General features: G+C 45.7%; 1 long non-coding RNA gene across 1 annotated transcript; it reads right to left on the reverse strand.

Annotated features, from left to right (window-relative positions):
* Window positions 1-39,282: 39,282 nt before the first annotated feature.
* On the reverse strand, window positions 39,283-50,780 carry LOC126930732 (uncharacterized). Its single transcript, XR_007717670.1, has 3 exons — window positions 50,641-50,780; window positions 42,540-42,715; window positions 39,283-39,862 (listed from the first exon to the last, which is right to left on the reverse strand). It is a non-coding gene; the product is annotated as an uncharacterized LOC126930732 (long non-coding RNA).
* Between the last annotated feature and the right edge of the window lie 21,309 nt (window positions 50,781-72,089).

Below are 72,089 nucleotides of genomic sequence, written 5' to 3' on the forward strand. Positions count from 1 at the left end.
CCTCTACAAAACAAAATACCCCAAATCCTTAAAATTTCCACAAATGTTGTTTTCTTGTATGATCATACCCATTTCAGCGATGAAAAATCCGAGATACAGTACATGGAGCTGAGAGACAGTGATAAAACAAACAACAACAACAAAAAACAAACAAACAAGAATTGAGGCCAGGTGTGGTCGCTCATGCCTGTAATCCCAGCACGTTAGGAGACCGAGTTGGGCGGATCACCTGAGGTCAGGAGTTCGAGACCAGCATGACCAACATGGTGAAACCCTGTCTCTACTAAAAATACAAATGTGCCGAGTGTGGTGGTGGGCACCTGTAGTGTACTTGGGAGACTGAGGCAGGAGAATCACTTGAATCCAGGAGGTGGAGGTTGCAGTGAGCCAAGATCGTGCCACTGCACTCCGTCCTGGGCCACAGAGTGAGACTCTGTCTCAAAAAAAAAAAAAAAAAAAAGAATTGAGTTCAAAACTGCAGGATTAAACTTTTCTGTATGCCTTGAGAATAATTTTGAAAGCAAGAGAAACAGAAAGGGAGAGAAAGGAGAAGAAGGGGAAACGAGAAAGGAGGTAAGGAAAGCAAGTTAGCTCTTTGGATAATTCATGTCTTCCAAGGTGCCTGGGTTTTTTGAGATTTAGAGTGCTGAGAGATGCTGTTTGCACACCACTAAGATCCAAATGGAAATTATAGTCAAGTAAAAGCACATCACATCCCATGGCTAACTCCTTTCTCCAGCTTTATATTTTAGCTATGTCCACTCTCAGGTTTTCAACTTAGAAAGATGTCTTTTCATTCCTTGAGGGGATTTCTTTTTTTCTCAAGAAAGAAATCATGGTAATTTCATGCTGATTGAGAAAAGACCAAAATGAGGTTATAAAATTAATTCCTGGGAGGGTTTTAGTGACTTATATCTTGTTGACTGCTTTATAAATTTTTTTTTTTTTTTTTTTTTTTTTTTTTTGGCCAGGCACGGTGGCTCATGCCTGTAGTCCCAGCACTTTGGGAGGCCGAGGTGGGTGGATCACTTGAGGTCAGGAATTCGCGACCAGCCTGGCCAACATGACGACACCAGGTCTCTACTGAAAATACAAAAATTAGCCGGGTGTGGTGGCACATGCCTGTAATCCCAGCTACTCAGGAGGTTGAGGCAGGAGGATTGCTTGAACCTGGGAGGTGGAGTTTGCAGTGAGCTGAGATTGTGCCACTGCACTCCAGCCTGAGCGACAGAGCAAGACTCTGTCTAAAAAAAAAAAATGTGTGTGTGTGTATGTGTGTGTGTATATATATATATAGGTTTTGGTTCCATTTTCTTCTCTCCTGGCAGCCTTTATTTTATATATATAATATATATACACCATATATAATATATAAAATATATATACCATATATACCCTATATATAATATATACCATATATATCTTATATATAATTTTATATATATATAGGGTTGCTTTATATATACACACACACATATATATATGCCCTCCTCTGACCAAGAGGTAAGCCCATGACTGTGACTAGGCCAGATATCTTCTCCCAGAAATTTGAGTCTTGAAGGACTCCATGGGCATGGAGCTAATTTGTCCAGTCATCTATTTCCTGAAGAGACTGTTTCTTAGTTCCCCTGTGATATGGTTTGACTCTGTGTCCCCACCCAAATCCCATCTTGAAATGTACTCTCATAATTCCTGCACATTGCAGGAGGGACCCAGAGGGAGATAATTGAATCATGGAGGCGGCTCCCCCATACTGTTCTTGTGGTAGCGAATAAGATGTGTGAATGAGATCTGATGGTTTGATAAGGTGAAATCCCTTTCGCTTTGTTTCTCATTCTCTCTCTTTGCCTGCCTCCATCCATGTAAGACATGACTTGCTCCTCCTTACCTTTCACCATGATTATGAGGCCTCCACATCCATGTGGAACTAACTGTAAGTCCATTAAACCTCTTGTATATAAAGGCTGCCAGGAGAGAAGAGAATGGAACCCAAAACACTTACAGGAGGAATGACAGACTCATTGTATAGGACAGTGGGAAGGGATTTGAGGATTAGGAAAACCTTCTGGGGAAGTGTCTGGAGACTGCAAGGTCTTGAAATGACAAATGATTGGCTGGGCGTGGTGGCTCACGCCTGTAATCCCAGCACTTTGGGAGGCTGAGGCGGGTGGATCACCTGAGGTCAGGAGTTTGAGACCAACCTGACCAGCATGGAGAAACCCTGTCTTTACTAAAGATACAAAATTGGCCAGGCATGGTGGCACATGCCTATAATCCCAGCTATTTGGGAGGCTGAGGCAGGAGAATCGCTTGAACCTGGCAGGCGGAGGTTGCGGTGAACCGAGATCGTGCCATTGCACTCCAGCCTGGGCAACAAGAGTGAAACTCAGTCTCAAAAAAAAAGAAAAAAAGAAAAGGACAAATGATCACATTCCCTATTGTATTTTAGATGCCCGGCACAATTCCTGATCCGCAGTAGGTGTTCAGTAAATTATTTGTTGAACAAAAGAATGATTGAGTGAATGTGAATCTCTAGGCAGGCCTAAACTATGTTTTTGCCAAACCAGACTCCAATGCCTTGATAGCTTTGCACCTCTTTTTCCATTCTTTGTCGTCCTGGCAATTGTTTCTGATCCTTTCAAGGCAATAGATCCGACCCTTGTGTGGATTATGAACATCTCTGAGAATCTGCTGAGAGTGACGGGCCTTTTTCTCAAAAAAATGCACAGACACTTATGCACATTTGGCATATCTTTTCAAGTGAGCGAATGCCCTGAACCTCACATGTGGCCACAGCCTAACAATCTCTGGAACTTTTCCACTCTTCTTCCCGTCTCTCTGCCCCGCAGACTTATTTGCTTCTTCACTGGGTCCTCATAGCACTTTTAAACATCTTTTCATTTTTTAGCTTAAAACATTTATTTTATTCACAGATCTGTAATTTGTTCAGAGCTTGGGGGATGCCCTCTCTCTGTTCCACTTCAGGCTGAGGCTGGAATCACCTGAAGGATTACTGCATGGTTTGACTGTGTCCTCCAAATTTCATGTACTGGAAACTTAGATCTCTAAGTTCGTATGTTGATGGTATTTGGATGTGGGGCATTTAGGAGGTAATTAGGATTAGATAAAGTCATCAGGATGCAGCCCCCATGATGGGACTGGTGGCTTTATGAGCAGAGGAGGAGAGGCCTGAGCTGACACACATATTCTTGCCCTTTCACCATGTGATGCTCTCCACCATGTTATGATGCAGCAGGAAGGCCCTTACCAGACACTGGCACCTTGATATTGGACTTCCCAGCCTCTAGAACTGTAAGAAATAAATTTATTTTCTTTATAAATTTCTTTTCTCTAGAAATTACCAAGTCTATGATATTCTGTTATAGTAGCAGAACACAGACTAAGGCAATTACTCACTCACCTGTCCAGAGGCTGTCCAGAGATTGATGCCAAAGAGACCTAAAGAGTGGGGAGCTAAAATAGCTTGGGGTCCTCAGGCATCTCCTCCTGTCTCTATGTGGTCTTTCTATGCATTCTCTCTGGCTTATCCAGAGCACTTTAAACATACCTTTCTTACTACTTAACACACAACATTGTAATAGTTATCTATGCCTGTGGATTGTGGCAGTGTACTTATGTGGGTTTCATTGGCAAAACTGTAAATCCTTCAAGGACAAGGACTATAACTTGTTCATCTCTATTTCCTCAGGAACCTAGCATCTACCTTGCATGTAACTATGTATTTAATATATGCTATTTGGAATATGCATGTAGGTATGTGTTTATTTTATTATGATGCCCCACTATATTTCAACAAAGAATTAGAATGGAGCTTATATATATACCTCCATACAACAAAAATGCAAATCAAAGGAATGGGGATGAAATGAAAATAAAGGTAGGAAAATATGTTAAAATAAAAGATAACAGGCCAGGTGCGGTGGCACGCTCCTGTAATCCCAGCACTCTGGGAGGCTGAGGTAGGCGGATCACGAGGTCAAGAGATCAAGACCATCCTGGCCAACATGGTGAAACCCCGTCTCTACTAAAAATACAAAAATTAGCTGGGCATGGTGGCGTGCACCTGTAGTCCCAGCTACTTGGGGCAGGAGAATTGGTTGAACCCAGGAGGCAGAGGTTGCAGTGAGTCAAGATCGTGCCACTGCACTCCAGCCTGGGTGACAGAGCAAGACTCCATCTCAAAAACAAAATAAAATAAAATAAAGTAAAGTAAAATAAAATAAAACATCACTACCCAAAATGTATACCCACAAAGTTGTATATCATTATTGGCAGTGGCCCAGAAGAAAGGGCAAAGAGGGAAATAAACTCAGTTACTAAACTTCACAGGGTTGCATACAGATGATCCTCAATTTACAATGGCTCAACTTAAAATTTTTCAACTTTATGATGGTGCAAAAGTAATATGCATTCAGTAGAAACTGTACTTCAGGTACCCAAACAGCCATTCTGCTTTTGCTGTTAGTACAGAATGAGATCTTCAACACTTTATTATAAAATAGGCTTTGTGTTAGATGATTTTGTCCAACTGTAGGCTAATATAAGTGTTCTGAGCTTGTTTAAAGTAGGCTAGGTGATATGGTTGGGCTGTGTCCCCACCCAAATCTCATCTTGAATTGTAGCCCCCATCATTCCCATGTGTTGTCGGGGGGACCTGGTGGAAGGTAATTGAATCATGGGGACGGTTTCCTCCATACTGTTCTCGTGGTAGTGAATAAGTCTCATGAGATCTGATGGTTTGATAAGGGGGTCCCCCTTTCGCTTGGTTCTCACTCTGTCTTGCCTGCCTCCATGTAAGATGTGCCTTTTGCCTTCCACCATGATTTTGAGGCCTCCCCAGCCACGTGGAACTGTGAGTCCATTAAACCTCTTTTCTTTATAAATTACCCAGTCTTGGGTAAGTCTTTATCAGCCACATGAAAACAAACTAATACACTAGGCTAAGCTATGATGTTTGGTAGGTTAGGTGAATTAAATGCATTTTCAACTTATAATGGGTTTACCAGGATGAATTAATAAGTCGAGAAGCACCTGTATAAGCCAACTAATCACTTGGGAAAACACAGTTTGTGTGAGTAACAAGGTACACAAGAAATGTTTTTCTATTGGTTGCAATTTTATTGCAACCTCCTTATGATAAAAATGATAGCATGTTTATACAATGAATTCTCTGTAATGTGCCTCAATACAGGTTAAGGGAGGTTCAATACAAGCAAATCTACAAGTGGCCAAAACAAAGGGCTTAAAGCTGCAATTCTGTACGGGTCTGATTTTATCTAAGAAAATATTTAAGACCATCTAGTCCAGCTTTTTCTGAAGGGTACACTATGGAATAACAATCTTGGAAAAGCTCTGCCCATAATGGCTTCTGTGGTTGAGGAAAGGGGGGAAACCCACTCATGTCTTCCTCCTGGAAATGCACAGTGAAACACTAGCATTTTAAAGGCTCTGAGAAGTCCTGCAATAAAGAAACCCAGCATTTGCCAGGTTTCTCTGACTATTATTGTGCAAGAACCTTGGGGCGGTCTCAAAATGGGACCTAGGTCCACTGATCCTACCATGAAATGAATTTTTCCTTCTCGTGAGAATAGATGGGAGTAACGGCCTGCTATCCTTAAGCAAGTTATTCTGAACTCTCTCTCCTTTGTCCTAAAAAGACCTGGGAGAGAAACAAAGAAATGTCTACAAATTTCCTGCTTAAAGCACCTTTGGTTTTTTTGTTGTTGTTGTTTTGTTTTTTTAATGGTCATAGCTGTAGAAAACAACATACTTCTTGTTTGTTGTTTTCTACAGCTATGACCATTAAAAAAAAAAAAAAAAGATTAAGGAGAAACTTGTCCTCTTAAATTGCAAATAAAGGAAAAGAAAGGTGTGATTGAATGTTACCAAGAGTTCACAATTTCTGCCACTAAGAAAATAAAAAAGGGTCCTCCTTATAGACATCAGGCAAGACCCTTTGATCATCCATAATCCTGATCACAAAATGATCGACACTTGCTCAGGCCAATCAGAAAACCAAAGAGTTGTACCTTCAGCAGATAGATGGCCAGAAGCAGCACGGGCGTTGTCTACTTGTTTTGGTACTGCGTGTGAAAGGAAATCAAGGGTATCTGTTACTCTTTGTCCAGTTCCTGTCTCCTGGTACACTAACATTTTCATCTCAAAAGAATCAAAGTGTATCTAGTCCAAAAAGGAAAGGCTCGCTCGGTTCTACATGCCATAGAACAATCCCAGAGTCTTTTCTTCACAGAACACTTGTTAATGTCCACTTAATATTCTATGGAACACACTGGAAATCTGTGATTAAGTACATAGAAGGACTGCAGAGTCTTTAGGTCAATGGTTCTCAAACTAAGTTCCACAGAACGGTAGTGGTTCTTAGAGAGTCTCAGAGGCTGCTAGGGAGGGATGGAGAGGCCCTTGGCAGGCAGAGGTCTGGGCCCTCAGCCTCAATTCAATTATGGCGGATTTTTTTTTTTCTTTTTTTTGTTTTTTTTTTTAAGACAGTCTGGAGTCTGGCTCTGTCTCCCAGGCTGGAGTGCAGTAGCACGATCTTGGCTCACGGTAACCTCTGCCTCCTGGGTTCAAGCAATTTTCATGCCTCAGCCTCTTGAGTAGCTGGGACTGCAGCATGTTCCACCATGCCCAGCTAATTTTTGTATTTTTAGTAGAGACAGCATTTCACCATGTTGTCCAGGCTATTCTCAAAATCCTGACCTCAGGTCATCCACCTGCCTTGACCTCTCAAAATGCTGGCATTACAGGCATGAGCCACGGTGCCCAGCTGAATTCTTTTTTTCTACATAAAAACCTGTTTGGAAAAAAAAAGAGTTTCTGTTACTTAAAATTAGAAAATATTTGAGAGCCACTGCTTTAAACAGAGCTTCATATACATTATTTTTCACAGCTGGGATTCTGATAAGGCAAACAGTCTTAGTCATATTCTTAGCAAGAACCTGGGGGCAGGAATTTAATTATTTTAGATTAAAAGCAGAACCATGGCAAAACATAGCATAAACAAATAAAAGATTTGCAACCATATAATTCATAAAGCATTAATATCCTCCTTTTTCTTTTTCTTTTCTTTTCTTTCTTTTTTTTTTGACACGGAGTCACTCTGTCGCCCAGGCGAGAGTGCAGTGACGTGATCTCAGCTCACTGCAAACTCTGCCTCCTGGATTCAAGCAGTTCTCCTGTCTCAGCCTCCCAAGTAGCTGGGATTACAGGTGTGCACCACCACACCTGGTTAATTTTTATGTTTTTAGTAGAGATGGGGTTTCACCATGTTGGCCAGGCTGGTCTCAAATTCCTGATTTCAAGTGATCCACTCGCCTTGGTGTCCCAAAGTTCTGGCATGAGCCACTGCGCCCCGGCTGATATCCTTAATTTATAAGACAGTCCTACAAATTAAAAACACCAATAGCCCAGGGAAAACATGGGGCAAGGCTGCAGCTTTCACAGAAGCAGAAATGCAAATGGCCAACGAGCATATGAAAAGATGCTCAGCCTCACTTGTCAGGCAAATGCAAATGAGAACAATGAGATACTATTTTTTACCCATCAGATTGGCAAAAATGGAACATATGTGTAACATCCAGAGCTCGTGAGGGTGTAAGAAATCCAGTTCCTTCCAACACCATTGGGGGAGGTCTGTAAATTATTATAACGTGGTGGAAAATCAACTGTTGGTATTTTTGAAAATTTAAGCTGTGGCCCAGGACTCCTATTTCTGAGAATATATCCACCAAAAATGAAAATGTCAGTATACAAAGACATAAATCTATAAAGAAATTTATTGCAGTATCGCTTGTAATAGTTAAAAAAAAAAACCTGGAAATAGTCTGAATGTACATTAATAAAAACATGGCTGAGCAAGTCATGATATATTTATATTAAGAAAAACAGTGCAGCTATTAAAAATTACAAAATAGGCTGTCACAGAGGCTCACACCTGCAATCCACCACCTAAGAAGGCCGAGGCGGGCAGATCTCTTGAGCCCAGGAATTCAAGAACAACCTGGGCAATATGGCAAAACTCCACTTCTACAAAAAATAAAAAAAATTAGCTGGATGTGTTGGTGTGCCCCTGTGGTCCCAGCTATTTGGGAGGCTGAGGTAGGAGGATTGCTTGAGTCCAGGAGGTCGAGGTTGCAGTGAACTGTGATCGTGCCACTGTGCTCTAGCCTGGGGGACAGAGCAAGACCCTGTCTCAAAAAAAAAAAAAAAAAAAGTATACACACACACCCATTTTTGTAGTTTTTAAATTTTAGTAATTTTTAGTATTTTTGTATTTTTAGTAGAGACAGGGTTTTGCTATGTTGGCCAGGCTGGTCTTGAACTCCTGACCTCAAGTGATCCACCCACCTCAGCCTCCCAAAGTGCTGGGATTACAGGCGTGAGCCACTGCGCCAGGCCTATATATTTATATACAATACATCTGAACATAGTGGCTGGGAGATAGTCCTGCAACATCTTGTTAAATATTTAAAAAGCAAGTATTGGCGGGTGCAGTGGTTCACACCTGTAATCCCAACACTTTGGGAGGTCCAGGCGGGCAGATTACCTGAGGTCAGGAGTTCGAGACCAGCCTGACCAACATGGAGAAACCCCATCTCTACTAAAAATACAAAAATTAACTGGGCTTAGTCCTAGGTACTTAGGAGGCTGTAGTCCTAGGTACTTAGGAGGCTGAGGCAGGAGAATCGCTCGAACCCGGGAGGCGGAGGTTGCGGCTAGCCGAGATGGTGCCATTGCACTCCAGCCTGGGCAACAAGAGTGAAACTCAGTCTCAAAAAAAAAAGGCAAATATTATACAATTTTTATTAAAAAAAAGAAAGAAGGAAAATAAAAGTCAAACTCTGAAAGGGAGTTTCTATATGTTTTTGTAAATGAAGAAAACAGAAAGGAAACATATCAAATTCTTAACAGTGAAATGACTCAGGGAGTTGCATTGGAGAGTAGTGGAGCGGCTATTAATTTTATTTTAGATAATTATTTATTGTTTGAATTGCTACAAAAGATATACAAGACTTTTGTAATTCAAATGATCAGTATCTTTAAAAACAGAATTAGGGGTAAAAATTCAAAGTAAATCATATTACTTTGACAATCACTCAAAGGCAGAGTGGACCTGACTTCCTGAAACAGTCTTAAGAGACCCTGCTGAGGGTTGTGTGTTAATAGAAGGCACCCCAGTTAGGCATGGGGTTAAGTTGAAGAAGTGCTTTTCAATAGAGCCAAGATTTTCCTTGAAAAACAGTCTTGACTCTTCTCTAATACATGCCAAAGGCTTGAATAAGACACCAAAATAATATACTATAGAACAGGTGTCAGCAGATGTTTTCTGTAAAAGAACAGATAGTAAATATATGATGGTGTGTGGGCTGTAATATATACAGTTTCCGCCACAACTACTCAGCTCTGTTGTGATTGTGCAAAAATAGCCCCAGACAATGCATAAGTGAATGAGGATGGCTGTGTTCCAATACGATTTTATTTACAAAAGAAGTAGCTGGCCAGATTTGACCCAGGGGCTATATTTTGCCGACCACTGGTATAGAACACAGGCATAATGATCTTTTAGAAGCAGACTTTTAAGCCGGAGTGAGGTGGCTTATGTCTGTAATCCCGGCACTTTGGGAGGCTGAGGTGGGTGGACCCCCTGAGGTCAGGAGTTCGAGACCTGACTTACCAATGTGGTGAAACCCCATCTCTACTAAAAATACAAAAATTAACCGGGCATGGTGGCGAGTGCCTATAGTCCCAGCTACTTGGTGAGGCTGAAGCAGGAGAATCGTTTGAACCTGGGAAGCGGAGGTTGCAGTGAGCTAAGATCCTGACATAGCACTCCAGCCTGGGCGGCAAGAACAAAACTCCATCTCAAAAACAAAAACAAACAAACAAAGAAGAAACAAACTTTTAAATGGAGGTATATGTAATATGCATACAATAAAAGAATCCAATTAATTTTTAAGAAGGGAACACACCTTTGTAAGTGCCACCCAGATTAAGATATACGGCGTTACCCAATCCCAAAAGTGTTCCTCGTGCGCCTCCAAGTCATCCCCATCACCACCGCCAAAGCTAACCGCAGATTAGACTTACAGCCTCCAAATTTGTTTTCACTGGTTTTTAATCTGATGTAAATGAAATCATATAGCTTGTTCTTCCCCTCAATGGCATGTTAGTGAGATCAAACCCTGTGACTGTGTGGGTTGGTCCAACTTCAGGCTATATTGCATATACCACATGTAGTGCTGCATTTATAGCATTGGACAAATATGCCACACTTTACTTATCTTTTCCACTATAATAATATTTGGGTGGTTTCTCGTTTGGGGCTATTATCAATAATGCCACTATGAACATTCTTGAACATATCTTTGGTACCCACATTTACACATCACTACTGGGCATATTCTTGGAGCGTGTATGCTTATGTTCAGCTTTAGGAAAAGCTACTAAACATTTCTGAAGTGGTTGTACTAATTTAGACTCCTACCATCTGTATACAAGGGTCTCAACTTCTCTAAGCATTAACAACACTTGGTATTGACAGGTTTTCTTTTCTTTTCTTCTTTTCTTTTTTTTTTTTTCTGTAAACTTAGCCATTTTTACGTGTCTAAGTGTAAAACTTATATATAGTAAGGTGCAGAAATCTTAGCTAACTTTTGTTTACATACATAAAAATCTCACTGTGGTTTTAATTGCATTTAATTGACTAATGATATTGACTCCTTTTTGACAGGTTTATTGGCTGTTTGGATTTCTCTTTTGTAAAAGGCTTGTGTGTTTTGCCAATTATTTTTTAATTGCATTTTTTTCTTATTAATTTGCAGGCATCCTTTTTAAATATTCTGAATATGAATCCTCTGCTTGATATCTTTAGTTCAACTATCTTCTCCCATTCTATGGTTTGCATTTTTGTTCTCTTAATGGGATATTTTGATGAACAGAAGTTCTTAATTTTAATGAAGTCCAGTTGATCAACTGTTTGCCCTTCCTTCCTTTCTTTTCTCTCTCCTTTTCTTTCTTTTTTTCTTTCTTTTTCTTTCTTTCTTTCCTTTCTTTCTTTCTTTTCTTTCTTTCTTCTTTCCTCTTTCTCTTTCTCTCTTTCTTTTCTTCTCCCTCTCCTCTCCTTTCCCTTCCTTCCTTCCTTCCTTCCTTCCTTCCTTCCTTCCTTCCTTCCTTCCTTCCTTCCTTCCTTCCTTCCTTCCTTCCTTCCTTCAACAGGCTCTTGCTCCATCGTCCAGGCTGGAGTGCAGTGGTGTGATCTCAGCTCACTGCAACCTCTGCCTCCTGAACTCAAGCCATCCTCCCGTCTCAGCATCCCAAGTAGCTGGGACCACAGGCATGTGCACTGCCACCACACTCCGCTAATTTTTGTCTTTTTTTCTGTGGAGATGGGGTTTCTCCATGTTGCCAAGACTGATCTCAAACTCCTGGCCTCAAGCAATCTGCCCACCTCAGCCTCCCAGATTGCTGGGATTACAGGCGTGAGCCCCTGCACTCAGCCAACTGTTTTCTTTATGGTTAGTTTTTTTTTTTTTTTTTTTTGAGATAGTCTCTCTCTGTCTCCCAGGTTGAAGTGCAGTGACATAATCTTGGCTCACTGCAACCTCTGCTTCCTGGGTTCAAGCGATTCTCGTGCCTCAGGCTCCTGAGTAGCCGGGACTACAGGCGTGCACCACCACGCCCAGCTAATTTTTGTGTTTTTAGTAGAGATAGTGTTTCACCATGTTGGCCAGGCTGGCCTCAAACTCCTGACCTCAGGTTATCTGCCTGCCTCGGCCTCCCAAAGTGCTAGGATTATAGGCGTGAGCCACTGCGTCCAGCCTATGGTTAGTATTTTCGTGTCCTGTTTTAGAAATGTTTCGCCATCCTAAGGACATAAGCATATCCTCCCATGTTATATCCTAGATTTATTGTTTTAGTTTACACATTTCAGTCTACAACCATCAGAGTAATCATAACCAGAAATGTATAATGGGTAGACATGACCCATTGCAATATTTTCAGTCCCTCATGGTCTTCCAGAACTTTCTGTTGCCCATGAGAGGTGGAGTCTATTTCCCCTTCCCTTCAACCTGGGTTGGCCTCTATGACTGTTTCAACCAATAGAATGAAGCAGAAGAGGCACATCTATCCTTCCAAAGATAGCTCAGAGAAGGTAATATGGCTTCTACCTGGCCCTCTCTCATTCTCTCAGGACACATGCTTCGGGTGCTGTGATCACCACATCACAGGTGTGTGGTTCCAGGCCAGGCATTTAATTAATCCCAGCACTGTGGGAGGCTGAGGCAGATGGATCACCTGAGCTCAGGAATTCAACACCAGCCTGGCCAACATGGCGAAACCCTGTCTTTACTAAAAATACAAAAATTAGCCAGGCGTGGTGGAGCACACCTGTGATCCCAGCTACTCGGGAGGCTGAGGCACAGAATCGTGTGAACCCAGGAGGCAGAGGTTGCAGTGAGCTGAGATTGTGCTACTGCACTCCAGCCTGGGCGATAGAGTGAGACTCTGTCTCAAAAAGCAGAAAAAAACAAAGAAACAAATCTGGTTCCCTGAAGCCACCACAACATGACCTCGAGATAGAGAAAGAGAGACGCCCAAGGAACCAGCTGTTCTGGCCACCAGTTCCACAGGTCTTCCTGATCCACACACCAGACTTGAGTGTGAAGAAGCCTTCTAGGTGACCCCAACGGTAGCCACATGCGATATCCTGAGCTAGTTTTGTCCAGTCAAGCTGCTTATGAATCTTTATTCTACAGAAACCATGAAGGATAACAAATGAATCCAGCCCAGTATGGTGGCTCATGCCTGTAATTCCAGCACTTTGGGAGCCTGGGGTGGGAGGATCACCTGAGGTCAGGAGTTCAAGACCAGCCTGGCAAATATGGTGAAACCCTGTTTCTGTAAAAATACGAAAGTCAGCCGGGCATGGTGGCGGGTGCCTGTAATCCCAGCTACTCAGGAGGCTGAAGCAGGAGAATTGCTTGAACCTGGGAGGTGGAGGTTGCGGTGAGCCAAGATTGCACCACTGCACTCCAGCCTGAGCAACAGAGCAAGAGTCCATCTCAAACAAACAAACAAGTGAACACTGTTTTAAGCCACTATGGTTTGGGCTTATTTGTTACCCGGCAATAGATGATTGCTACAGGAGGCAAGAAGGCCAGCCACCTCTCCACACTCTAACCTGGCGCTAATTTGGAGGGGATAGGCTTGGTCTCCACCCCTGCTGCTTATTTCAAGGGTGTGTTCTGAACCCCCAAAGGCAAAGAAGGCCTTGACTTTCTCTTCAAGAGCCTCGTTTTCATCTTAGTGCCTATGCAAGCAGCAGAGCACATTCATGAAAAGAGAAAGAGTCCTGGAAATCAAAGAGATGGGAAAGATGAGATAAGAAAGATAAGAAATCTCCCTTGGCAACCCCTGAAGGGTAGTGAGGTTTTGACTCTCATCCAGAGAGATTAGCAAGGAACACTTGAGGAGTATCAGTCAGAAAGATCCATGAGGGGCTTGGGGGACGCTTTACTCCTGGAAAAGAGGAAATAAGGCAGATTTCACGGAGGTCTCCTGACTCTGGAGCGCCTGCCTCTCAGCTTTGGCTCCAAGGAGATTCAGCAGCTCAGGGTGGAGAAAGCTCATTCCAAGTGGGCCCAGGACCTACAAGAAGCCTCTCTGATACAGCCCAAGGGAAACGCTGATTCTATTTACTGGTGGCTGAAATAGAGCAGGGAAATCAAGGTGGTTGCTTCACTTATAGGACTATACTTCTCCCTTTTTAAATACATGCTGATATCATTTGGATATTTGTCCCCACCCAAATCTCATGTTGAATTATAATCCCCAGTGCTGGAGGTAGGGCCTGGTGGGAGGTGTTGGGATCATGGGGACGGATCTCTCATAAATGGCTTGGGCCATCCGTTTGGTGAGAAGTGAGAGATCTGATGGTTTAAAAGTATGTGGCCCCTTCCCCTCACTCTCTCTCTTGCTCCTGCTTTTGCTGTTGACATGCCTGCTCCCCCTTTGCCTTCCACCATGATTAGAAGCCTTCCAAGACCTCCCCAGAAGCAAATGCTGCTATGCTTCCTATATAGCCTGCAGAACGGTAAGCCAAAAAAACCTGCTTTCAGGATGCAGTGAGCCGAGATCACACCACTGCACTCCAGCCTGGGCGACAGAGTGGGACTCTGTCTCAAAAAAACGAAATGAAACAAAACAAAACAAACAAACAAACAGAAATTACCCAGTCTCAGGTATTTCTTTTGTTGTTGTTTTTGTTTGTTTGGTTGGTTTTGGAGCAGTCTGACGCCTGGGCTGGAGTGCAGTGCTGCAACCACGGTTCACTGCAATCTCGACTTCCAGTCTCAAGTGATCCTGCTGCCTCAGCCTCTTAAGTAGCTGAGACTACAGGTGCGCACCACCATGCCCAGCTCATTTTTGTGGTTTTCTTAGAGAGATGGGGTTTTGCCATGTTGCCCAGCCTGGTCTTGAGAACTCCTGGGCTCAAGTGGTCCACTTGCCTTGGCTTCCCAAAGTGCTGGGATGACAGGCATGAGCCATCGTGTCTGGCCCAATCTCTGTGTCATCATTGTCATATGGTGTTCTTTCTGTGTGTCTCTGTCTAGACGTGGCCATCTTCTTACAAGGACACTAGTCTTATTGGATTAGGAGCCCACTCTGCGTCAGTAGAAGAATGACCTAACACACATGCTTAACCTGCTAATAATGACAAGAACACCTACCTCTATCTACAGTCACGTGATTTACTTGTGTGCTTGTTTATTCCCTGCCCCATCCCCACCCTGCCAAAGCAGCTGTAGGAGATGGGAGACTTTGTTTCTGTGGCTCTCGCCATCTCCTCTGCACCTAATCCAGTGGCAGGGCTCTGAAATTACTACCTGAATGAATGGGTAAATGAATGAATGAGGAAGTAAATACATGATAATAGCAATCCTTGATGAGTGCCTGCCTGATGCAAGCACTGTACATAATTTTTTTTTTTTTTTTTTTTTTTTTTTTGAGACGAAGTTTCACTCTGTCACCCAGGTTGGAGTGCAATGGTGCAGTCTCGGCTGACTGCAACCTTCACCTCCCAGGTTCAAGCAGTTCTCGTGCCTCAGCCTCCCAAGTAGCTGGAATTACAGGTGTGAGCCACCACACCCCACTAATATTTGTATGTTTTGTAGAGACAGGGTTTCGCCATGTTGGCCAGGCTGGTCTTTCAAGCTCCTGACCTCAAGTGATCCAGCCACTTCGGCCTCCCAAAGTGCTGGGATGACAGGCATGAGCCACCGCATCCAGCCTGTACGTGATTTCCTGTCCTCCTTCAGTCTTGCCTCCAGGGAGGGATGGTTTCCTGGTTTTCCAGAGGTTAGAAAACTTGCTTGACGTTCCAAAATCACTAAGGGCAGAATCCCATTTCAAACCCAGCCCTTCTGAACTCCTGGGCTCAAGCCATCCTCCCACCATTCTTGGTTTATTTTAAAACGTTTTGTAGATACTGGGTCTTGCTACATCGCCCGGGCTAGTTTCGAACTCCTGACCTGCGGTGATCCTCCCACCTAAGCCTTCTAAAGCTCTGGGATGACAGGCATGAGCCACAGCACACGACCGTTTTATTTTTGTATCAAGCTCTTTAGTCCCAGCGCACTCTTAGCCACTCTTAGCCTGCATGGAATCCACCCACGCTTTTTCCTTTCTTGAGATAAGACAAGAGTGTTTTCCCAAAGGGCCTTGAGCACCAGAGAGCAGAACTCCAAGCTGCTGTGCTGGGCGTGGACCAGGCCCCGCATGGAGCCTACACAGCCTCTGACTTAGGCCGAGGGTTCTCATTCCACTTCCGTGGCCTGGGAACTCAGGGGGAATTAAATTAGAGGGGTCAAAGAAGGAGGAGGAGGGTGGGGAGCTGGTGGCCAGACCCAGAAAGGCCAGATTTCAATTTGCATAATAATTTTGTTAGCAACAATGGGCATCCAGGACATCTCTTTAAAGGCTGTAATGTTAATTTAATGGGAAAAAAGCTAATACAATTCCCCCAGAATTTTTCAATTAAATTAATGTGATGGACTTTAATGGATAGCTTAAGTAGAGAGCGTGAATAGGAGAAATATTGCATAAATTATCCATACATTTATATATGTGCTGCCCGTATATATAATCTCTCTGCGCTAAGGTTTTGACATATGAGAGGCCTTATGCTTAAATCTGGCAACAAGTTATGACTCTATTTCAATTAAAGTGACCCTTTTATCATTCAGAGAAGGGGGGTGCTCCTTCCCGTGGAGCTTCCACACACCCCTTCCCTTCAACAACACACCAGAAGCTTCCAGTCTTAAAGAAACAGAAGGCTCGTGTAACAATATCCCATGAGAGCAAACATGTGCACAGAAAGTCCACGATATGAGAACGCTGTAGATGCAGAATCTTGTTCCCTGCTCTCTGTTCCCCAAAGACACCTGATAGAGCAGAAAATAAAATGGATTAAATTTCAAGGACCCCTTTATCTTCTTGAGCATATATTTGTTCATATGTTTCATTCAGCACGTGTTTACTGGACACCCACTAAATGCTGGACGCTGTTCAAGGTGCTTCAAGGAATAGTGCAGTGAGCAATCAGATGTGGTCACTGTCCACATTATATTGTCCCTCTTGGTCAAATCTCATAACCATTTACAAAATGCTGCTGATTTGGTTCTGTAAAAAATGCAAGATATATAAATTCAGGTAGCCTTTTCAGGCCTCTATGTGATTCTATTTTAATTCACTTCATTTAATTTAATTATTTTAATTTTTCTTTTTTCTTTTTTTTTGAGACAAGGTCTTGCCCCGTGGCCCAGGCTAGAGTGGAGTGGTGCAATCACAGTTTACTGCAACCTTGACCTCCCAGGCTCAAGTGATCCTCCCACCTCAGCCCCCTGAGTAGCTGGGACTACAGGCATGTGCCACCACGTCAGGCTAATTTAAATAATTTTTTGGTAGAGACAAGCTTCTACCATGCTACCCAGGCTGGTCTTGAACTCCCAGGCTCAAGCAATCCACCTGCCTTGGCCTCCCAAAATATTGGGATTACAGGCATGAGCCATTGCATCTGGCCAGATGGAAGCATTGACCTTAAATTTTTTGTTTTTGACTATTATGGATACATAACAGTTGTCTATATGATATGGTTTGAACATACGTCCTTGCCAAATCCCATGTTAACATGTGATCCCCAGTGTTAGAGGTGAACCTGGTGTTTGGGTGGTGGGGGGCGGATCCCTCATGGCTTGGTGCTGTCCTCACAATAGCAAGTGAGCTCTCACAAGATCTGGTTAAGTGTGCGGCATCTCATCCCCCTCTCTCTCCCCACTTGCTTCTACTTCCCCCTTGTGACATGCCAGCTCCCGCTTCACCTTCCACCATGAGTAAAAGCTCCCTGAGGCCTCCCAGAAGCCAAGCAGATGCCAACACCATGCTTCCTGCAGCCTGCAGAACTGTGAATCAATTAAACCTCTTTTCTTTATAAACTACCTTGTCTCATGTATTCCTTTATAGCAATGCAAGAATGGCCGAACACACCATGCCTTTATTTATCACTTGTAAAATAAAGATAATAATTGTGTCAGCCTTAAGTCAGTGTCCAAGATGGCCCCAGCCATCTTGCTGCCTCCTATGGGTGTTGTTCACATCTTTGCATAGAACCCTCCCACACTGAATAGTGTACCGGGTAGCATGTTGTAGAAATGGGAGACTGTGGCTTCTAAGGCAAAGCTATGAAAGACATTGCAGCCTCTTCTTTGCTCTCTCTTTTGGCTCATTTGCTGAAAGAGAGGGAGGCCAGCCACCATGTTGTGAGGACACTCTAGTAGCCCTGCAGGTAGATCTGTGTGATGAGGAACTGAGGTCTCCTGCCAATGGTCAGATCACCTTGCCAACAGCCACATAAGTGAGTCACCATGGAGCAGATCCTCCTGCCCCCACTGAGCCTTCAGATGAGACTGCAGCCCCAGCCAACATCTTAACTGCACCTTCACGAGAGACTAGCCAGCTAAGCCGTTTCCAGATTCTTCACCCACAGAGACCTCATAAAGTAGTGTTGATTGTTGCCTTAAGCCACTAAGTGTCAGAGTAATTTGTGATGAATCAATAAATGATATAGTTTTCTCCCTTTCCTGCTGGCCATAGGTGAAACTACGGTGGAGGCAAAGTAGGTTTTCTCATTAAGGTCCCTATACCTGCTTTCTGCTTACCTTTCCTAAGGCAGCACCTCTGCTCCCTTGCTTAAACTTGTAGCTGAAGCAAGTTTAATATGACCACTCTCAGAGGTATTGTCATTTTAATTAAAGTCTCTTGAAAATCAAAAAAGGATTTCAAGTCCAAAGAAATGAAGGTCTCCAGGTAAAATCTCAGTAAACTGGGAAGCTGTTAGGTGATGGGAGCGTCCAGGGATCCTCAAATCACCTCTCTAGGGATCTGTGCTTTTTACTCAACTCCTAGCATGTCAGCAGCCAAGACAAAAAGGGGACACAAGTGCTAGCACTGACTTATTTCCAGGTGTTTTTTTTTTTTTTCATCAATCTTTGTTTCCAGTGGCTATTTTCCCCCATCTTAGGCTATGATGGTTCATGATCTGCTGATAGGAAAAATAAAAAGCTAAGTGAGGTTTTCATTGATTAAACTCCAAACCGGGCTGGGCGTTGTGGCTCATGTCTGTAATCCCAGCACTTTGGGAGGCTGAGCTGGGTGGATCACAAGGTCAGGAGTTCAAGACCAGCTTGGCCAACATGGTGAACCCCTGTCTCTACTAAAAAAAAAAAAAAAATTAGCCAGGCGTGGTGGTGGGTGCCTGCAATCCCAGCTACTCCGGAGGCTGAGGCAGGAGAATCGCTTGAACCCGGGAGGCAGAGGTTGCAGTGAGCCGAGATTGTGCCACTGCACTCCAGCCTGGGTAACAGAGCAAGTCTTCATCTGAAAAAAAAAGAAAAAGAAAAATCCCTCCAAAACTGACCAACAGTGAGCATTCATGAAGCCTTGGCCACACCAGCCCACGGAGGTAGCTGCAGACTTGCATGGAGCCCCATGTTGGAATCTTGGCTCTGCCACTTACTGGCTGCAGAAGAATGAGCAAGCCCGTTGACCTCTCTGAGCTTCGTTTTCTCTTCCATAAAGTGGGGATATTAATAGTTGTCTTATAGCCTGGCACGTAGGAGGAGCTGAATGCACACTGCTGCTGCTCTTATATGGCACCCTGTTGAGACTGTGGCAGAGGCAGCAGGAAATAGCATTTCTGCTCAGCATCTCTCAAACTATTTAACCTTGCAAGGACTGACACCTAAGGGAGATGATGAGTCTACAGCACTAGGTAGTGAACGCTTTCTGTCCAGTGAGCCCACCTACCAAGAACTCCACTGCCTGCCAGGGTAGGTGGCTCCCTCTGTGCTGATTTCTCAAGAGGGTGTCCCTCTGAAACTAACTACTGTGTTGACCCCTTTCCCAGGAGGCATAAGGGTGACAGCAAGGGGGCAGGGGAGCCAGAGCTAATAGGGGAGCAGAGGAATTCTCTCCTTGGCAGGATCAACTCTGATTTGAAGTGGAGATAGGCTGAGAGCTTGAGTCTCCATAGGCAACACATTTAGGGGAGTCATGGTGTGTCTGCCTCTGGAGCAGCAGAGCAGAGAATGCAGGACTCTTGGTTTCTTCACTTGGTTTGTACAAGGATGTGACTCAAGGGTTAGCCCAGCCATCTTCACCACTATGTGGACAAAGTCAGTCTGCTGGAAGAGACAGGGACCCACAGCTTCTACTTCTTAACCATTTCCTTCTGTTTCCGAGCAGACACCTGGATCCTTGTCCTTGACAGGATGGTTTTAGACTACCCTTGATGATTTACAGCAGAAACAGAATGGGAATTCACCAGGCAAATGAACATTAACTCCTCTGAGTTAATTGTGGAAGAAAGTGGGCAGGCAGTGTCACAGAAATCATGTAGCCAGATAAGAGCCATCAATGACCCATGTTTGCCTTGATAAGAGCTGTTCTTCACACCTACAAAGGAGAAAAGAGGTGGTGACTGAGCAATGATCAAGACAGCATCCATTAACTAGTCCCTCCATCCATGCATCCATATATCAAATCAACCACTCGTTCATCCATCCACCCATCCATCAATCCATCAATCTGTTGATCCAGTCAGCCAGCCACCCATTCATCCATCCACCCACCCATCCATCCTTCCATCCATTCATCCATCCATCACCTACTCATCATCCCTTCATCCATCTACCTACCCATCCATGCATTGTATCCATTCATCCATCCATCCATTCATCCATCCATCCACCCAACCAACCATTCACCCACTCACTCAGCAAACTGTCATGGAGCACCTTTCATATCCCTGGCCCTGTGAGAGATTTCCAATTCAGTGAACGTTTGTTAAGACAGGATCCATGAACTTATCCACCCTGTCCATCCATCCATCCAGTCACCTATCCAACCATCCACCCACCACTCCACGACCATATCTTCCAATATGCAAGAAATGGTATCTGGCAAAGTAGTAACTGCTGTGCACCTGCTCTGCTAGGTGCTGAGGATGCAAAGAAAAATAAGCCAGGGTCCCTCAAAGAGTTTACAGTTTGGTTGTAGGTGGTGGATAGAAATGTAAACATTCAGTAGAGTGAGGAAAGTACTGAAGGAACACAGAGGAGGCCAAACCGTCCATAGTTTATGTTGGTCCACCACAGTGGGATTGGGGTTGCCCAGAGCTGAGCAGTGTCCTCACTCAATCACTACCGTATTTAACTACATACTTGATGGGGAGTCAGTGAAGTGTGAGAAGAGCTAACTCATGACAGTGGACAAGTTTTATTTGACTGACACCTTTTGAGAGAACCACTGCTCTCCATTTCTCAGTCATTGTAGTTCAGAGACAGCTAAACCCACCCATCTGCTCCAGGCCTGGCTAAGGAGAAAACCAAATACGCCTGGCCACTGGAACAGGCTCTGGTAGGTAGCGATTGAAGCCATCCTGGGGACCTTGGCTGTCCTGGGGAAAAGAGCAGACTCTCCTTCTAATGCTGATGAGCGTGGAGCTGCTGAGACCCATGCTTCGCACCATGAAGAAAAAGGGTGTCTGAAAATGATGCTCAAAGGGAAGCATTGCTGAGAGGAAAGAGAACGGGGGATGAAGGCATTGGTTGAGTTTCTGGATCCAGCTGCGCTGAAAGCCACAATAGAGACCTTGCCTGATACATTAACAGAAAAATCCCTCTTTTGGTCTCAGTTAGTCTATGGTGGCTTCCTTCACAAACTTGGGGACACTTGGAAAGGAGATCTGTGTCCTCAGGAGCAGGAACTGTTTTGCCAAGTAATGATGCTTGCATGTTGGGAGATACAATGGATGGATGGATGGATGGATGGATGGATGGATGGATGGATGGATGATGGATGGATGGATGGATGGGGTGGATATATTGATGGATACTATCTTAATCACAAGTCAGTCACAGCTTCAAGTACAAAAAGCGACTCCTATCAAGGGAGATAGTGTTCACTGATTCTCTCATTCAGACAATAATTGGCCTGAATTTTAGTTTCAGCCCTGTCTCTAACCAGCTCTCCCTCTCTGGGCTTCAGACACATCAATTGTAAAGTGAATGAATTATATTGCATCACATTTCTTGAAGCATAATCAGAACAGTAGCCCTTTGGGATACGCTGGGAAATAAACTATATTTGTAGGTTGAATTGTGTCTTGCAAAAGAGATACGTTGAGGTACTGCCAGTACCTCAGAATGAGACATTTAGAAATAAGATCATTGTAGTTAGTTCAGATGGATCATACTGAAGCAGAGTGGGCCCCTAATCCAACAGGATTATTGTCCTTGTAAGAAGACAGCCACATGTAGACGGAGACACAGAGAAAGAACAGCATGTGACAATGAATAAAGAGTTTGGGGCAGGCACAGTGGCTCACACCTGTGATCCCAGCACTTCGGGAGGCTGAGGAGAAAGGATCGCTTGAGCCCAGTAGTTTGAGACCAGCCTGAGCAACACAGGGAGACCTCACATCTACAAAAAATAAAAATAATGAGCCAGGCATGGTGGCGGGTGCCTGTAGTCCCAGCTACTCGAGAGGGGGACTGCCTGAGCCTGGGAGGTCGAGGCTGCAGTGAGCCACGATCGTGCCACTGCACTCCAGCCTGGGTGACAGAGAGACTCTGTAAAAAGAAAAAGAAAGAAAGAAAGAAAAAGAGAGAGAGAGAAAGAAAGAAAGAAAGAAAGAAAGAAAGAAAGAAAGAAAGAAAGAAAGAAAGAAAGAAAGAAAGAAAGAAAGAAAGAAAGAAAGAAAGAAAGAAAGAAAGAGAAAGAAAGAAAGAGAGAGAGATTGGAGCAATACAGCTACAATCCAAGGAACACCAAAGATTGCTGGCCACCACCAGAAGTCAGGAAGAGACAAGGAAGGATTCTCTACAGATTTCAGAAGGAGCAGGGTCCCATCAACACCTTGACTTCTGACTTCCAGCCTCCAGGACTGTGAAACAATAAATTTCTGTTGTTTGGAGCTTGCGCACCTCCAGCGTGTGGTACTTGGTTAGAGCAGCCCTAGGAGACTAATCCAGGAGTCAGGGACACTTGCTAATTCTGCATACTGTACTCCTTGGAGATCCATCATGCACACTATCGTATTAAAGGCTCTAAGAAGTCCTCCCGTAAAGACCCATTTAAATGCGTCTAATCCAGCACTTCCACAACTTCTTTGATGACTCCTAAGATTAGATGATCTCTAAGCTTTTGCGACTGCAACTGTGTGGGGCGTTAGGAAGCGGACAAGCAATGAATGTGGGTAGATCTGGCCGAATATCTATGCTTTTTATATTTTAACTTTTTGTTTATTTATTTATTTATTTTTATTTTTATTTTTCTGAGACAGAGTCTCACTATGTCACCCAGGCTGGAGTGCAGTGGTGCGATCTCGGCTCACTGCAATCTCCGCCTCCCAGGTTCAAGTGATTCTCCTGCCTCAGCCTCCCGAGTAGATGGAATTACAGGCGTGCGCCACCACACTCGGCTAATTTTTGTATTTTTAGTAGAGATGGGGTTTCACCATGTTGGCCAGGCTGGTCTCGAATTCCTGACCTCAGGTGATCTGCCCACCTTGGACTCCCAAAGTGCTGGGATTATAGGCGTGAGCCACCGTGCCCCGCTGTTTTAACTTTTTAAAGAATACACATAAAGTATGTGGTTTAAAAATATCCAAACAGTACAAAAATCTGTATAGGAAAAATACATCCCTGTCCCACACCTCTCCCCCAGGCCCTTCACAAGACACAACTTTCCATGTTCTTATTTATTCTTCCAGAGTGTTCCACACATATATACGCCCATATATAGATACGCTTCTTGTTTTTTGTTTTTTGTGTGTGTTTTATTTATTTATTTATTTATTTTTATTTTTTTTGAGACGGAGTCTCGCTCTGCCACCCAGGCTGGAGTGCAGTGACCGGATCTCAGCTCACTGCAAGCTCTGCCTCCCAGGTTCACGCCATTCTCCTGCCTCAGCCTCCCGAGTAGCTGGGACCACAGGTGCCCGCCACCTCGCCCGGCTAGTTTTTTGTATTTTTTTTTAGTAGAGACGGGGTTTCACCGTGTCAGCCAGGATGGTCTCGATCTCCTGACCTCGTAATCCGCCCGTCTCGGCCTCCCAAAGTGCTGGGATTACAGGCTTGAGCCACCGCGCCCGGCCGTTTTTTTTTTTTTTTTTTTTTTTTTTTTTTTTTTTTTTTTTTTTTTGAGACGGAGTCTCGCTCTGTCGCCCAGGCTGGACTGCAGTGGCCGGATCTCAGCTCACTGCAAGCTCCGCCTTCCGGGTTTACGCCATTCTCCTGCCTCAGCCTCCCGAGTAGCTGGGACTAGAGGTGCCCGCCACCTCTCCCGGCTAGTTTTTTTGTGTTTTTTAGTAGAGACAGGGTTTCACCGTGTTAGCCAGGATGGTCTTGATCTCCTGACCTCGTGATCCGCCCGTCTCTGCCTCCAAACACTTCTTGTTTTACACAAATGGTCATCTAGTATATTTATGATTTTTCTACAGTGTTTCTTAAAAAATTAACATATCTTAGAGATTTCTGTATTCTAGGTACCAATCTGGTGCTCATCCTTGTCTGGATAGTTCTGTGCTGTGGTCTGTCCTGTGCGCTGTAAGATATTGAGGAGCATCCCTGGTTTCTACCCACTAGATGCCAGTAGCACCCAGCTAAATTGTGACAATGAAAAATGTCTCTGGACATTGCCAAATGTTCCCTGGGGCAGTAAAGTCATCCCCAGGTGAAAACCATTGATGTAGGTCTAACTCATTCTCTGTAAGGGCTGTCCAGCCTATGGTGTATGAGGATACCACGGTTCATTATTTATATAACGAGTCCCTTGTTGGTGGATATTTGAGCTGTTTCCAGTCGCTGGTTAGTATAAACAATGTTATAATGAACATTCTTGTACTTGTGTCTTTGGCACATAGCTAAGTTTATCTGTAGGATAAACTGTCGCACATTTTCTTGTTCATCACTCAGTAAGCGTTAAGTAAGCAAAAAAATGGAAAGAGAAAGGCCGGGCGGGGTGGCTCATGCCTGTAATCTCAGTACTATGGGAGGCTGAGGCGAGTGGATCACTTGAGGTCAACAATTTGAGACCGCTTGCCACCATGGCGAAACCTCATCTCTACTACTACTACTACTACTACTACTACTAATAATAATAATAATAATAATAATAGGCAGGCATGGTGGCACATGCCTGTAATCCCAGCTACTTGGGAGACTGAGGCACGAGAATCACTTGAACCTGGGAGGTGGAGGTTGCAGTGAGCCGAGATCACGCCACTATCCTCCAGCCTGAGAGACAGAGCAAGTCAAAAAAAAAAGAAGAAAAAAAAGAAAAAAAAAAAGGAAGGAGAAGAATGTGAGCTGAGAGCTTCCGTTCTTACCTTTTAAACCAAGTTGAGGGAATCCTACCTGTGGTTGGAGGAAATGAGATCAACCCACTGAGAGAAACAGAGCCAAGAGATGGAATTGTCATTGAAGCCCCTTGATCCAGTTGTGCCTGAAGCCACCTACTCCTGGCTTTACTCATTCTGTGATCCAATGCATACTCTTTAAGGCTTAAGCCTGTTTGAGTTGAGGTTTTATAAACTTCAACTTAAAGACCCCTGGGTATAAACAGAAGCATGACTCCTCCAAGAAGCCTGTCTGAACTCAGCCCTCCTTTCTGGCTCCCGCAGACCCTGTGCTGTCTGTGCTGAGCCAAGTACCTCCTCCGTGAGAGTCACTGTTCCCTCGTCAGTCTCCTTGCCCCTGTATCTCCAGCACCTGGATCAGAGGAGATGCTCAAAAGGATCCACTGAATGAATGAGTGTTAGTATCTTACAACTCACAGCCTCAACGCCTCTGCTCAGTGGGGGCTCAATAAATCCACACAAGAAACCTTCTGGCAGCCAGAAGAACTTTCTTAACTTGATCCAGGAAGTTCTGCCAAAGGAGCAAAACAATAGTCACTCCAGGGCAGGGGCTGCCCGGCAAAGGGAGGCGCTCCTGGGGTGCAGGGAGGGGCCGTCTTCCAGGAATCTCTGCCACCCTAAGCCGCTGGCTGGATTTCCCTGGGCAAATGGCCCAGTGGCCTCTGAGGTCTCTGACTGTGCTTAAACCTCCTACTCCCTTCCAGAACAGGTTTGGCCTTATTCAGAACCATCTTATTTCAGCAAATCCTGCCCCAGCTGCTATACACAAAGCATGCTATTTACAAAGTTAATGTTTACAAAGTGTTCTGAGGACCTGTCCACAAATAGAACACTTTATAGGCCAGCAAAAGTGACGAGAACCTCCCCGAACGGCTTCTAATCCGTAAAGGGCCCGAATGGACACCAGTTAACACAAGGAGATCCCAAAAGACTAAGGCGGAAAGAGAGCAATAAAAATGTACATTTAGGCCGGGGCCAGTGGCTCACACCTGTAATCCCAGCACTTTGAGAGGCCCAGGCAGGAGGATTGCTTGGGTCCAGAAGTTCAAGGCCAGCCTGGGCAACATAGCAAGACCCTGTCTCTACAAAAAACTTTTAAAATTAGCCATGCATGGTGGCCCCTGTGTGTGGTTCCAACTACTCAGGAGGTTGAGGTGGGAGGATAGCTTGAGCCCAAGAGGCAGTGGTTGCAGTGAGCCATGATTACCACTCCAGCCTAGGCAAAAGAACCAGATTCTGTGTTAAAGATAAAAAGAAATAAATGGGCCAGGCACAGTGGTTCATGCTTGTAATCGCAACACTTTGGGAGGGTGAGGTAGGAGGATCGCTTGAGCTCTGGAATTTGAGACCAGCCTGGGCAGCATATCAAGACCTCGTCTCTACTAAAAATTAAAAAAACAGGCCAGGCGCAGTGGCTCATGCCAGTAATCCCAGCACTTGGGGAGGCTGAGGCAGGTGGATCACGGGGTCATGAGATCAAGACCATCCTGGCTAATACGGTGAAACCCCGTCTCTACTAAAAATACAAAAATTAGCCAGCATGGTGGCACGCACCTGTAGTCCCAGCTACTAGGGAGGCTGAGGCAGGAGAATCATTTGAATCCGGGAGTCAGAGGTTGCAGTGAGCCGAGATCATGCCACTGCACTCCAGCCCGGGTGGCGGAGCGAGATTCTGTCTCAAAAAAATAAAAATTTAAAAAATTTAAAAAACAAAACTTAGCCAGGTGTGGTGGTGCAATCGTGTAGTCTTAGTTACTTGGGAGGCTGAGGTGGGAGGATCACTTGAGTCTGGGAAGTAGAGGCTGCAGTGAGATATGATTGTTCCACTGCACTCAAATCTGGGGGACAGGACAAGATCCTGTCTCAAAATAAAATAAAATAAATGCACATCTAAATGCCAGCCGCATTCATGAGCATGTCATACTGACTGTTAAATGAGCACCTACTATGTGCCAAACACTGTTCTAGGTCCTAAGTGCCCAGCAATGAACAAAAGCCTTCTTTCTAGTGGAGAGAGGTGGGCAAAGAGATAAATAAATACATTTTTTGTTTTTGTTTGTCTTTTGAGACGGAGTCTCACACTGTCACCCAGGCTGGAGTGCAGTGGCGTGATCTCAGCTCACTGCAAGCTCCACCTCCTGAGTTCACGCCATTCTCCTGCTTCAGCCTCCCAAGTAGCTGAGACTACAGGTGCCCGCCACCACAAAATTAGCCCGGCTAATTTTTTTGTCTTTTTAGTAGAGATGGGGTTTCACCGTGTTAGCCAGGATGGTCTTGATCTCCTGACCTTGTGATCTGCCTGCCTCGGCCTCCCAAAGTGCTGGAATTACAGGCGTGAGCCACTGCGTCAGGCCAATAAGTTGTTTCAAATGCAAATAAATGTCATTTAAAGTAACAACGCAGGCCAGATAAGGAGGGACTTGGGAGGGGCTTCTTTTGTTGGGAAGTCACTTCTGTTACCTACTCAATCTTCACAACCACTGGATGTCCCTGTCCCCATTTCATGGAAGAGACGGCTGTGGCTAGGAGAGCACAGTGACCTGCCTCAGACCCAGACAGAAAGAGCAGACTGCGTTAAGGGTACCTGGAATGTGTTTTAATCAAGGCTGGTAAGACACACAGACACGGAAACAACTGTCATGAAGGAAGAAGTTGATGATGTCCACAGATGCCTAAAACAGGAAGCATGGCACACCATGCAGGGCTGCATGAGGCAGCACTAGGGTGGGGCAGGAGGCAGGGGAGGTGGGGAAACATGGGCCATAGCCTTTATTGTGGTTTCCCCAGGAAGAAATAAGCAAGGCAGGGTAAGTGGGTTTAGGATTGGCTCGTTTGAATAATTTCAGCAGGCTCTGGGGGTATAGGGGCTGTCCCTTAGTTATCTGGTTCCTGGCTCTGGGGTGACTATGGCAGGTAGGTAGTGACCAAGAGTATGAAAGTCTAATAAAATAGGCTGCTGGGGTAGGGGCTCTGGAGGGGTTGGCTTGCATTTGAAAGGCACACTCTCTGGTGACCTGTTCACTTTCTCCAGGAATTGGACAGCTCTGGGAGGGGAAGTCCTTCCACCGTCACCAAGGCCCCAAGATGTCAAAGCATCAGAATACAGAAAACAAAAGACATGGTTGATACACAGACCCAGTCTGGGGCTTGAGCCGCCCCTTGGGCTGTCCACAGTCGCCACAGGGACCTAGACCCTGGAGTAGCCTAAGAAGGACCCTCCGTCTGTGGAGGGAATGCAACAGGTGGGCTTCAGCTACAAATGGAATTTCTCTTGTGCCACCCAAGATGGTCTCTTGGCATGTGCTCATTAATCCTCATAAGCCTGCGGACAGAAGAATAAAATAAGACATAGAGAGAAACTTACACTGTGGAGCTGATGAGAAGGAAAATGAGTTTGTGCCGGAAAACCTAAGAATTGTTTTATTTTCTTATAAATTCTCCCCCATTTCAATTCAGAGTTTGTTGTGGAGGGTGGGAAGGGTGTCCTTGATTAAAACAACAAAAACACTGTTTTCAAAAATGTAGCTGGCTGGTGCCCATGTTGTTTTAATTTGCTGGGACCAGATTGTCTAGCCCTCATGGATTTGATCCCAGGCAGGCTAGTTTGACTTATTCAGAGAAAAACTCTGTTTTTCAGCCACAAACTGTACCCCTAACCCTGGCCAAATATGTTGCAATTCCTGCTAAAGGTTCCAACAGTGGTTGTCCAGGAATCCTGAGCCCACGTTCTGAGTCCCATCTCCAGACTTTCTCCCCTCCACATGCCACTGGCCCCTGGAGGAACCACCCTGCAGAGAGACCACATAGTTGCTCTAGGCTTAGCCTCACAATAAAACAAGACAAGGTACAAGTATGTGGTAGGTACTCTGTAGTTGTTTGCTGAATGAATGAGTGAATGATTGGAGGGGTGGAGAGGTGGATGAGTGGATGGATGGATAGGTGGGTGGATGGATGGATAGGTGGATGGGGTGGATAAATGGATAGGTGGGTGGATGGATGGATAGGTAGGTAGATGGATGGATGGATGGATGGATGGATGGATGAATGGATGGATGGAAAGATGTGTGGATGGGTAGATGGATGGATGAAAAGGAAAACAAGTGGATGGGTGGGAGGATAGGTGGATAGATGAATGGATGGATGGATGGTTGAATAGATAAATGGGTGGATGGGTAGATGGATGGAAGAGTGGATGGATGAATGGATGGATGGATGGATGGGATGGATGGATGAATGGATGGTTGAAAAGGTAAGTGGGTGGATGGGTAGATGACTGAGAGGGTGGATGGATGGAAGAGTGGATGGATAGATGGATGGACAGATAAATGGATGGATGCATGTATGCATGCATGGATGGATGCATGGGTAGGGAGATGGATGGATGAATGGTCTTACTGATGATGAGCCTTCTGCATTTCAGGATGAGCTTCAGAACTGAGAGACAATGTAGCGTAGGGATGAGTGTGCTAGAGTTAGACAGAGCTGAGACTCCAAATTAAATTAAAGTAGTATCTACCTTGTAGAGTAGTCAAAAGAAAGATGATGTGTGCACCAAGCATAGCACCTGACCAGGGAGGCGCTGGTGACTGTTTTCATGGACAAGGGTGAAGCCTGTGGTAATCTAAAGGATACTGGCAAAATAGCCTTCTGCTGCGAATGTCTTTAGCCCAACCTTATCCCCTGCAGATAGGTAAAAAAATTTCTACCATCAGAAATGCAGATATTCAAGAGTCATACAAATGGCCAATCATGTGGAAAAGATTCAAAGTTACTAATAATCAAATAAATGCAAATTTAAATAAATAGATACCAAGTTAGCAAAAAAAATTTTTTTTAATTAAAAAAATCACTTAGTTTGCAAAGTATTCAGAAAGGAAGACCCCAATATAGTGTTCATGGGGAGTATTAATTGGTATAACTTTTCTCAATAGCAATTTGGCAATTTGTACCAAGAGTCTCAAGCCATACCCTTTGACCCATTAAACCTACTTTTAGGAAGTTTTTCTAAAGAAATAATCAGAGAGATAATAAAATGGCTAGGTGCAAGGAAATTTATTGCAGTGCTATTTATATTAGCAAAAAGAAAATGGGAGAGGAATGGCCCTTCTCTGTTCAACTGACTTACAATGGAGACAGCATCCATCAATATATCTGTCCATCCATTCAATCATTCATTAATTCATTCAGCAAATAGTTATTGAATACCTACCATATGCTTGGCTCTATGAGGGATTTCCAATTCAGTGATTAGATAACTTATAATATACCTATATAATGGATTATTATCCAGTCAATAAAATGAATTTTCACAAAATATTAAATAAATTTTTTTTTTTTTTTTGAGACAGAGTCTCACTCTGTCACCCAGGCTGGAGTGCAGTGGAGTGGTCTCAGCTCACAGCAACCTCTGCCTCCCAGGTCCAAGTGATTCTCCTGCCTCAGCCTCCTGAGTAACTGGGATTACAGGCGTGCGCCACCACATCTGTCTAATTTTTGTATTTTCAGTATAGATGTGGTTTTAGTATGTTGGCCAGGCTGGTCTCAAACTCCTGACCTCAAGTAATCCACCTGCCTCAGCCTCCCAAAGTGCTGGGGTTACAGGCATGAGCCACCACACCTGGCCTTAAACAATTTTTTTAAATGCTTAAAATGTAATGTTAAAAATAAATACAGGCTGGGTGCGGTGGCTCATGCACTTTGGGAGTGAGCCACCAGCACCCAGCACTTTGGGAGGCCAAGGCGGGCAGATCACCTGAGGTCAGGAGTTCAAGACCAGCCTGGGCAGCATGGTGAAACCCCGTCTCTACTAAAAATACAAAAAATTAGCTGGGCGTGGTAGCAGGCGCCAGTAATCCTACCTACTTGGGAGGCTGAGGCAGGACCATTGCTTGGACCCAGGAGGCAGAGGTTGCAGTGAGCCAAGATCGCACCAGTGTACTCCAGCCTGGGTGACAGAGCAAGACTCTGTCTCAAAAATAAAAATAAAAAGAAATACAATATGAAATTTTACATATTATACGGTCTTATCATTTTAAACATATATACATACACACAAAAACACAGGAAAGAAACACATGGTGATAAGTTTCAGTGACTTAATTTTTCCTTTATTTTTCTGTATTAATAAAGTTTTTTACACTGAGCATGTCCAGAAAACAAAGTTATCAGAGTTCTTTTTTCTGGATTGTTTGAAAGTTTTTACAATGAACATGAATTATATAATTAGAAAAGAATAAAGTTATTGTCACTGAGAATAAACTAAAACCAAGAAAGCCAATTAAGCCTTCAGGTTAGTTCATACATTCTTTTATACCTATTATGTACCAGGCACTGTGCTGGAGATGACAAAGATACAGGCTCCAATCTGTAGACATTCATACTAATAGGTAATTGTCCTAAGCTCTATGAGTGCATGTGTGGTGCTGTATGAGCACAGAAGAAAGAATTTTTGCCTGGGCTTATAGAGGGCAGGGGACAGGAATGAGGTCTCTGAATCAGTGGCACTGGAGAGGGTCTTGAAGGCAGAGAGGTAAGGAATACAGGCAAGAACTTGGGTCTCATCATGGAACAGTGAGACAGGCAGGGTCTCCAGGGATTCCTGAACTTAACAATCCCATGAAGTTCTGGAATCACCGAGGTCTGAGAACCAGATGCAGTCCACAGACCTGTTTTGTTTGACCTGCATTGTTTTACAGCTTGGACCACGTCTCATAAAACTCCAGATTCCTGGCTTCTTAAACATCTGGCAATACTGTCCCAATTCCTTCCAGACCTTGAGCAGCTGGGACTGAGAGGCAACCACGCCCTTGGACCCATCCCCCACGTCACTCCCTTATCTTACGTCTGACCCCTATAGGCATTGAGTCAACGATTCCTGATTTCCTCCAGCCCATCACCCTTGTACAGATAAGGAAACTGAAACCCAGGGAGATACGCATCTCGTCCAATGGCACCGCTGCGTTGTGACTGAGCCAGGAGTCTTTAGCCCAAACCAAGCCAGACTCAAAGCTGCTGCTTCTTCCCTTATGTGATCCCAGTTAAACTCCTGGCCTTGGCTCTCCATGTAAAGAGAAAACATAATCCTAACCATCTTCACAACTGATGGGCAATATGTTCATTGTGACTTTTCCTGCAGAGACATGTAAAGATATCACTGTGAGTTTGTAAGATAATCTTCCCTTTAGAGTTCTGCTGTTCCTTGTGATTTTGCCCGTGAGGATGGCCTGTTGGCCTCATGGGGATGACTGTCAAGGGGGAATTGTGACCTTTGTTTGCATTGCATTGCTGTTACACATGAGTCTTTGACACAGGCCATCCATGAGCCTCACAACCTCCTGGCATAGCAGGTATTAATTACTGTTCACCACTTATCGGAGGAAGAAACGGACGTTCTAAGATATTAAATGGCTTGTTCAAGGTCACGCAGCTCATGAACGACTGGTTCCAAAGCCCCCTGCCCTCTCCACCGCGCCTGGCCGCTCAGAGCCCATGATGAAGGCATTTGGGTAGAGTGAGGTCAGGCCACATCTCTTAATCAAGTGGCCAGTCCTGGGCTTTGCACTTTGTCCTTTGGGCTGATGGGCTCAGTTCAAGTTCTACTGGGCTGGTAAAAAAAATTACTTGTTTCCAACTCTTTTTCTCTTTTCTGTCCCCATGCTGACCGGAACAGCTCTCTTCTTTTTAAAAGGGCTACTTCCATCTCTTTCATTTTATTGTCTCCACATCTTTGATTGTTTTGGAACAAGTCCGATGGTGGAGACGGAACAGGGAGATCACGAAGACAGCCTCTCCTTTGAAAAACGACCATGATCTCACGCCTCCTCCCAACCCAGTGGAAACTGGAGCACCGCTCAAGGAGACTGTGCTGTCACAGGATCCTGCTTACGGGCACAAAAGCTGGGAAATTTCAGAGCCAATCTGGGCCAGGGGAGGCTGGAGCTCGTGAGCTGGGCTTGAAATGATTCTTCCAGACTGCAGAGAAGACAGTGGCCTGCCCGCCGGCTGGCCTGCCTGCCCTCCCTGAGGCAAACAGGAAATCCCAGAATTTATAGATGACCCCGTTACAAGGCAAATGTTTTGGAACAAATTGTTCTTCTTTTAAAGCCTTGTTTTCCACTAGTTTTTCTTTCTGGAGTCCAACTGCCCCCCTCAACCCCCCTTTCCACCTTCCCGGTGTCCTTGTTAAGCCGGGGCCATGGCGCCACCTGCTGCCTGTCGTGGGCAGCGGGACTCTGCCAGGACCCGGTCCTGGGTCCTCCCCCTACCTCCCTTGTCCCAAAATGGGTGGGAGAGTGACTTTCTGGCTCCTGTCCCGAGGGTTTGTACTAAAGATCACGTATCAAGCCTCAAGAGAACTGCTTCTGTAGTTCCGTGACCAAAAGACTCATGGCAAACTCTTCTTCCCCCCGTCACTTGTCCTCCAGGAGAGCCAGAGCTGGCTGGCAGAAAAAGCAAGTCAGATGGCATCACCATCCAAGGCCAGGTCTCTACTCCCTGCAAACCAAGTATGCCAGTTTTGAACAACCATGTCAACTCAATGAGCCTTGATTTCTTCAGTACCATCTGCAGCCACTTTGCTAGGTGGTATGGAAAATGGATATGCGTGTGCCTGGCCCATAGGAGGGGCTTAATCAACATTTGCATCCTTTCTCTCCTATTTGGAATATTTCTTATTGGGAAGGAAGGGCTTGGAGGGTCTTAGAGGCAAAGACCAGACCTCAGAAAATTGGTATATTTATCTCCTTATAAGCATGTAAGCTTCAGCACTTTGGGAGGCCAAGGTGGGCAGATCACCTGAGGTCAGGAACTTGAGACCAGCCTGGCCAACATGGCGAAACCCCATCTCTACTTAAAAAACAAATATTAGCCAGGCGTGGTGGTGCACATCTGTAATCCCAGCTACTTGGGAGGCTGAGGCAGGAGAATCGCTTGAACTGGGAGGTGGAGGTTGTAGTGAGCCGTGCACCACTGCACTCTAGCCTGGGCAACAGAGCAAGATTCTCTGTCCCCCTCCCCCAAAAAAAAGTAAGCTTCAAGAGGGTAGGCCACCCCAGTGCAGATAACAAGCCTCAGCAAAGCAGTAAAGGAGCGCAGGCTCAAAGTCCTTACACCCCAGCACCCGCTTAGGAGCTAAGTGACCTTGGGCGAGCTCAGTGTCCTCACTTATGTCTAGGGACAGTAATAGTAATCATACCTCAAAGGGTGGCTGTCATGCATTGAAATGAGAGAGGGCACGTAAATAATTTAGCAATGGGACTTGCAGGTAGAAAGTGTAGGATCGTAGAGACAACTCTAGCTGTAGACATTATTATGACATGAACACAGTGTCTGACATATAAGCATTTAGTCAATATCTGAAAAACAAATGAATAGAAAACTCACAGAACATAGGTCAGAAGACTTTGCTTAGTTCCATTTCAGTCACCAACTTGCTATGAGACATGAAACACCCCTGTGCCTGCTCTTCCCCATCCAGAAAGCTTTCTTTATTGAGGATAGGACTCTCTGATCGGTACCTCAGTTTTCCCACCTGTCAAATGGGCACGACATTCATCTTACCTGTTGCTCAGAAATACGGAGGGGATCTGTTGAGGCATGTATGTGAAACTGCTTTGGAAAGTTTAAAGAGTAGGCTGGGCATGGTGGCTCATGCCTGTAATCCCGGAACTTGGGAGCACAAAGTGGGAGGATCGCTTGAGTCTAGGAGTCGGAGACTAGCCTGGGCAACATAGTGAGACCTCTCTCTACATAGAAAAATGCTTTTTAAAAAAAAAATAAAATTTAAAAATAAAGAGTAAAGGAAGGAAGGGAGTCTTTATTTTTTTTTAGGGTGGTTCCATGTGCCTGGTGGCGTTGCCCTTCCCTGAGCGGGTGCCTGGGGCTCTTTGGAACAAATGGTGTCCCTCCTGACACCAAGTGGTAGTCATATCTGAGCCCCAACTCACTGGCAGCAACATGTGGTGAGTTTGACAACACAAACGCTGGGCAAATTAACTCCTTCGCTACTGGCACAAGTTAGGCACACTCCAAGAAGTGGGTTTCCCCTCTCGAAAAGCTCGTTTTCCAAGCCAAAGGGCATAGGAAAGTGCGTGGTGGGTCTCAGGCATGGTGACTAATTGGGGTGACTCACAGCTAGAGGGAGGTGGATCAGGAAGCAAGACTCAGGCCAACTTAGGCACTATATAGAAAGGTATTTCAATCCAGTTCAGTGGGTCCTAGGGAGCCACAGAGGATTCACAAGCAGGGGAGAAACATATCCAGAAAGAGATTTCAGGCAACACCATGAGGAGTAAATGACAGCTAGGACTACAAAGCTCCTCCTGTGCCACGTGGTCGAGAGTTAGGGTGACCAACTGCCCTGGTTTGTCTGAGACAAAGGGAGCATCTGGGACATAGGATCTTCAGTTTTAAAACAAAGAAGTCTCAGGGTGATTTGGTCACCCGGCTCCAGTGTGAATAACACCTCCTGGAGTTGTGCAATATAGTGACGTTGGCTCTATAATCCATACTTCCCCCCCAGCCTCCTCTCTCATCCTCAAAAATACCTCTCTCCTTTGTCCCATTTCCTCTCAATTCTATTCTGCTGAGCTACAACTAGTTTAGTGGATTAACATATTGGGATGGATTGCATGCTTATCCCTTCCAGGTAATATTGTACATTTAAACAAAGGTCTCCTGCAGACAATGTTTTAATCCAAATGGAGTGACTCTGACAGTTAAACATTTAGCTCATGAGAGACGGGGAAGATTTGAGGGGTCAGGGGGGAGTTTCCATGTCACCCACATCACATCCTGTCAGCAACTGTCTATTTTACCTTGCATGGAGCGGGCGCTGTCTTCCTGGATCTCCGCTCACCAGCCTGCCCTGCCAAGCAAGCCTGCAGGAGCCTGGGCTGCCTAAATATTCTGTAAATAATGCTGACTCCAGAACTTTGAAGATAGACTCACAGAATCACAGCAATAGGATCACAGAATGTCAGAGGAGAAACAGATGCTAGACATCATACAGTCCAGGGTCAGCAAATACACTGCACTCACGTTGCCTCTTCCCCCTGCTGTGCCCATGGCAGACATCACTAATCAATCATGACACTGTCTAGCTGAGCTTGTTTGGAGCATTCAGGGAAGCAGCTATCCATGATCTTGGATCTACTAATTGTAGCTAAGGTTTATTGAACACACTTACTATATTCCTTTTCCCACATCCTTTTTCATTATGATCACCTAAGTCACCAGCTGTTTGCCAGGCACTTTGTATCAGGATTTCTCAACTTCAGCATCATTGATTTTTTTTTTTTTTTTTTTTTTTTTGAGATGGAGTCTCGTTCTGTTGCCCAGGCTGGAGTGCAGCGGCACAATCTTGGCTCACTGCCACAATCTCGGCTCATTGCAATCTCCACCTCCCGGGTTCAAGCAATTCTCCTCTCTCAGCTTCCAGAGTAGCTGGGACTACAGATGTCCGTCACCACGACCAGCTAGCTAATTTTTGTATTTTTGTAGAGACAGCGTTTTGCCACGTTGGCCAGGCTGGTCCTGAACTCCTGACCTCAAGTGATCTGCCCACCTTGGCCTCCCAAAGTGTTGGGATTACAGGCATCAGCCATCGCACCCGGCCAGGATCATTGATATTTGCGTTGGATGATTCTTGGTGTTGGGGGGGCTGCCCTGTAGGATGTTTAGCAGCATCCTTGGCCTCTATCCACAAAATGCCAGCAGTACCCCTCCCCCTAAGCTGTAACAACCAACACTGTCTCCAGACATCACCAAATACCCCCTTGGGTGTGGGAGTAGAGAGGGGACAAAGTTGCTCCCGGTTGAGAACCACCAGTTTCCAAATTATCTCTCATCTTCACAACATTCCTCTAGAGCAGATTTTTCTGGATTTTTTATTTTACAGATGAAGAAACTGAGGCCAAGAAGGAGCCCAAGATGAACTGGTAACAAAAGCAGGATGCCGAGCTCCAGTTCCCCTCTTAGGCCGGGAAATTCCGCTTGGTTCATTGTCTTCAGCAGCAAACTGCCGAGGCGGGGGTTGGGGGTGGGGGAAGACTGGAACCTGTGAGGCTGAGAAAAACCAGATGCCCGATTGATGCTTCCACATAGGACCAGGGCGCTAGAGGTAGACAGGGCCTGGTGCCGTGTGGCAAACATTGAGGGCTCTTTCCCATCCTGCAAATGGCTCTGGGCGTGGAGACAGCCCAGGGAAGAGGCTGTCTAGGACCATATGGCGCTTGCCAGTGGCACTGAGGCTGTTAGAGGCAGTGGTGGCAATCCCACTAATAATACTCCCTTCTCTCCAACGTTGACAAGACTCTCCCCACATGGGAAGCACATGAAATCTGGCCTTTTGCCTCCAGAGATTTAGGATTGAAAGCCTGACAGTTTGGACACACAGCCCGTGGGCAATATTACCCTTCTCCCGGGCTTGTGTCTGTGCCAAGAATTCCTAACAAAGGGAGAAAAGATTAATTAATTTTAAGAAATCCATAAAAATGCTCATGAAACTGACTAGTAAGAAACTGTCCAGTTTTGTTTTTTTTTTTCCTTGGTAGCGATCAGAATGTCGCAAGTTTCTACACACATATTTTACAGACGTTCCATAAATCTTCCCGTGGTGCCTCTTCCCTATAAGTAAGGCCCCTTGGGAAGTCATTGAGGCTTCCTCACTCCATGTATTCAAGAGAAAATTGGTTGTAACACTTAGAGAAGGCGGCTGTCCGGGAGGGGGAGGTAGGGGTGGGGAGTGTGGAGAAGCTAGTCCAAGTTCAGTTGCCAAGGACAGAGAGACAAGGAAGCCTCCTTTTCTTGGAAATTCCTGAAATTTCCAAACTGTCTTTTACTTCTCATGCACAAATAATCTCTTTGTGCTATCTTTTTTATCCTTTTTATTTATTTACTTCTAATCGCCAAAGGGGGGGTCATTCTTTCGCACAAAATCTGAAAAAGTAGACGGAAGTAGAAAGAAAGACACAACCAACCAAATAAACAAAAATCCCACCCCAAATTCCAAGGTTGTTTTTTTTTTTTTTTTTTTGCTTTGTTTTATTTTGTTTTGAAAGGATTTTCCTGGGCAGTTTGACAGCACCGCTTCAGTGATGGGGGCCCAATGTTAGTGACAGTTCCCCAGGGAGCTTGTTAACATTGCAGATTCCTCCAAGCCTGCACCCCTGAGAGTGGGAGTTTGTAGGTCAGGGGGGTTGGGTCCCCCGAATCTGTGTTTTTAATAAGCCCTTGGGTGACTCTGAGGAGGGTGGTCATCAGACCACACTTTGAGAAATAATGAGTTTCAGATTTTTCAGACCCTCAGCAAACCTGAGATGTGAAAATCCAGATTTAAAACAAAAATCGGGGGCTAATGATTTGTTTTCTGGAAGGGTTTGGCTTAAATAGGCATTTCCCTCAGTGCCGTTAACATATGATTCTGTTCACACTCGGTGATTCAGCGAGGCAGCCAGGACTTCATCTGCACCACTCTGGGCCAATACGGCATACCGCCACCTTTTTACAGAGCAGCGTTGACGCCCATCTGCTCAAATAAATTAACGTTTCCATCTCAAATAACTCATTTGGCTGGATCACTGAGGTTACACGCCAACCCGAAGAGGAAGGGGAGGAGGCAATACAGGGGAGGGGGAGAGGTAGGAAAGGCATTTTGCAACGTATGTTGCAAGTAATACCGTTGCATTTTTGTAGCCAGAAAGGAGGGGTGAGTAGATGAACACAGCTACTAGTGTAATTCACATGCACCCCTTTATTATCTCCTTTTCACGATTCCTACTGATGCTTAGGAGTAGGGTACAGCTTGCAGCTGGATTTGCTGATGGGCGCGATATTCCCTGTGCAAAGACACTGTGGAGTTCGTGTGAGCCCGTTGTGTGTGCATGGGCATGAGTGTGTGTATGGGGGTGGGGGTAAGGGGTGGAGGATTGTTCTGCAGAAGATCGTGATGTTCAGTGAGACGTACAGAGAACACACAGTGGAGACAGCAGGTAGTTTATTTCCTTTTTTAATGGACTTTATTTTTTACAACGGTTTTTGACTTTTTGAGAGTTTCGCTGCAAAATTGAGCAGCAGGTACAGAGATTCCCCATACACTTCCTTCCTGAAACATGCGCAGCCTCCGCCACCATCAACATCCTGCCCCAGAGTGGCATATTTGTTACAGTTGATGAACCTACGCCGACACATCCTTATCTCCCAAAGTGCACAGTTTACGTAACTTTTTTTTTTTTTTTTTTTTTTTTTTGAGATGGAATCTCACTCTGTGGCCCAGGCTGGAGTGCAGTGGCGCGATTTCAGCTCAATGCAACCTCTGCCTCCTGGGTTCAAGCGATTCTCCTGCCTCAGCCCTCCCTCGAGTAGCTGGGATTGCAGGCGTGCACCACCACGCCTGGCTAGTTTTTGTATTTTTAGTAGGGACGGGGTTTTGCCATGTTGGCCAGGCTGGTCTGGAACTCCTGACCTCAGGTGGTCCACCCACCTCCGCCTCCCAAAGTGCTGGGATTACAAGCGTGAGCCACCATGCCTGGCTGTAACTTTTTATTTTGAAATAATTTTAGAGTTACAAAAAGGTGCAAAATAGTGCAGGGTTCCCATATAACCTTCACCCAAGTTTCTCTACTCTTCACAGCTCACATAACCATCCTGCAATGATCAAAACCATCCAACATTGGTTCATTACTATTAACTAAACTAAGCTCCTATTTTCAAGTCTCACTGATTTTTCCACTTACGTCTTTTTTTCTGGACAGCAGGTACTTTCAAGTCAGAGAGATCTGAGTGTGAATCCAGCTGTGTCACTCGAAAATTGTCCAAGTCAGATCATCTCTCTGAGCCTTGATTTTCTCTCTGTAAAATGGGAGATAACAAGGGCAACTTAATAGGGTCCTTGTGAAGATGAAATAAAAACATGTGTGTCCAGAGCTTGGCACACAAGTAGGCACTGATGTTGGTTTTATTTTCCTACTCTCTTTCAAAGAACCATCCTCAAGGACAAATGGGCATTTGCGTAAATTCCTGTTGGACCAGTTTGACTTCATCTCAGCTGCTGGATCAAGTTTCTCTATTTTGGAAAAAAAAAGAAAAGAAGAAGAAGAAAAGAAAAGGCCGCAGACATAGAGATTAATTAGGAAGCTATTGTAACAGTCCATGTAAGCTAAGTCTCCACAGTGGCTGCACAGAGGTAAGAAGAGAAAAAGTTGTTTTGTTGTTGTTGTTTTGTTTTTGTTTTTGTTTTAGAGATGGAGTCTTGCTCTGTCACCCAGGCTGGAGTGCAGTGGCGCGATCTTGGCTCACTGCAAACTCTATCTCCTGGGTTCATGCCATTCTCCTGCCTCAGCCTCCCGAGTAGCTGGGACTACAGGCACCCGCCACCATGCCCAGCTGATTTTTTGTATTTTTAGTAGAGACGGGGTTTCACTGTGTTAGCCAGGATGGTCTCGATCTCCTGACCTCGTGATCCACCCACCTCAGCCTCCCAAAGTGCTGAGATCACAAGCATGAGCCACCACGCCCAGCCAAGAGAAAAAGTTTAACAAACATTTCAAATGCAGAATAAAGAGGAGCTGATGACTGATTGGCTGGGCAGAGTTAAATGGGAGGAACCAATAATTTAAAAACTGCAAGTTGGAATGACTAGGAAACTGGTCATCCTTTTAAATGAGATGAGCAAGAGAAAACCAGGTCCAGGCAAGAAAGAAGCGAGAAACCATGATCCTAACCAGCACTTGTCAAGTCTCTGGTGCTCGTACACCATGCTTAGTACTTTCTAAGTGTGATTTCATTAAATTCATCTAAGAACCCAAGAAAACTGAGACACAGGGAAACTAAGTCACTTGCCCAAGTACTTTTGTTGGAAGTACTAATGTTGGAGGTACTTGCAGGCAGGACCAACCACCTAATTTGTAGGGCTCACTGCAAAATGAAAATGCAGGGTCTTTTGTTCAAAATATATGAAGAATTTCAAGCCAGGCATGGCGGCTCACACCTGTAATCCCAGCACTTTGGGAGGCCGAGGCGGGCAGATCACCTGAGGTCAGGAGTTGGAAACCAGCCTGGCCAACATGGTGAAACCCCCTCTCTACTACAAATACAATAATTAGCTGGGCATGGTGGCATGGACCTGTAATCCCAGCTACTCAGGAGGCTGAGGCAAGAGAATTGCTTGGACCCAGGAGGCAGATGTTGCAGTGAGCTGAGGTCATGCCACTGTACTCCTGCCTGGGCGACAGAGAGAGACTCTGTCTCAAAATAAATAAATAAATAAATAAATAGAATTTCAAGACGCTGACAGCAGAACATTACACCAAGCACATGGGCCCTGTGTGATTGCACAGTGGCAGGCCCACAAAGTCCATATGAAGGCAGACATGAAAGTCGATTTTAAGAGGACATGAGAGCTAAGGCAGAGCTTTGAGGGCAGGCTTGCACACAACAAAAGAAACAAGGAGTCATCAATAGGTAGGAGGAAGACTGGGAGGCACACTGAAAGCCACTAAGGTGGAGAAAGTGACACAAAAGAGGGAAGGGCCCAGTGTAACCAAATACAGCAAAAGAGTTAGGAGCCTGGGGATTAAGACGTCCCACGATCAAAAAGAAACCTTGCAGGCTGGCCACGGTGGCTCACACCTGTCATCTCAGCACTTTGGGAGGCCAAGGCAGGCGGATCACGAGGTCAAGAGATAAGGACCATCCTGGCCAACATGGTGAAAACCTGTCTGTACTAAAAATACAAAAACTAGCTGGGGATGGGGGTGCATGCCTGTAGTCCCAGCTACTCAGGAGGCTGAGGCAGGGGAATCACTTGAGCCCGGGAGGCAGAGGTTGCAGTGAACCGAGATGGTGCCACTGCACTCCAGTCTGGCAACAGAGTGAGACTCTGTCTTAAAAAAAAAAAAAAAAAAAAAGACACTTACACTTGAAATGTTTACCATAGCACAATTCACAATTGCAGAGATATGGAATCAACCTAAGGGACCACTAACCAATGAATAGATAAAGAATATGTGACTTATATATATATATATTTGCACACACGGTGTGTATATATATGTGTATATACATATCACATGATTATATATATGTATATATATCACGTATATATTATATGTATGTTATGTATATACCATATGATTATATATGCCATGTGATATATATATAATGAAATACTATTCAGCCATAAAAAAGAACAAAATAATGTCTTTTGCAGCAACTTGAATAGAGCCGAAAGCAATTATCCCACATGAAGCAACTCAGGAATGGAAAACCAAATACCACATGTTCTCACTTATAATTGGTAGCTAAGCTGTGGGTACACAGAGGCATACAGTGGTATCATGGACACTGGAGACTCAGAAGTGGGGCGCGGATGAGGAATGAAAAATTACCTATTGGGTACAATGTACACTTTTCGGTTGACGGGTACACTAAAAGCCCAGATTTCACCACTACACAATTCATTCCCGTTACCAAAAACCACTCATTCCCCTAAAACGATTGAAATTTAAAAACAAAAGGATGCCTGTACCTTTGGTGATGGAGACATTTCTGTTGGCTTTTGGGAGCCCTGCTCTCAGGACTGGGCAGAAGTCAGGCTGCAACATCCAGAGAACTTCATGGAAGTGACGAGCAGCTGAAGTAACCCAGGCTTTCTCATCTCAAGAAGCTCTTCCATTGCCAAGAACAGAGGGCAAGCTGATGTCACTACAAAAGTGATTTTTAAAGAAAGTCAAACCGCTTAAAGACTGCTTCTTTTTTTTTTTTTTTTTTTTTTTTTTTTGAGACGGAGTCTGGCTCTGTCGCCCGGGCTGGAGTGCAGTGGCCGGATCTCAGCTCACTGCAAGCTCCGCCTCCCGGGTTCCCGCCATTCTCCTGCCTCAGCCTCCTGAGTAGCTGGGACTACAGGCGCCCGCCACCTCGCCTGGCTAGTTTTTTGTATTTTTAGTAGAGACGGGGTTTCACCGTATTAGCCAGGATGGTCTCGATCTCCTGACCTCGTGATCCGCCCGTCTCGGCCTCCCAAAGTGCTGGGATTACAGGCTTGAGCCACCGCGCCCGGCCTAAAGACTGCTTCTTATTTCGGCCCCATGGGTACTAAGAAATGGCTTCCTCCTTTTCTTCTTTTCCTCCTCCTCCCACTTAGCCTCACAAATGGTTGGCAGACTCTATCCTTAAATTGTGGCCAGGGACTGGAGCTGAAAACGCCTTTGAGGATTCTGCAGCAACCACTCAAATCTCTGTCTGGAGATGGGAATGCCACCTCTGAGGCTTCAGAACGGGCAGGGAGGCTCAGAACCAGCCACAGACCACTTTCTTTCCTTTGTCTGGACAATCGCAACCAGGAGGGAGAAATCATCATAGGCTGTTTATTTGTAGACATTGGCCTGGCTGATGGTCTCATTCTGAAATAAAGACACTAAAAGGGAAATAGGCAGACACCCCTGTCTTCTCCAGCCCGGGAGTTTCTACCTGGCACTAATGACATTTAGATTATGATGATTCTTTGTTTGCCGGGGACAGGCTGTCCTGTGCATTGTCTCTGGCCCTTGCCAGATGACATCAGCACTCCCCACCCAATGTGACAACCAAAAATCCCTCTAGACATTGCCAAATGCCTCCTACAGGGGCAACACCGCCCCCAGTTGAGAACCGCTTCTCTAATTGATTAGCATGTACACAGCAAGCTCCCAGAAAATGCTGAACGGATGATTCGATTCTTTTTTTTTTTTTTTGAGACTGAGTTCCGCTCTTGTTGCCCAGGCTGGAGTGCAATGTCACTATCTTGGCTCACTGAGACCTCTGCCTCCTGGGTTCAGGCGATTCTCCTGCCTCAGCTTCCCGAGTAGCTGGGATTACAGGTGCTCACCACCACACCCGACAAATTTTTTGTATTTTTAAGTAGAGATGGGGTTTCACCAGGTTGTCCTGGCTGGTCTTGAACTCCTGACCTCAGGTGATCCACACGCCTCGGCCTCCCAAAGTGCTGGGATTATAGATGTGAGCCACTGCACCTGGCCAGGATGATTCTATTCTAAGAAGCTAGGAGAACATTCCAGATACCCCTCTGGGAACTATTCAGACTACCAAGCAGGGCAGTTCAAGAAGAGACCTAAGGCCGGACGCGGTGGCTCCTGCCTGTAATCCCAACACTTTGGGAGGTCAAGGCAGGCAGATCTCTTGAGCTCAGGAGTTCAAGACCAGCCTGGCCAATGTGGAGAAACCCCGTCTTTACTGAAAATACAAAAGTTAGCTGGGCATGGTGGCACACGCCTGTAATCCCAGCTACTCGGGAGGTTGGGGCAGGAGAATCACTTGAATTCCAGAGGTGGCAGTGAGCCGAGATGGCGCCACTGCACTCCAGCCGGGGCAACAGAGCGAGACTTTGTCTCAAAATTTAAAAAATAAAAAGAAGAGAACTAAGGTTTGTCTTCCGTTAAACAAAGGCAGACCTTCTAAGCAAAGGTCTTCTGTGAAAAAGACTTTCTGGAATGTAGAGGGGGAAGACTTACCACTGGGGCAGTGAGGAGTAAATGAAGTAAGACAGGCAAAGTGCTTGGCAGAGGAGTATCAAATGGAAAGTGTTAATTGGTATTTTTTTTTTTTTTAAACAGAGTTTCGCTCTTGTTGCCCAGGCTGGAGTGCAATGGTGTGATCTCGGCTCACCACAGCCTCCACCTCCCAGGTTCAAGCAATTCTCCTGCCTCAACCTCCCGAGTAGCTGGGATTACAGGCATGCGCCACCACACCCGGCTAATTTTGTATTTTTAGTAGAAACAGGGTTTCTCCACGTTAGTCAGGCTGGTCTCGAACTCCCGACCTCAGGTGATTCACCCGCCTCGGTCTCCCAAAGTGCTGGGATTACAGGCATGAGCCACCGTGCCCAATTAATTGGTGTTCTTATTGTTGTTATTATTATTCTATGTTCAAAAAACTGCACATAGCTCTTTACTCCTTAGAAAGTGGTGCAAAAAGATGTTGCACAGCACAGCCACTCAGTAGGCAGAGCAAGAACATTCCTGACTAGGAGAGTGTACAGAAGATCAAATTTTAGAGCAGAAAAGAACATTTGAGATTATTTGGATCAACTTTTCACTTTACAAGTAAGGAAGTAGGCCGGGCCTGATGCCTCATGCCTGCAATCCCAGCACTTTAGGAGGTCAAAGCAGGAGGACCATGTGAGTATAGGAATTCGAGACCAGCCTGGACAACATAGCGAGATCCAGTCTCTATAAAAAAACAAAAATCAAGTAAGGAAGCAAAGTAAAGTGCAAGTACACAAAGGTGGTGTGAAATGACTCGTCCAAGGCCACAGAGAGCGTTAAGGGCGGGCCTGGGGCCAGAGCTCAGGCTTCCTGCCCCACCCAGAGACTGTTAGTCTGTCACCGAGGGGTGGAAGGGAGGGAGGTGCCTCCTCCCTCAATGTAAACCGGGTCCGTGCTCACAGACCTGTTCCAGAGACATCGCCGGTCAAAAATTCAAGTTCATGTGCAGTATTTTTAAGAAATGTTTCCATAGAGATGGACAAATAATTGGAAACAACAATCCAGACAGAAAAGAGCCATTCATTGGAATAGGATGTGTAGCATGAGCTGGGGTGACGGTCCTGCTGACCTGGAGGGATGGTCAGAAAAGCCAGGCTGAGAGCTGGGAGATTTGGGGTTATGAACTAACATTCCAGGACAGGGGCTTGATATCCATTTTTTTTTTTTTTTTTTCTTTTTGAGATGGGACTTTTGCTCTGTTAACCGGGATCGGGCACAGTGGTGTGATCATAATTTACTGCCACCTCAAATTCCTGGGCTCAAACCATCCTCCTACCTCAGCCTCCCAAAGTGCTGGGATTACAGGCATGAGCCACCGTACCCGACAACTGAAATTTTTTTTTTTTTTTTTTTTTGAGACAGAGCCTTGCTCTGTTGCCCAGGCTGGAGTGCAGTGGCACGATCTCTGCTTACTGCAGCTTCTGCCTCCTGGGTTCAAGTGATTCTTCTGCCTCAGCCTCCCAAGTAGCTGAGATTACAGGCGTGTCACCACACCCACTCTAGTTTTAGTAGAGATGGGGATTCACCATGTTGACCAGGCTGGTCTCGAACTCCTGGCCTCAAGTGATCTGTCCACCTCAGCCCCTCAAAGTGCTGGGATTACAGGTGTAAGCCACCTCCCCCAGTCCTGAAATCTTTTGATAGTCCTGTATGCACATCGATAATGCCCAGCCTGTGTGTCCACTGAACAAGCATGGGCTGGGACTTTCTGTATGCCAGGCCCAGGGGATGGTGCTGATGACACAATGATAGCTCCCTTTGTTTCCTTTTCTTTTTTTTTTTTTTGAGACAGAGCCTCCCTCTGTCACTGCAACCTCCACCTCCCGGGTTCAAGCGATTCTTGTGCCTCAGCCTCCCGAGTAGCTGGGATTACAAGCACATGCCACCATGCTTGGTTAATTTTTGTACTTTTTTTTTTTCAGTTGAGGCAGGGTTTCGCCATGTTGGCTAGGCTGGTCTCGAATTACTGACCTCAAGTAATCCGCCCACCTCAGCCTCCCAAAGTGCTGGAATTACAGGCATGAGCCACTGCACCTGGCCTCCCTTTCCTTTGCCGGCTTCTAGAGGCCACCAGCATTCTTTGGCTCCTGGCCTCTCCCTTGCATCTCTCCAACCTCTTGCCTCTGTCCTCACACCTCCTCCTGCTGGTGACAGCACAGCCTTGCATTTTCTAGCCGAGGGGCCCTTGGAAAGGTACTTAGCATCTCTGAAACTGCGTCCTTGTCAGTGAGCTGGAGATCGTCAGAGCACCCACTTTGTATGAAGGGCAGACGGGAATGGGTGGAATGGGGTCTGTGTCAACGCCAAGCACTACGTCCTGCACACAATTTTATAACAGTAACAGTGATGACGATCACCACCACTGTCATCCAACAGTCGTTTCCGTAGCTTGGAGACACAGAGGGAGAGGTGACTCCTGCCTGAGGCATTAGGAAAAAAACTCTTTCTTTCTGGAGTGCAGTATCGTGATCACGGCTCAATGCAGCCTCCAACTTCTCACCTCAGGTGATCCTCTCCCCTCAGCCTCCCAAGTAACTAGGACTACAGGCATATATAAGAAAAACTTTTTTAGAAGTGATCCCTGAACTGGCCCTGATCAAATGACAATAAAGGAATGTGACCAATAGACAAGGGAGAAGGGGTGTGCTGGACAGAAAAATCAGGACAGCAGAAGGCATGGGTGTTTGTAGAACAGGGAGGTCCCAAGTGGCCCAGAGCAGAAGGTCAGGGTTAGTGCCAGGAGGCGGGATGGATGGCAAAGGGATCGAGAGCTAGGGCTTTGGGCTCAGACAGGCTCAAGTTCAAGTCCTGCAGCTCCAGATAAGAGCTCTGCAAACTGGGGTACCTCGTTAGCTGCTGCCGCTGTGCCTTTGTGAAAGGCTCACGGGAACAGTGCCTACCCCCTAGGCTTGCAGCAATTAAAGGCCGTTCTGATATGGGAGAGGCGCAAGAGGCAACTTGGAAAGGGCTTTGCGGGCCTGGCCAAGGAGTTTGCACTCTGCAGGATCACGTCCTCGCTTTTCATCTACTCTTCATTCTGTGTGCTCCGTCATTTTCCCTCAGACAACAGGAAGGCTGACCACTGACCTTCCTAATCTTACGTCTCTGCCACTGTTCTCCTGAACTGAAAAATAATAGCTTTTGCCGGGCACAGTGGCTCATGCCTGTAATCTCAGCACTTTGGGAGGCCAAGGTGGGTGGACCACCTGAGGTCAGGAGTTCGAGACCAGCTTGGGCAACATGGTGAAACCCCGTCTCTACTAAAAATACAAAAGTTAGCCAGGCCGGGCGCAGTGGCTCAAGCCTGTAATCCCAGCACTTTGGGAGGCCGAGGCGGGCGGATCACAAGGTCAGGAGATCGAGACCACAGTGAAACCCCGTCTCTACTAAAAATACAAAAAAATTAGCCAGGCACGGTGGCGGGTGCCTGTAGTCCCAGCTACTCAGGAGGCTGAGGCAGGAGAATGGCGGGAACCCGGGAGGCGGAGCTTGCAGTGAGCCGAGATCGCGCCACTGCACTCCAGCCTGGGCAACAGCGTGAGACTCCGTCTCAAAAAAAAAAAAAAAAAAAAAAAAAAAAGTTAGCCAAGCATGGTGGTGGGTGCCTGTAATCCCAGCTACTTGGGAGGCTGAGACAGGATAATTGCTTGAACCCAGAAGATGGAGGTTGCAGTGAGCCGAGATCATGCCACTGCACTCCAGCCTGGGCAACAGAGCAAGACTTCATCTCAAATAAATAAATAAACAAACAAATAAAGAAAGAAATATAAATAAATAAATAAGAAAAAGAAAGAAAAATAATAATAGCTTTTTTTCCACAGGTGGAAAAAATGTTATGAGACCACTGGTCACCTGTAAAATGTGGGTAACGATGGCATTGACCTTATATGGTTGCTTTGAGGATTCACAGAGTGAACGTGCAGAAAGTGTCAATGTTATAATGTAGGAGGCTAAAAGCTTAGGATCGGAAGTCAGAGGGACTGAGCCTGAATTGAAGCGATGTCACTTATTAGCTCTGTAATGCGGGCAAGTGACTTAACCTCTCTGGGTTGCAACTCCTTGTTTGTAAAATGAGGATGATAATATCAGCCACAGAGGTTCTTTGGCAAGCATACTAGGAGATCCTCTAGGATGCACTCATTAACTACGATGATGATGGTGATGATGATGATGATGTCCTTTCTGTTCACATATAAGACAAATTAGGCCCAGAGAGGGAAAGTGCCTTTCCCAAGGTCACACAGCAAGTTGGTAACACAGCAAGTTGGTAGTAATCTGTCACACAGGCAGCTTCCTGTAGGTTCTGCAGTCCGGGTGAATTCCTGGCATGAGTTCTGGGGATGGGAATCCGAGATGGTACAAAGCATGCCCCCTCCCTAGGCTGTTTTCCTGTGTGAAGGGCAAGGTAGCATCCCCCACCTGCAGCCTATAAATTCGCCCTGGTGGCCGCTGCCTCCCAGGACTGTGTGGCTCTGCCTGCTGAGGAATCAGATGGTACCAGCAGACGGTCTCTCCATGCTACTGGAACCTGCATCGCGCCCATCGTTTATTTTGGACAGGACGCAAGATGAGATATCAAAGGAATCAGCTGCTGGTCAGAGGAAACAGAAAAGGGCCAGAACTCCGCCTGGCTCTGCTGGGCACAGAGTAAGCCCCCTCTCCCCTGCAAGTCCGAATTAGGCTCCCCACTTTTAATCCAACTTTATTAATTGAAATTAAATCGAGTCAAAGATAGAGAGGCAAACTAGTTTCTTGGTTTCAAGCTTTTTGCTAAAAAAAAAAAAAAAAAGATATATCTACATTTTTAAAAACTGGAGGTATTTATAGAATCAGAGTTAAGATTAGAGAGTTTCAAGTAACAGTCGAGGCCAATGGAAGTAAAGGGTCAGGAGTCCTGGCTCCCCACATTCAAATGAGCCAAGGGATGACCTCAAACACATCAGTTCGGGGTTTTATTTTTCCAACATGCTCTGCTGAATAATTGAGCTTTTCAGACCTCTCTGGAACAGATGCTGGTGTGAATAAAGCCTTCCTTTGCTCGAGGCACAACAGAAACACCCCCTAATGCCCAGCCAACGCGCCCACAAGATTTCAACTATTATTCAGGCCAACAGGAGGTATTGCAATTAAGAGATGATTGTCACCAACCCTCTTTAACAGCAAGCACGTCCAAGAAGGAGGCTCCGGGGGAGGGTGGCTCTAGGTGGCCACCATCGTCAGGGTTGGCAGGTTTCCACTCTGGGAGTGAGTGACCAGGTCACGGGTGGATTGAGACACTGATATTTTCTTTGGCAGGTAGGACATAGTAAAAACAACAAGGTCAGGAGACCTGGGACCAGAGGTGCCCCCAAGTCTCCCTTCCGTTTCCCTCTCTATAAAATGGATATCTCCAGAAACCAGCCCTCTAAGTTTTATTTTATTTTTATTTATTTAATTAATCTATTTATTTATTTATTTATGTTTTAGAGACGAGGTCTCACTCTGTTGTTGTCCAGGTTGAAGAGCAGTGGTGCTATCATAGCTCACTGCAGCCTCCAACTCCTGAGCTCAAGGGCTCCTCCTGTCTCAGCCTCCCAAGTAACTGAGACTATAGGTGTGTGCCACCACACCGGGCTACATATTTTATTTTTTGTAGAGACAGGGTCTCCCTATGTTGCCCAGGCTGGTCTCAAACTCCTGGTTTCAAATAATCCTCCCACCTCAACCTCCCAAAGTGTCAGAATTACAGGCATGAGCCACCACACCTGGCCCCTCCAAGTTTTAAAGTATTGAATAGCCCTCAAAGAAAATCAAACCAGCTGTGTCTCAGAGGATCCTTCTGGCAGCTTGCAGACTGTAAAGAATTTCAAAGAAACTCTGGTTGTTCCACTCTGGTTGTGGAAGTCATATTGGTCACTAGGATCTGAAAACATGTAGCTGAGAAGGGTTGAAGGGAATGGCTGAAGACCAGAGGGCGTACATTGTCTTTTCACCAACAGGAACTAGCAACCTTCTGTTCCACCAGTTTTTCATAGCAAAATTAAAAGGTTATCAAGGGATGCCCCCCCAATCAATGACTATTGTTAGGACGAAGAACAATAGACTTACCTTCACTTCAGCCTGTCTAGGATTCCGAAGTGCTTTTTGAATGCGAGTCCATTCATCCTCACAGTGACCTTGGAAGCATTCCATTAGGCAAAATCTGTATTATTTTTGCCTCTACAAAATATGTAGTGCCATTCTCTTGATGGAAAAATTAATCAAGCTATGATCTGAAAAGAATAATGGGGAGAAAATGTTGGGGGTGGTCTGAACTCACATGGACAGTCTGAATAACTCCCAGACTTAAAATGTTGTACCTAGACCTCTGCCGTGGTGGGGAAGTGTCGATTTTGAAGGGTCAGGGCCCGGAAGCACTTTCTGATGGTCTGAGCACCAGGAAGCCTTTAGGTTCACTGAGTTTGCGTCTCCTGAAATAATATTATTTATTATTCTTGGCTGTGCCGCTCACTTACTGAGTGACTTTAGGGAATCATTCTAACCTCTCCACTTTCCTCGTTTGTAAATGGGTTAATTATATTTGCCCACCTCACAGAAGTGTTGTGCAGCTAAAACAATTAAAGGTGAAACAGAAAAGGCCCTTTCCTCAAACCGCAGGCTGCCTGAGAATTCCTAACTCCGCATGCAGTGAAATAGCTAAATGCCTTCACTTACATGGGTGGTTATAGTCCTGGCTGGTAATCACCAACTGGCGATCAGTTCTGCAATCAGCAAATTTAGTGCCAGGCTGGGGGGACCTGGGGCAATGCAGGACTGGAGCACAAGTCCCAACCCTGCCACTTCCTGGCTGTGTGACCTTGGGTAAGCCGCCTAACCTCTCTGAACCCCTGTTTTCTGCTCTATGAACGGGGAAGACCTATATCCGTCCCTTTAAAGTTGCTGTAAGGATTCAATGAAACTCCTGGCATTTAATCGGTGCTTGATAAAGGACATCTATTATGAGGGCCTGTCATTTTCCATCAGGCCTAACAAACTTAATTAAGTGCTTACAAAATATGCAGTACTTACTTATACCACTGATGGGAAACAAGAAGAGGGTTTTAGGTGATATGTGGAATTTCTTAGATATATGGAATTAGGGAACATTAGAAGGAGGACATCAAACTTGTGATTTTAACACTGTTAGTGATTAGAATGAGGCTAAGTTGTTAGAACATGAGTTAATTTAAAAATTATACTAAATAAATCAAAGTATTTGTGTACATGGATAGGGTGAAAAAAAAATTTTTTTTTTTTGAGACAGGGTCTTGCTCTGTTGCCCAGGCTGGAGGGCAGTGGCATGATCTCAGCTCACTGCAACCTCTGTCTCCCAGGTTCAAGTGATTCTCCTGCCTCAGCCTCCCAAGTAGCTGGGATTACAGGTGTCCACCATTACACCCAACTAATTTTTTTTTTTTTTTTTTGAGATGGAGTCTTGCTCTGTTGCCCAGGCTGGAGTGCAGTGGCATGATCTCTGCTCACTGCAACCTCCAACTCCAGGGTTCAAGCGATTCTCCTGCCTCAGCCCTCAAGTAGCTGGGATTACAGGCGCCTCCCATCACAACTCAGCTTTTTTTTTTTTTTTTTTTTTTTTTTGAGATGGAGTCTTTTTTTTTTTTTTTTTTTTTTTTTGAGACGGAGTCTCGCTCTGTCGCCCAGGCTGAAGTGCAGTGGCCAGCTCTCAGCTCACTGCAAGCTCCGCCTCCCGGGTTCCCGCCATTCTCCTGCCTCAGCCTCCCGAGTAGCTGGGACCACAGGTGCCCGCCACCTCGCCTGGCTAATTTTTTGTGTTTTTAGTAGAGACGGGGTTTCACCGTGTTAGCCAGGATGGTCTTGATCTCCTGACCTTGTGATCCGCCCGTCTCGGCCTCCCAAAGTGCTGGGATTACAGGCTTGAGCCACCGCGCCCGGCCGAGATGGAGTCTTGCTGGGTTTCCTAGACTGGAGTGCAGTGGTATGATCTCGGTTCATTGCACCCTCCTCCTTCTGGGTTCCAGCAGTTCTCCTGCCTCAGCCTCCTGAGTAGCTGGGATTACAGATGTGAGCCACCACACCTGGCCTTGGTAAAAATTGTTAAGTGGTACATGAAAGGCCTCAACATTCCCTATATGGAAAAAAGTGCTGGGCTAGTGGCAGACTCTGATCTTAGGTTTTCACATTCATCAGTCATGTGACTGTGACCAGGCCCCTAAGTCTCCCTAAGCCTCAGTTTCCCCTGTATAAAGTGGGCTAATAAGATGTAGGAGAGTAAAAATAAGATAATAAAAATGAAAACCACTGGAAAATTGCAAAATCATGGTCCAATCTAAGAGGTTCATTGTTATCCCTACTGTGTGGTTTGACAGAAATGATCTATACTTATCCACCAGTCTATGAGACAATAGCAGGGATGACATTCAAAATCAAGGATGGTTCAATCCCAACTCTGCCAGACATTAGCTTGTAGCCTTGAGCAGGTTCTTTAAGGTCTCTGAGCCTCCATTTCTTCATCTATAAAAAAGGGTTAGTAATAACACCCTTAGCAATTCAACTCAAAGGGCTCATTTTCCTCTAAAGAACGACAAATCAAAGGAAAATCCCAATAGCCCAAAGAAAAATGGTGTGAAAAGATAGTGTACCCCAACTAAAATATAAATGGCTCTTAAATATGTAAACACATCCTCAATCTCACTCATAAGAGAAATGCTCATTAAAATCACACTGAGGCTGGGCATGGTGGCTCATGCCTGTAATCCCAGCACTCTGAGAGGCTGAGGCAGGTGGATCACTTGAGGTCAAGAGTTCGAGACCAGCCTGGCCAACATAGTGAAACCTCATCTCTACTAAAAATACAAAAATTAGCCAGGTGTGGTGATGCATGCCTGTAATCCCCACTACTTGGGAGGCTGAGGCAGAAGAATCACTTGAACCTGGAGGTAGAGGTTGCAGTGAGCTGAGGTCATGCTACTACACTCCAGCCTGGGTGATAGAGAGAGAAAAAGAAAGAAAAGAAAAGAAAGAGGAAAGAAAGAAAGGAGAAAGAAAGAAGAAGAGAAAAGAAAAACACACTTTTTTATCATTAAATTTGCAAAGAATTGGTTTGATAGAGATGTATCAGTAAAGTATGGGAAATGCAGGTGCCTTGATATTGATGGTGGGGAAGTAAATTGTTACAAATTCTATGAAGGGCAATGTACAGTTTCTCAAAAGTATTAAAGGGCTTACTCTTTGAGGCAAGCTGAATCATGGTGTCCACATTCTAATCCCTGTAATGTGTGAGTGTTACCTAAGTGACAACATAAAGGACCTCGTAGATGTGATTAAAGCAAGAATCTTGACATGGAAGGTTATTCTAGGTTGGCCCAGTGGGTCTGATGTCATCACAAGGGTCCTTGTAAGAGGGAGGCAGGAGGTCAGAGAGGAAAGGTGATGTGATGACCGAGCAGAGGTACAGGGAAGTCCTTTGAAAATGAAGGAAGGACCCACAAGCCAAGGAACCGAAGCAGCCCTACAAGCTGAAAAAGACAAAGAAACAGATATTTCCTTAGAGCCCGTGGGAGGAACCAGCCCTGTCCACACCTTGATTTTAGCCCAGTGAAATTGCTTTTAGACTTCTGACCTCCAGGACTGTGAGAGAACAACGTGTGTTGTCTTGGGCCACTTTGTTTGTGGTCCTTGGTTAACAGCAGCCACAGAAAACAGACACCCCCTTTCCCCAAGCAATTCCACTGCTAGAACTTCATCCAACAGATACACTGGGACAGGTGCAAAATAACTGCATACAAGCTTCTTCATTAAAGCAGAAATTGTAGTAGCCAAACACTGGAAACGAGCTAAATATCCAACAGGGATTGGTCAATAAAGCTGAGTACCTCCGTGGAAGGGAGGGAAGGAAGAAGTGAGGGAGTAAAGGGAGGAACAAAGGAAAGGAGGAAAGGGAAGGGGAAGAAAAGAGGAAAAAACAAACATGCTTGTAATCCCAGCACTTTTGGAGGCCAAGGTGAGAGGATTGCTTGAGCCCAGGAGTTCAAGTCTTCAGTGAGCTGTGACTGTGCCACTGCCCTCTCGCCTGGGCAACAGAGCGAGATGCTGTCTCTAACTAAAAAATAAAAATAAAAAAAGAGAAACAAATAGGCTTTCTAGATTTTTAGTCCAGCTGTGCAGGCTCAAAGGCCCTGGGTCCCTGGCTGCAGGTCCCCTGAAGGTGGGACAGTGGAGGATGAGAGAACGTGATGCCTCTGAAGTTAGGTCATCACTGACCTCAGTCTGGCTTTCTCCCTTTCATCCTGAGCAGGGTCCACCTAGGCGTGGCTTTCCTGTCCCTCCCAGCCCTTTAGAGTGGATATCTGCAGGCTAGTTGTCCTGTTGATAAATCGGGGTAGGTTGTGACCTCACGTTATCTATCAGGCTCAAGTCAACCCAAGACATGCTGCCTCTTTTCTGCTGCACTAAACCTAGCAAGGTGACACCCCTCTAACACGCCTTCCCTCTGCCAACCCCACATCCAGCATTTAAATTGCAGGAAGATCACCATTGTGACAGTAGATTTCCAGCTGACACCCCCAGGGTAAGCACTAAGGAGCTCCCTAATTATCTAATCCTGAGATGCCCATGGGTGAAGCCGAGTGGAGCTCTTCTCTATCAGTAAACACGACATGCAGTTCTTTGTCTTCAGTGCAAAGCAAGGCTTTTTCCTGCCATGCGAGGAATACTCCTGCGTGATAGATTAAAATCCCTCAAAGAGAGAGAAAGAGGAAAGTAAAATAAATGTATTTCCATGACTATAAGTACAAATCCCCGTGCGAGGCCCCGTGCGATCCTCAGCTGGGCTGGAGCTATTTTAAAACGAATGAAGCAAACCTACTCGATTGAAAAATCCTCTGTTACAGGATAGAGATGGGTAAGAAATCAGTGCCGGGGCTCTTGGAGTGCTTGATTGTGGTTATAAACATTACCAGCTGCATCAGCAAAGCTGCTGAGAGTCCACCGTAAACCTTTTTCGAGAGGAATCAGGAGGCAGGGCTGACCAGGCAAGTTCAAAACCTGAACCCTTGTTACTCAGAGGCTTCCTAGGCTGCTAAAAATATCCAGTGATCTGCCTAAAGCAGGGACAAGTGAGGGAAGCCTTTCTTCCCTCTGCTTCCTTGTCGCCTGCAAGAAAAGGAGCCAGTTAATGGGTGACAGAGGAGGAAGCAAATCCAACAGATACACGGAGCAGCAATTTTTGCCACGTGCATTGTTGCACAGAAGGATGGCAGCGGTGTCTTCCTACGCTGAAGGAGCTCAGGGGAGGCCACAGCCTGGACTTTAGACCAGAGAGAATGTGAGTTCAAATCCCAGCTCTACCACTGATTCATTTGTGTGGTCCTCTACCCAAGACAGGGGACTTTATAAGCCTCAGTCTTCCCATCTGTAAAATGGAAACAATAATGCCACCACGTGAATTGTAAGCTTTAAAGATAATATAGGGTAAGTGCTGGACTTGCAGTGCATTTCCCAATGGCAGCTGTTATTATTGCTGTGACAACTTAGTGAGGAGAGACAGATACATAAAAGCAATGGGGGCTGAGCATGGTGTCTCGCACCTGTAATCCCAGCACTTTGGTAGGTCGAGGTGGATGGATCACCTGAGGTCAGGAGTTCAAGACCAGCCTGGGCAACATGGTGAAACCCTTTCGCTACTAAAAATACAAAAGTTAGCTGTGCATGGTGGTGCATGTCTGTAATCCCAGCTACTTGGGAGGCTGAAACACGAGAATCCCTTGAATCCAGGATGCAGAGGTTGCAGTGACCTGAGGTCATGTCAGTGCACTCCAGCCTGGGTCAGAGTGAGACTCTGCCTAAAAATCAATGGGAAATCAAGCAAGCAAGAGGAAGAACATACAATCCCAGGGTTGTATGGTTTGGACATAAGCATTGGAAAAATTCTCAGAATGGAAAGGTTCCTGCCAAGTCCTTACCTGATCTCCAGCCTATAGCAATCTCCCCTAAGCTTCCAAAGCCAGGGAAATGCTAGATTTCCTCAAAGCCTGTCCAGATGTGCCAGTGGTTTGTTCTTCCTTTGCAGCACTGGGCATGTGTAGAACTGAATGGCATCATTCCCTCTCTGTCGCCCAGGTGACTCTCAAATGGCAGGTGTGTAATGTGTGTAATAAATGACTAGGTCAGGGCGCTTGAGTAGATAGTGAGAAATACACTAAGTAGAGAGGGCAGAGAGACTCTAATTGATGTCGCATGTGTATGTGTCAGCATTCAATCAGAGAGGCTGGGCCACCATACATATCTGTGCACATATACTTACGTGTGTGTGTGTTTGTGTGTGTGTGTGTGATAGAGATTTGACCTTACATGATTGTGGGAGCTGTTTAGCAGTCTCTGTAAAGCTGCTGTCTTTGCTCCTGATGCTGGAGCCTGAAGTCCTCAGGGCAGGCATTTGGAAAGAGAAGAGGAATGTTATTCAGACACCAACTGGTATACAGAAATTTGATTCTAACACTAGCCATTTGAAGTTAGTGTCAGATTCCACAATTTTAAGGGCGTGGTTGCCAAGAAGACTGCCCTACTTCAAATACTAGCCACAGTGGGGTCCTCAGGGCCACCTGCTCTTCTGACCAACTGGCTACAAAGCTTAGGAGAGGTTCTCACAACCCCTTTTATATTCACTAATTCATTAGAACAGTTCACAGAACCTAAAAAAGCACCATACTTCTGATGACTGTTTTATTGTAAGGATGTAAATCAGAACCAGCCAGATGAAGAGACACATAGGGCAAGGTTTGGGAGGGTCTCAAATTCAGGGCTTCCATGCCTCTTCCCATGGATTTGGGGTACACAGCTGCTCTGGGGACATTTATGTGTTCACCAACCAGGAAGCACCACTGAGCTTCAGTGTGCACAGTTTTTATTGAGTTTCCTTATGTAGGCATGATTGATTGAGTCACTTGCCATGTGATTGGACTCAATCTCCATCTCCATCCCCTCCCCAAAGGGCAGGTTGACTCAACGTTCCAACCCTTCTCATAATGGAGTTGGTCTTATTAGTGACCAGCCCCCATTCTGAGTCATCTTATCTCTTAGCATTAACTCAGGTGTGGTCCAAGAGGCTCATGAAGAACAAATACACTCCTATGACATGAGAAATTCCAAGGATTTAGAGTCTCATTCCTAGAAACCAGAGGTAAAGGCCAGTCAAATTCTTTATTATACACTGGACGCCACGTCAGGCAGTGCAAGAACTTGCTGGAACACCAGGAGGACTGGCAGAAGCCTGTGGATGTTCACTATGGACTGAAAGTTTATGTCAAAATTCATATGCTGAAACTCTAAACTCCAATGGGATGGTATTTGTCAATAAGACATTTGGGAAGTGATTAGGTCATGAGAGTGGAGCCCTCTTGATGGGAGTAGTGCCATTGTAAGAAGAAAATGAGGCTGGGGGCAGTGGCTTATGCGTGTTATCCCAGTGATTTGGGAAGTCGAGGCAGTTGGATTCCTTGAGCCCAGGAGTTTGATACCAGCCTAGGCGACATAGTGCCTGTCTCTATTAAAAAAACACACAAAAATTATCCAAGCATGCTGGTGCACACCTGTAGTCTTAGCTACTTGGAAGGCTGAGGTGGGAGGATTGCTTGAGCCCAGGAGTAAGAGGTTGCAGTGAGCCAAGATCATGCCACTGCACTCCAGTCTGGGCAACAGAGCAAGACCCTGTCTCAAAAAACAAGAAAGAAGAAGGTGAAGGAAGAAGGAAGAAGGAAGAAGGAGAAAGAGAATGAAGAAGGAAGAAGGAGAATGAAAAGAGAGAAGATAGAGAAGAAGAAGGAGGTGGAGGAGGAAGAGGAGAGAGCTTGCTTTTTCTCTCTGTGTTCTCCACTGTGAAGACTCAATGAGAAAGTGGCTGTCTGCAAACTTAGAAGAGAGCCCTCACCAGAGCCTGCCCATGCCAGCATCCTGATCTTAGACTGGCAAGCCTCCAGAACTGTGAGAAAGATGTTTCTGGCACGTAATGCTAGCACTTTGGGAGGCAGAGGCAGGTGGACTGCTTGACCCCAGGAGTTTGAGATCAGCCTGGGCAACATGGCAAAACCTATCTCTACAAAAAATACAAAAATTAGCTGAGTATGGTGGTGCCCACCTGTAGTCTCAGCTACTTGGGAAGCTGAGGAGGGCCACTTGAGCCCAGGAAGTCGAGGCTGCAGTGAGCCATGATTGTGCCACACTCCAGCCTGAGTGACACAGTAAGACCCTGTCTCAAAAGAAAAAAAAAGAAGAAGAAGTAGTCTGTGTTGTTTAGGCCACCCAGTCTACAGTAATTTGTTCTAGCAGCCCACACTAAGCCACTGTTGTTGTAGCCTCTGGTATTACTGGTGTGGGTATCCTGAGGAAGCTGCGGCCCTTTGTTGTGGAGATGAACATGCACACCTGGCCCAGGAGCTGGAGCAACTGGAGGGTGCAGGGAAACGTGCAGCATTTGCCGATCCTGGCTCCCACCTCAAACCAACAAGAGGAGCCAGCAGATATGCCGTGATGTCTGTGAGCCTTGGAAGGGCTGCTGCTTCAATTCCACGCTCCAGAATCTTCACATGTGCTTCTCTTGTGGCCACCCTTGCCAGAAACACAGGGAACGGCATCCTGGGAAGTACAGGTGAGCCCAGCCAAGGTGACACAGAACAAAGCCACCATGTCAGTGTGGGAACAGGGAGAAGCCAATGTGAAAGCAAGTTCAGCCTGAATAGTCGTGATGGAAGGAGGAGAGGAGCCACCACAGAGTGAATGAAGGGATGGGAGGAAAGGTGTTTCTAGGACTACCGTGGAGCTCCATTACTCCAGGACAGCACTGACTGCTCCCTGAGTCTTTTTATTTTTATTTTATTTTATTTTATTTTATTTTATTTTATTTTATTTTATTTTATTTTATTTGAGACAGAGTCTCACTGTGTTGCCAGGCTGGAGTGCAGTGGCTCTAGCTCAAATCACTGCAACCTCCGCCTCCTGGGTTCAGGCAACTCCCCTGCCTCAGCCTCCCAAGTAGCTGAGACTACAGGTGCACAACAAGATGCCAAGTTAATTTTTGTATTTTTAGTAGAGACAAGGTTTCACCATGTTGGCCAGGCTGGTCTCAAACTCTTGACCTCAAATAATCCACCCACCTCAGCCTCCCAAAGTGCTGGGATTACAGACGTGAGCCACCGTGCCTGGCCTCCCTGGGTCTTTTTAAAGCATGCAGCTACCCTGGGAGGGGACGTCACCAAGACAGACCACAGAGTCTAGAGATTTCTGGCATTTTCCCTGCTTTTTTTTTTTTTTTTTTTTTTTGAGATGGAAATTTCACTCTTGTTGCCCAGGCTGGAGTGCAGTGGCACAATCTCAGCTCAGTGCTACCTCCACCTCCCAGGTTCAAGTGATTCTCCCGCATCAGCCTGCCAAGTAGCTGGGACTACAGGCGCCCACCACAACACCCAGTTATTTTTTTGTATTTTTAGTAGAGATGGGGTTTCACCATTTTGGCCAGGCTGGTCTTGAACTGCTGACCTCAGGTAATCCACCTTCCTCAGTCTCCCACAGTGATAGGATTACAGACATGAGTCATTGCACCTGGCCATTTTCCCTGCTTTTAACTTGTTTTATTGTCCCTGTTTGACACAAGCCTCTGACACATGAAAACAAATATTGGTTGTGCCATCGTCTATAGAATCGAGTTATTTTTTGGACTGTGTTTCATTCTTTTTTCTTTTTCTTTAGAGACAGGGTCTTGCTCTGTTGCCCAGGCTGGAGTGCAGTGACACAATCATAGCTCACTGCAGCCTCAACTTCCTGGGTTCAAGTGATCCTCCTGCCTCAGTCTCCTCAGTAGCTGGGACTATAGGTGCTCATCACCACACCTGTCTAATTTTAAAACTTTTTGTAGAGATAGCTATGTTGCTGACGGTGGTGTCAAACTCTTGGCCTTAAGCGATCCTCCTGCGTTGGCCTCCCAAAGCACTGGGATTACAGGCATGAGTCACCAGGCTGGCCCTGGACTGTGTGTCTATAAAGAGCCAGAAGCAGACCCAGGGGCGCTCCCTTTGATGACTTTGCATCTTCCTCTCCAGATCCACCCACCTACCCCTTTAGGGCTTGTGAGATACAAGGACTTAACATGAACACAAGCCGGGGACAGCCTGCGAGTCTTGACTCCTGCAGGCACCCGGGAAGCATGGGAGCTTTCCTGGTGCCTCCTCCAGTCGTGCCTCTCAGCCATTTCACGGCCCGTTAGCACTCTGTCAGAGAGGAGCCGAGGCTCAAAGCAGCCCGTTTCATTACTGAGAAGCCATGCCCGCTTACAGAAAGAGGATGGAGGGACGATGGGAGGTCAGGAGCTAAAATGATGCTTGTCAGTTATTCATTCTCTCCCATTATTCATTCTCTACATATCTGGGAATCATTAAGATATTTTAGAAAAAAGTATAATAGATGGTTGGGTGCAGCGGCTCATGCTTATAATCCCAGCACTTTAGGAGGCCAAGGAGGGAGGATCGCTTGAGCCCAGGAGTTCAAGACCAGCCTCTGCGACATAGCGAGACCCTGTCTCTATAAAAAATCAGTTAGCTGGGTGTGATGGCGTGCACTTGTAGTCCCAGCTACTCAGGAGGCTGAGGTGGGGAGGACTGCTTGAGGCCAGAAGTTTGAGGTTGTAGTAAACTATGATGGTACCACTACACTCCAGCCTGGGCAACAGAGAAAGACCCTGTCTCTTTTAAAAAAAAAAAAAAGGAAAGAAAGTAGACACAGAAGAATATTCTGGGAGAATTGATAAGCTACTAAGGAACAGGTGTATTGGTCCTATATGTCCTCAGATTTTCAGGAATTATTAATTTCAAAGTTCCATCTTGTTGCTGAGAGATCTTTATTTTTGTTTAGAAAATATGGTCAAATATCTCTACACAAGGGCTGGGCATGGTGGCTCACAACTGTAATTCCAACACTTTGGGAGGCTGAGGCAGGCAGATCGCTTGAGGCCAGGAGTTCGAGACCAGCCTGGCCAACATGGTGAAACCCCGTCTCTAATAAAATTATAACAATTAGCCGTTGTGGCACACGCCTGTAATCCCAGCTACTCAGGAGGCTGAGGCATGAGAATTGCTTGAACCTGGAAGGTGGAGGTTGCAGTGAGCCGAGATTCTGCCACTGCACTCCAGCCTGGGCAACAGAGTAAGACTCTGTCTCAAAAAAAAAAAAAAAAAAAACCAAACCAAACCAAACCAAACAAAAAAACACCCCTACAGGAGAAACCAGCAACTCGGCATCCCTGATTCTTCTGTCTTTCTCTCCTGCCACATCTAAGCCATTCGCAAGTCCTAGAGATTCTACCCTCACGTCACACCCCGAGGCCACTTGCTGTTCCTTCGCCGTTTCCACAGCACTGTGCCATTCCAAACTCCAGGAACTCTTCTCTGAGGACTATAGTAGCTTCCCAATCCGCTCTGTCTTTCCCCTGTCGACGTGGCCTGCTGTCATATTCTTAGAAGATGATATATTTCTTGGCTGTCTTCTTAGAATAAAACATTGTCATCACAGGAGTCCCACCTCCTCCACGTTTTAGAAAACAGAATGAAAATTCCCAGGCGCTCTTGTGTGCTTGTGACCCAGAACCCAGGCACGTGGTGAGTATAGAAGGCCCATTTTCATGGGCATGGGTGAAGATGGAGCCCCCAGATGCATGTGGCCACGATGGCATCCCCAGTGGTCCAAAGGATGCCAGGTCGAGACGTGACATTGGTCCTGGGCATTGTGAGAACCTGGTGTTTGGTGGTTAGCAGGGGCAGCAGCGGCAACAAAGATTTTGGCCTCAGGCCCCTTGGCAGGCACTGCTGTTTTGGGCGGGGCGGGGGGGGCTGCTCTTGAAGGCTTAATTTCAAGTCTGACTCTCTCTAGTCCTCACTGCCCCCCACCCCAATAATTTTGTGAGTAAACTCACTTCCTTGAATACATAAATCTCTTTTCTGCTTAGAAGAGCCAGAGCGGATTCCGTTGTTTACCCTAAGAACAGACTAATATGCCTGTCTTCAATTTGATCTCCAGTCGGGTCAGAAGTCAAAGTGATCTTTTATTTTTATTTGTTTGTTTGTTTGTTTATTTATTTTGGGACAGAATCTCCCTCTGTCACCCAGGCTGGAGTGTAGTGGCATGATCTCAGCTCACCGTAACCGCCGCCTCCCCAGTTCAAGCGATTCTCCTGCCTCAGCTTCTCGAGTAGCTGAGATTACTGGTGCCCGCCACCACGCCCAGCTAATTGTTGTATTTTTAGTAGAGGTGGGGTTTCACCGTGTTGGCCAAGCTGGTCTCGAACTCCTGATCTCAGATGATCCACCTTCCTCGGCCTCCCAAAGTGCTGAGATTACAGGCATGAGCCACGGTGCCTGGCCTATTTATTTATTTTTAGACACAGGATCTCACTCTGTCACCCAGACTGGAGTGCAGTGGCGCAATCATGACTCACTGCAGCCTCGACCTCCTGGGCTCCAGGTGATTCCCCGCACGTCAGCCTCCTGAGTAGATGGGATTGCAGGCTTGCATCACCACACCTGGTTAATTTTTCATTTTTTTTCTTTTATTTTTGTAGAGATGGGGGTCTTGCTATGTTGTCCAACTTGGCATTGAACACCTGGCCTCAAGCAATCCTCCCATTTCAGCCTCCCAAAGTGCTGGAATTACAGCCATGCCCAGCCCACAGTCATCTTGCAAAAACTGCAGTCACCCAGCATCGCTCACCTCTGGGTCACGGGGTTGCTGCTCAGCCCCACAGCCTCATCCCATCTCATGCTGCTGCTGGCTGTCTCTGCTCCAGCCACACTGCCCCTAACGCAAGTTTTTTGCCCATCCCAGACTTGGTACCAGCTGTTCCCTCTGCCTGGAGAGTTTCCCCTTCAGTCCTTTCCATGGCTGACCCCTGGATCGCAGCTTCAATGTCTCTACCTCCCAAAGGCTTTCCTGGACCACCCATAGCAAAAGAGCATGTCTCCTTATTATTCCCCATTTTACCACCCTGTTTATTTCCTTGGGAATGTGCACCCCAATCTGAAATTATTTTACCTACTTATTTAATGTTTATAGGTTGTCTCCTTCACTAGATTACAGACTCTATAAGGGCAGAGATCATGTTTCCTCATTAATGCAGGATCCCCAGACCAAGCACCCTGCCTGCTCCATTGTAATAACTCAGTAAATATCAGTTAAATGAGTGCATTAGAATGACGACTAGCATTTATCGAGCACCTTTGCGCTGGAACTGATTTAAGTGCTCCATGCATAATAAATCCTCACAATAATCCTGTCAAGTAGGTACTATTACTCTCCTTATTTTACAGATGAGGAAATCGAGCACAGAAATGTTAAGTAATCTGTCCAGGCACACACAGCTAGTGAAAGAGAGTGTGGACCTAGATAATCTAGGTTGAAAGTCCATGGTTTCAACTAGGGCTGTCCCATAGGAAGGAAGGAGGGAAGGAAGGGAGGAAGGAAGGAAATAACGAAGGAAGGAAGGAAATAACGAAGGAAGGGAGGAAGGAAATAACGAAGGAAGGAAGGAAGAGAGGGAGGGAAGAACAGAGAGAAGGAAAGAAGGAGGAAGGATTAAAATAAAGCCAAATGACTAGTATACAAGTATTACACAAGTTCAGTATTTCCAGAAGCAGGGCGAGCTCTACAGGTTTCCTTGAGTCCCAGGATTCTATTCTTCAATCGGGTGAAGCTTGCTGAGCTGCCGTGCATAATGGGCATTTGCACTCATCACACACGTGGGCATTTTACCAATCCCCCCGCCAGACACTGTAAATATTATTACATCCACATCTCACGAGGGAATTGGCGTTTCAAACTTAGAGTCACGGATCTTTTACTGTGTACTGAATCACAGACCCTCCCGTGAAACTCAGAGGTCCTTAGGGGAGTAAAAGTTCCAGCTTAGCAATTTAAACCCTGCAGTAGTAACTGGACTGGTCAATAGGGCTACACCACGGCCAAGGAGAGCCCTCCAAGGTATCTCATGTCAGAGCTTGAGTGCGATCAAATTCATGCGTTCAGGTGATAATTCTCTTAGCTCCCCCGGACACTTTTTGGACTGAATTCTGGATAAGACATGATGCATTTTTCATTAGCAATGGTAGAAAATATCAAAACATCATCAGATTATGTTGCAAATACTAGAATCTCCACGTTTGGATTTCTTCCAAGTGTCTCAAATAATCATGATGGAGATAGGGCGGAGATCACAGTTATATTCGCCCCAGGCTATTAAAAAGTGAATGAACGAAATGGGACATTGACCAAAAGATTCGTGACTTCAGTGCCTTCTCCAGGCACTGAGATTCAAAGTAATCTGTGCTTTGCTGTTTGTATTTATATCTCTGCATATTTATATTCTCTTCGTATTTTCCTGCATTTCTGTGTTTGCTGGTATTTTTTTTGTTGTGGTTGGTAAGCGTGCTCTAGTTGTTTTTATAGTCAGAAAAAACTACAGCCAGGTGTGGTGGCTCATGCCTGTGATCTCAGCACTTTAGGAGGCCAAGGCAGAGGATCGCTTGAGCCCCAGGAGCTTGAGACCAGCCTGGGCAACATGGCAAAACTCTGTCTCTACAGAAAATTTTAAAAATTAGCCGGTCATGGTTTGCCATGCCCATAGTCCCATCTACTCAGGAGGCTGAGGTAGGAGGATCACTTGAACCCAGGAGTTCAAGGCTGCAGTGAGCTGTGATCATGCCGCTGCACTCCAACCTGGGTGACAGAGCCAGACCCTGTCTCAAAGAAAAAAAAAAATTTACTAACAAACCTATTCTTGAACAAGTCACCTATGGAAGGGGTTTGATAATCTGGATATTCATCCATGTTGCAATCTTGCTATTCAATAGCATCCTGAGATTAAAACAAGGTGGGGAGATTTCAACTGCAGGGTTGAAATCAGAGAATATGGCTGCATCGAGTTGAAAAGAGACAGAAGCAATGCCTGGGGATCAAAAGAGGCGGAGAGTGAAAAAATCAATCCAGAGGTATCAGGGTCCAGGGAGGAGGGCATGGAGCCCTCCCATTTTAAGCGATGAAAATCCCACATCTGGGGAACTCCTCAATTCTGGGCACACCCGGGCAGCTGGTCACCTTCCCAGGGAGTGGGGATGGGTGGTCATAAAGAGACAGTGAACTCAGAAGGCAGCTGTCACCATCCTATGACTTTGATCTGTCACCTTCATGAACATTCAGAATACTTCAATACAATGGCCCGTCCGAAAGGCCTGATCTGTCTCCTTCCTTGAGAGGCCCGGTTCATTTCCTGAGAGATGACTTTATTCTCCATTTGTTTTCACAGTGGTCTCTTTAAAGTCTCAGCTGTTCCAGGGAGAGTAAATAGGTTTTAAAATTAATTATCAATTAAAGCGAGGTTAATTGGCACCAGGCTAGTCATCTATTTTGTCTGTAACTGAGGCAGTCCACCCCTCCCCCTCCCCAGAACCCGGAGACCCACGCCAGGGCCAATAAACCCCAGCAGCAGAAGCCGTTCATATGTGATCCATGGACCCATGAAAATAATTCTGGTATTTACGCAGTACCGTTCCCTTGTCGGAGGGTGAATTCTGTGGCCATTTGGATTTTCCAGTTCATCAGTATGTAAGCGGGCCTTCTAGGTGGGCTTACCAAATTAAAAAAAAAAAAAGTGTCTTGCAAATATTTTTATTGGCAGAAAGATGTTTCACCAATCTCCACTGCACTTAGGAAAATTACCGCAATAGAGTACATTCGAGCCGCCGGGTCCCGAGGACGCAGCACATTTATCACTGAGCTTGGATTTACCCCCTTTAATTAACATCTCGCACCTCTTCTCACTGACAGATTTCACTGAAGCTCAGTCTGATTTCTTCTAAGCTCCTGAAATGTGATCCTGTGTCTGCCCTTGCCCCTCCCAGGTGGGGAGGAGGCTGGGGTTTGTGTTCATGATCCTTTACTGAATTCCACGGCTTCATCTGACCTCATCATAAATGAATATTTATGAGAGCCAATAGGGAGCAATTGCAAACTGAGTTCAGCCCAGACAGGTGAGTACTCGCAACCAAGACAATTACATCATCCGATGTTGGGATGTGCACACTTATTAAAATATACCAAATTATCAACAGGGCCCAAGGGAACAGAGGCTAGGTCTTCTCTGCATTCTGTCACCAACCCAGAACACCTTAAAACACATAAAACAGGACTTGTAAAAGCCACGCGTCATCTGGATGTCCTGGGAATATCAATTGATGATTTGAAACCACACAGTGAACCTCTTAGCAGTTGGTGTGGTGTGGTAGCTGTGAGTGTTAGGAGAAAACGCATTTGGAAATTGCTCTATAAACACACAGCCATGCCTTCTCCCTACTTTCTTGCCTCTCACCGCTGGGGTGGGAATGGGTGAGGGCTGCTTCCCTCTCAGTCTCAAGAGAACCCATGTGCTGGTGGGTGGTCTGGAGGCCAAGTATTCTTTTTTTTTTTTTTTTTTTTTTGAGATGGAGTCTTGCTGTGTCATCCAGGCTGGAGTGCAGTGGTGCAATTTCAGCTCACCTCCTGGGTGCAAGCAATTCTCTTGCCTCAGCCTCCCTGGTAGCTGGGATTACAGGCACTCACCACTATGCCTGGCTAATTTTTGTATATGTAGTAGAGACAGGGTTTTGCCATGTTGCCCAGGCTGATCTCGAACTCCTGACCTCAAGTGATCTACCTGCCTCGGCCTCCCAAAGTACTGGGATTACAGGCATGAGCCACCGTGCCCTGCCAGGGCCAAGTATTCTGTATTTGTCAAGCACTGTAAATTTCTTAAACAGCCTTACCACCAGCCTAGGCAATATAAGGAGACCCTGATTCCCCAAAATAAATGAATAAAAATTAGCCTGGTGTGGTGACACACACCTGTAATCCCAGCTACTCAGGAAGCTGAGGTGGGAGGATCGCTTGAGCCTGGGAGGTTGAGGCTGTAAGTGAGCCATGATCGCCCCACTTCACTGCAGCCTGGGCAACAGAGTGAGACCCTGTCTCAAAGAAAAAAAAAAAATCAAACCGCCTTAGAAACTTGCTCTCAGCCACCACATCACACATATGAGACTTGCGTTGGCCCCATTGCACAGAGGAAGATATAAGGCAAACAGAAAAGGGGACTAAGCGATGTGGGAAAAGGATCAAGACCACCGGGAAGGCAGGAGGAAAAGCCAAGTTCATGTCCTGACCCAGAGGCTGCAGTTCCTTCTATTGCTCTTTGCGTCCTCCCTTCTTCTTGTTGAAGCCTATTTCCTTTTCTTCCTCTTCATTTTCTTCTTGCAACTCTTAAACCAAGGTTTCTCAACTTCTGCACTATTGGCGTTTGGTGCTGGGTACTTATTTGGGGAGGGGGCTGTGCTGGGCCCTAGGGTGTTGAGCAGCATCCCTGGTTGCTACCCTCTAGATGCTAGCAGCAGCCCCCATCCAAGTTGTGACAACCAAAAACATCTCCAGACATTGCCCAGTGTCCCCAGACAGGCAATGAGAACCACTCATTGGTTGAGAACCACTGTCTTAGATCGACCAGCCACAAGGAAAGTTGTTGGTTCAGCACACTGGGAACCCTCAAGCCTAAATCCTGCTCCTCTTTCCTTTCTCCTTAAACCCCAAAGGCTACAGATTTGGCTGCCGTTTCTGTGTCCCACACCACCCTCCAGAGCCTCCCCAGGGAATAGTGCCTTTATCTTCCAGTCTCACCTGCTGTTGGATGACACCAGCTTACAACTTTCTCCATAAATCGCACAACTATATAACTTCTCATCCAACCCAGGGTTCTTCTGAGAGTGCAAGGTCGTGCCGTTTAATGATCACACTGAGACAACAGGTGTAAACCAAGACCGTCCTGGGCAAACGGGGACATATGGTCACCATAACAGAAGCTGCTTCTTAGAAGGGAAGGACACCTTGTTTGTGTGTCTAAAGTCTGACAAGGGGACTCCCCAATGTCACGTTCAGCTTCCAAGTTTGTACTCCTGGGCTGTGTTTGCCAGATTATTCTGCTGAGAAACAGCTCATCCATGGAGGTAAAAGAAATAGACAAGCAGCCGGGTGCGGTGGCTCACGCCTGTCATCCCAGTACTTTGGGGGACCGAGGTGGATGGTCAGGGGTTTGAGACCAGCCTGGCCAACATGGCAAAACCCCATCTGTACTAAAAATACAAAAATTAGCCATCGTGATGGCACACACCTGTAATCCCAGCTACTTGGAAGGCTGAGGCAGAACTGCTTGAACCTGGGAGGTGGAGGTTGCAGTGAGATGAGATCGTATCATTGCACTCCAGCCCAGGCAACAGAGCAAGACTCTGTCTCAGAAGAAAAAAGAAAGAAAGAAAGAAAGAAAAAGAAATAGACAAGCAAAAACTTGATTTTGTGTGTGTGTTTGTTTTAAGGCAGAGTCTCACTCTGTCACCCAGGCTGGAGTGCAGTGGTGTGATCTCGGCTCACTGTAGCCTTCACCTCCTGGACTCAAATGATCCTCCCACCTCAGCCTCCCGAGTAGCTGGGACCACAGGCCTGTGCCACCACACCCAACTTATGTTTTACATTTTTGTACAGAAGGGTTTTCGCGATGTTGCCTAGGCTGGTCTTGAACTCCTGACCTCAAGCAATCCACCCACTTCAGTCTCCCAAAGTGCTGGGATTATAGCTGTGAGACATTGCATCCAGCCAGCTCTTGAATTTTTTAAAAGGAACTAGAATACATCCACATTCGTAGCACCACTATTCACAATCGCCAAAAGCTGGAAGCAACCCAAATGTTCACTGATGGGGTGAATGGATAAACAGAATGTGGTGTACACACACCACGGAATACGGTATTATTCAGACATGAAAAGCAATGACATTCTGACATGTGTTGCAATACGGATGAACCTTGAAATATTATGTTAAGTGAAATAAGCTAGTCACAAAAGCACAAATCCTGTATGATTCTTCTCATATGAGGTACTTAGAGTAAGTACCTTTATGAATTTGGCTAAATTCATGGATACAGAAAGTAAAATGATGGTGACCAGGAGCTGGAGGGAATGGGGAAAGGGGAGAGATAGTGTTTAATGGGTACATGGTTTCAATTTTGCAAGCTGAAAAGAGTTCTTGCGCCTGGGCACGGGTGGCTCACGCCTGTAATCCCAGCAGTCTGGGAGGCCGAGGCGGGAGGATCACTTGAGGTCAGGAGTTCGAGACCAGCCTGGCCAACGTGGTGAAATGCGCATCTACAAAAAAAAAAAAAAAAAATTAGCTGGGCGTGGTGGTGGGCACATGTAATCCCGGCTACCTGGGAGGCTGAGGGAGAAGAATTGCTTGAACCCGGAAGGTGGAGGGTGCAGGGAGCCGAGATGGTGCCCTTCAGCCTGTGCAATAGAGTAAGCCCCTATCTCAAAAAGAAAAAATAAAAGAGTTCTTGAAGAGATGGCAATGATGGCACACAACAGTGTGAATGCACTGAATGCCACAGAACTACACACTTAAAATTGTTAAAATGGCAAATTTCATGCATGTGCATTTTACCACAATAAAAAACAGAGTAATGAATGATTCCAAAGGAAAGTGAGCTACGGCTGTGTTCAACAGGGAAATGCCAGTTACACAGTATCTGGATTCTTGTCTTATTATGTGTTCCTACCCAGCACAGAAGGAGCGGAGTACAGGGTCTATTACACGTGAAATGACACGTTTAGGTAAAAATACTTTGTGGTTAAGTGCCAGTGTCTCTCCTACGAGAGAAGTTAACCTGTCCTGGGCTCAAGAAACACAAGTTATCAGCAAGAACCTTGGAAAATAGCATTCTCAATTTCTCAAAGCCCACAGTTTTACCGCCCTGCCTCCCCATCCCCATTTTTTTAAAACCATTCTCTGAACTAACCCGAGCCGCTAACAGAAATAGCAACATCCTCTTTGTGTGTCTCTGTGTAGTATCCCTGCGGTCTCTTGCTTCCAACGATTTTCTTGAGACACTATTTTTAAAACCCCTATTAGCAAAAAGGGAAACTGCGTCTTCCACCACAACCTCCCCGCTCTGCCCAGCCCAACCCCCTGACTCCTCCAAATATGAAAAAACAAGAACAATTTGTTCCGATCTGCCACTGTGAGTTATTAGAGGGAGGCTCAGCTGTCACCTTCTTAATGGGCTTTATGCAAAGCACTCCCTCCAAGGTTGTGCAGTTCAGTGGCCAGGCCTCGCCTCACCAGGGCTCTGAGCGGAATTTGCCATAAATGGGGTTAATCTATATGATCCAGGGGATGCATGCCAGAGAACTCACAAAAGCAAGACAATGCAAGATTAAAGAAGCTTGTGGCTTCGGTGTGAACAAAGTGAAGTCGGGCTTGGTCAATGACTGGGAGACACAGGGAAGCAACTTTGAGGAGCCAAGTGTCGTGGGTTGTGAAGTGTGTACACAAGGGGTACTGGACTCATGAACAGAATGGAAAGCACTCCTTGTTTTTGTTTGTTTCGAAACAGGGTCTCGCTCTGTCACCCGGGCTGGAGTGCAGTGGAGTGATCACACCTCAGTGCAGCCTTGACCTCCCAGGTTCAAGTGATCCTCCCACCTCAGCCTCCCAAGTAGCTAGCTGGGGCCACAGGTGTGTACCATCTTGTCTAGATAGTTTTTACATTTTTTGTAGAGACGGGGTCTCTCTATGTTGCCCAGGCTGGTCTCAAATTCCTGGACTCAAGTGATCCTCCCGCCTTAGCCTCTTAAAGTGCTGGGATCATAGGCGTGAGCCACTGTGCCCGATCAAAAATGTTCTTTATTTACCTACATTAGGAGATATGAGTGACCTGGGTGAACTGATGATTCTGAAGGAGAGAACTATTGGTGTGAGTGTGTGTGTAAGGGTCTAGAGTCAATTTAAGATTTCAGCAAAAGCTAGACGCCCTGCCGCCCTATCCACTGAGCCATGAACGCCTGTCTCAAGCAGCTGAAGGCCAGAGGTGGTGAGTCTGGGTAACATCTATGGGCATAACTTTATTCTGAGCAAAGTCAAGCTACTTCATCTTCCACCATGCTCCTTGGGAAAATATTTTCTAGGAGCCGAACTATTTTCGGACGTAAAACAAAACCTGCTCATCTCGTTTGGAGTTAAATGTGGAGGGAACTGGGAGTGAGCATGTTTCTGTAAATATTCATTAATTCAACAAAATGGCCTTACTATGGGTAAGGCGCTGCACTAGTTAGATCTGGGAATACCAAGAGAAGAGCATTTTGAAATGACACATGTTTAGGTAAAAATACCTTGTGGTTAAATGCCAGTGTCTCTTGCTTAATTTAGGATAGTGAGTAGCTGAGGGCCTATGTGGCAAGCTGGGGGTATAACTTTCCCTAGATGATGGGAATAGTCTTTTTTGTTTGATGTTACATCTGCTAACTATGTTTCTCAGAGCAAAGGTAAACATGAAGGGCCAAGGGAGTTCCACAAATATTTGTTCTTCAGTTAATATTAATGTATGTTCGTGTTTACTTGAATTTTCAAGTGTACTCTGAATTGGTACTGACTGGCCATAA

The sequence above is a fragment of the Macaca thibetana genome, chromosome 11 (assembly GCF_024542745.1).
Source record: "Macaca thibetana thibetana isolate TM-01 chromosome 11, ASM2454274v1, whole genome shotgun sequence".
Taxonomy (NCBI): domain Eukaryota; kingdom Metazoa; phylum Chordata; class Mammalia; order Primates; family Cercopithecidae; genus Macaca; species Macaca thibetana.